We start from the raw sequence: 72,089 nt of genomic DNA, 5'->3' as shown, positions 1-72,089 counted from the left end.
GTTTCTCACTGTTACATGCATTTGAATGGGGAACTCGCCCGAAACAAAGTATAGGTTTTCATTATGTGAATAACTTGGAAATCTTAGCTCAAACAGTTGCAAAACCTTTTTTCCCAGCACGGGGACCTTGAGTTCTATAAGTTAAAGCCATAAACATGTGTATCCGAGTCTTCTATCAAAAGTTACAGCTATTCATATGAAGTTGTACAAAAACGCTTTCTTTCGCCAAGACAGTGCGTTTCTCACTGTTACATGCATTTGAATGGGGAACTCGACCGAAACAAAGTATAGGTTTTCATTATGTGAATAACTTGGAAATCTTAGCTCAAACAGCTGCAAAACCATTTTTCCCAGCACGGGGACCTTGAGTTCTATAAGATAAAGCCATAAACATGTGTATCTGAGTCTTCTATCAAAAGTTACAGCTATTCATATGAAGTTGTACAAAAACGCTTTCTTTCGCCAAGACAGTGCGTTTCTCACTGTTACATGCATTTGAATGGGGAACTCGACCGAAACAAAGTATAGGTTTTCATTATGTGAATAACTTGGAAATCTTAGCTCAAACAGCTGCAAAACCTGTTTTCCCAGCACGGGGACCTTGAGTTCTATAAGTTAAAGCCATAAACATGTTTGTCTGAGTCTTCTATCAAAAGTTACAGCTATTCATATGAAGTTGTACAAAAACGCTTTCTTTCGCCAAGACAGTGCGTTTCTCACTGTTACATGCATTTGAATGGGGAACTCGCCCGAAACAAAGTATAGGTTTTCATTATGTGAATAACTTGGAAATCTTAGCTCAAACAGCTGCAAAACCTGTTTTCCCAGCACGGGGACCTTCAGTTCTATAAGATAAAGCCATAAACATGTGTATCTGAGTCTTCTATCAAAAGTTACAGCTATTCATATGAAGTTGTACAAAAACGCTTTCTTTCGCCAAGACAGTGCGTTTCTCACTGTTACATGCATTTGAATGGGGAACTCGCCCGAGACAAAGTATAGGTTTTCATTATGTGAATAACTTGGAAATCTTAGCTCAAACAGCTGCAAAACCTGTTTTCCCAGCACGGGGACCTTGAGTTCTATAAGTTAAAGCCATAAACATGTTTGTCTGAGTCTTCTATCAAAAGTTACAGCTATTCATATGAAGTTGTACAAAAACGCTTTCTTTCGCCAAGACAGTGCGTTTCTCACTGTTACATGCATTTGAATGGGGAACTCGCCCGAAACAAAGTATAGGTTTTCATTATGTGAATAACTTGGAAATCTTAGCTCAAACAGCTGCAAAACCTGTTTTCCCAGCACGGGGACCTTGAGTTCTATAAGTTAAAGCCATAAACATGTGTATCCGAGTCTTCTATCAAAAGTTACAGCTATTTATATGAAGTTGTACAAAAACGCTTTCTTTCGCCAAGACAGTGCGTTTCTCACTGTTACATGCATTTGAATGGGGAACTCGACCGAAACAAAGTATAGGTTTTCATTATGTGAATAACCTGGAAATCTTAGCTCAAACAGTTGCAAAACCTTTTTTCCCAGCACGGGGACCTTGAGTTCTATAAGTTAAAGCCATAAACATGTTTGTCTGAGTCTTCTATCAAAAGTTACAGCTATTCATATGAAGTTGTACAAAAACGCTTTCTTTCGCCAAGACAGTGCGTTTCTCACTGTTACATGCATTTGAATGGGGAACTCGACCGAAACAAAGTATAGGTTTTCATTATGTGAATAACTTGGAAATCTTAGCTCAAACAGTTGCAAAACCTTTTTTCCCAGAACGGGGACCTTGAGTTCTATAAGTTAAAGCCATAAACATGTTTGTCTGAGTCTTCTATCAAAAGTTACAGCTATTCATATGAAGTTGTACAAAAACGCTTTCTTTCGCCAAGACAGTGCGTTTCTCACTGTTACATGCATTTGAATGGGGAACTCGACCGAAACAAAGTATAGGTTTTCATTATGTGAATAACTTGGAAATCTTAGCTCAAACAGTTACAAAAACTTTTTTCCCAGAACGGGGACCTTGAGTTCTATAAGTTAAAGCCATAAACATGTTTGTCTGAGTCTTCTATCAAAAGTTACAGCTATTCATATGAAGTTGTACAAAAACGCTTTCTTTCGCCAAGACAGTGCGTTTCTCACTGTTACATGCATTTGAATGGGGAACTCGACCGAAACAAAGTATAGGTTTTCATTATGTGAATAACTTGGAAATCTTAGCTCAAACAGCTGCAAAACCTGTTTTCCCAGCACGGGGACCTTCAGTTCTATAAGATAAAGCCATAAACATGTGTATCTGAGTCTTCTATCAAAAGTTACAGCTATTCATATGAAGTTGTACAAAAACGCTTTCTTTCGCCAAGACAGTGCGTTTCTCACTGTTACATGCATTTGAATGGGGAACTCGCCCGAAACAAAGTATAGGTTTTCATTATGTGAATAACTTGGAAATCTTAGCTCAAACAGCTGCAAAACCTGTTTTCCCAGCACGGGGACCTTGAGTTCTATAAGTTAAAGCCATAAACATGTTTGTCTGAGTCTTCTATCAAAAGTTACAGCTATTTATATGAAGTTGTACAAAAACGCTTTCTTTCGCCAAGACAGTGCGTTTCTCACTGTTACATGCATTTGAATGGGGAACTCGACCGAAACAAAGTATAGGTTTTCATTATGTGAATAACCTGGAAATCTTAGCTCAAACAGTTGCAAAACCTTTTTTCCCAGCACGGGGACCTTGAGTTCTATAAGTTAAAGCCATAAACATGTTTGTCTGAGTCTTCTATCAAAAGTTACAGCTATTCATATGAAGTTGTACAAAAACGCTTTCTTTCGCCAAGACAGTGCGTTTCTCACTGTTACATGCATTTGAATGGGGAACTCGACCGAAACAAAGTATAGGTTTTCATTATGTGAATAACTTGGAAATCTTAGCTCAAACAGTTGCAAAACCTTTTTTCCCAGAACGGGGACCTTGAGTTCTATAAGTTAAAGCCATAAACATGTTTGTCTGAGTCTTCTATCAAAAGTTACAGCTATTCATATGAAGTTGTACAAAAACGCTTTCTTTCGCCAAGACAGTGCGTTTCTCACTGTTACATGCATTTGAATGGGGAACTCGACCGAAACAAAGTATAGGTTTTCATTATGTGAATAACTTGGAAATCTTAGCTCAAACAGTTGCAAAACCTTTTTTCCCAGAACGGGGACCTTGAGTTCTATAAGTTAAAGCCATAAACATGTTTGTCTGAGTCTTCTATCAAAAGTTACAGCTATTCATATGAAGTTGTACAAAAACGCTTTCTTTCGCCAAGACAGTGCGTTTCTCACTGTTACATGCATTTGAATGGGGAACTCGCCCGAAACAAAGTATAGGTTTTCATTATGTGAATAACTTGGAAATCTTAGCTCAAACAGCTGCAAAACCATTTTTCCCAGCACGGGGACCTTGAGTTCTATAAGTTAAAGCCATAAACATGTTTGTCTGAGTCTTCTATCAAAAGTTACAGCTATTCATATGAAGTTGTACAAAAACGCTTTCTTTCGCCAAGACAGTGCGTTTCTCACTGTTACATGCATTTGAATGGGGAACTCGCCCGAAACAAAGTATAGGTTTTCATTATGTGAATAACTTGGAAATCTTAGCTCAAACAGCAGCAAAACCTGTTTTCCCAGCACGGGAACCTTGAGTTCTATAAGATAAAGCCATAAACATGTGTATCTGAGTCTTCTATCAAAAGTTACAGCTATTCATATGAAGTTGTACAAAAACGCTTTCTTTCGCCAAGACAGTGCGTTTCTCACTGTTACATGCATTTGAATGGGGAACTCGACCGAAACAAAGTATAGGTTTTCATTATGTGAATAACTTGGAAATCTTAGCTCAAACAGTTGCAAAACCTTTTTTCCCAGCACGGGGACCTTGAGTTCTATAAGTTAAAGCCATAAACATGTTTGTCTGAGTCTTCTATCAAAAGTTACAGCTATTCATATGAAGTTGTACAAAAACGCTTTCTTTCGCCAAGACAGTGCGTTTCTCACTGTTACATGCATTTGAATGGGGAACTCGCCCGAAACAAAGTATAGGTTTTCATTATGTGAATAACTTGGAAATCTTAGCTCAAACAGCTGCAAAACCTGTTTTCCCAGCACGGGGACCTTCAGTTTTATAAGATAAAGCCATAAACATGTGTATCTGAGTCTTCTATCAAAAGTTACAGCTATTCATATGAAGTTGTACAAAAACGCTTTCTTTCGCCAAGACAGTGCGTTTCTCACTGTTACATGCATTTGAATGGGGAACTCGCCCGAAACAAAGTATAGGTTTTCATTATGTGAATAACTTGGAAATCTTAGCTCAAACAGCTGCAAAACCTGTTTTCCCAGCACGGGGACCTTGAGTTCTATAAGTTAAAGCCATAAACATGTTTGTCTGAGTCTTCTATCAAAAGTTACAGCTATTCATATGAAGTTGTACAAAAACGCTTTCTTTCGCCAAGACAGTGCGTTTCTCACTGTTACATGCATTTGAATGGGGAACTCGACCGAAACAAAGTATAGGTTTTCATTATGTGAATAACTTGGAAATCTTAGCTCAAACAGTTGCAAAACCTTTTTTCCCAGAACGGGGACCTTGAGTTCTATAAGTTAAAGCCATAAACATGTTTGTCTGAGTCTTCTATCAAAAGTTACAGCTATTCATATGAAGTTGTACAAAAACGCTTTCTTTCGCCAAGACAGTGCGTTTCTCACTGTTACATGCATTTGAATGGGGAACTCGCCCGAAACAAAGTATAGGTTTTCATTATGTGAATAACTTGGAAATCTTAGCTCAAACAGTTGCAAAACCTTTTTTCCCAGAACGGGGACCTTGAGTTCTATAAGTTAAAGCCATAAACATGTTTGTCTGAGTCTTCTATCAAAAGTTACAGCTATTCATATGAAGTTGTACAAAAACGCTTTCTTTCGCCAAGACAGTGCGTTTCTCACTGTTACATGCATTTGAATGGGGAACTCGACCGAAACAAAGTATAGGTTTTCATTATGTGAATAACTTGGAAATCTTAGCTCAAACAGTTGCAAAACCTTTTTTCCCAGAACGGGGACCTTGAGTTCTATAAGTTAAAGCCATAAACATGTTTGTCTGAGTCTTCTATCAAAAGTTACAGCTATTCATATGAAGTTGTACAAAAACGCTTTCTTTCGCCAAGACAGTGCGTTTCTCACTGTTACATGCATTTGAATGGGGAACTCGCCCGGAACAAAGTATAGGTTTTCATTATGTGAATAACTTGGAAATCTTAGCTCAAACAGCTGCAAAACCTGTTTTCCCAGCACGGGGACCTTGAGTTCTATAAGATAAAGCCATAAACATGTGTATCTGAGTCTTCTATCAAAAGTTACAGCTATTCATATGAAGTTGTACAAAAACGCTTTCTTTCGCCAAGACAGTGCGTTTCTCACTGTTACATGCATTTGAATGGGGAACTCGACCGAAACAAAGTATAGGTTTTCATTATGTGAATAACTTGGAAATCTTAGCTCAAACAGTTGCAAAACCTTTTTTCCCAGAACGGGGACCTTGAGTTCTATAAGTTAAAGCCATAAACATGTTTGTCTGAGTCTTCTATCAAAAGTTACAGCTATTCATATGAAGTTGTACAAAAACGCTTTCTTTCGCCAAGACAGTGCGTTTCTCACTGTTACATGCATTTGAATGGGGAACTCGACCGAAACAAAGTATAGGTTTTCATTATGTGAATAACTTGGAAATCTTAGCTCAAACAGTTGCAAAACCTTTTTTCCCAGAACGGGGACCTTGAGTTCTATAAGTTAAAGCCATAAACATGTTTGTCTGAGTCTTCTATCAAAAGTTACAGCTATTCATATGAAGTTGTACAAAAACGCTTTCTTTCGCCAAGACAGTGCGTTTCTCACTGTTACATGCATTTGAATGGGGAACTCGCCCGAAACAAAGTATAGGTTTTCATTATGTGAATAACTTGGAAATCTTAGCTCAAACAGCTGCAAAACCTGTTTTCCCAGCACGGGGACCTTCAGTTCTATAAGATAAAGCCATAAACTTGTGTATCTGAGTCTTCTATCAAAAGTTACAGCTATTCATATGAAGTTGTACAAAAACGCTTTCTTTCGCCAAGACAGTGCGTTTCTCACTGTTACATGCATTTGAATGGGGAACTCGACCGAAACAAAGTATAGGTTTTCATTATGTGAATAACTTGGAAATCTTAGCTCAAACAGCTGCAAAACCATTTTTCCCAGCACGGGGACCTTGAGTTCTATAAGTTAAAGCCATAAACATGTTTGTCTGAGTCTTCTATCAAAAGTTACAGCTATTCATATGAAGTTGTACAAAAACGCTTTCTTTCGCCAAGACAGTGCGTTTCTCACTGTTACATGCATTTGAATGGGGAACTCGCCCGAAACAAAGTATAGGTTTTCATTATGTGAATAACTTGGAAATCTTAGCTCAAACAGTTGCAAAACCTTTTTTCCCAGCACGGGGACCTTGAGTTCTATAAGTTAAAGCCATAAACATGTTTGTCTGAGTCTTCTATCAAAAGTTACAGCTATTCATATGAAGTTGTACAAAAACGCTTTCTTTCGCCAAGACAATGCGTTTCTCACTGTTACATGCATTTGAATGGGGAACTCGCCCGAAACAAAGTATAGGTTTTCATTATGTGAATAACTTGGAAATCTTAGCTCAAACAGCTGCAAAACCTGTTTTCCCAGCACGGGGACCTTGAGTTCTATAAGATAAAGCCATAAACATGTTTGTCTGAGTCTTCTATCAAAAGTTACAGCTATTCATATGAAGTTGTACAAAAACGCTTTCTTTCGCCAAGACAGTGCGTTTCTCACTGTTACATGCATTTGAATGGGGAACTCGACCGAAACAAAGTATAGGTTTTCATTATGTGAATAACTTGGAAATCTTAGCTCAAACAGCTGCAAAACCATTTTTCCCAGCACGGGGACCTTGAGTTCTATAAGTTAAAGCCATAAACATGTTTGTCTGAGTCTTCTATCAAAAGTTACAGCTATTCATATGAAGTTGTACAAAAACGCTTTCTTTCGCCAAGACAGTGCGTTTCTCACTGTTACATGCATTTGAATGGGGAACTCGCCCGAAACAAAGTATAGGTTTTCATTATGTGAATAACTTGGAAATCTTAGCTCAAACAGCTGCAAAACCTGTTTTCCCAGCACGGGGACCTTGAGTTCTATAAGTTAAAGCCATAAACATGTTTGTCTGAGTCTTCTATCAAAAGTTACAGCTATTCATATGAAGTTGTACAAAAACGCTTTCTTTCGCCAAGACAGTGCGTTTCTCACTGTTACATGCATTTGAATGGGGAACTCGACCGAAACAAAGTATAGGTTTTCATTATGTGAATAACTTGGAAATCTTAGCTCAAACAGCTGCAAAACCATTTTTCCCAGCACGGGGACCTTGAGTTCTATAAGTTAAAGCCATAAACATGTTTGTCTGAGTCTTCTATCAAAAGTTACAGCTATTCATATGAAGTTGTACAAAAACGCTTTCTTTCGCCAAGACAGTGCGTTTCTCACTGTTACATGCATTTGAATGGGGAACTCGCCCGAAACAAAGTATAGGTTTTCATTATGTGAATAACTTGGAAATCTTAGCTCAAACAGTTGCAAAACCTTTTTTCCCAGCACGGGGACCTTGAGTTCTATAAGTTAAAGCCATAAACATGTTTGTCTGAGTCTTCTATCAAAAGTTACAGCTATTCATATGAAGTTGTACAAAAACGCTTTCTTTCGCCAAGACAATGCGTTTCTCACTGTTACATGCATTTGAATGGGGAACTCGCCCGAAACAAAGTATAGGTTTTCATTATGTGAATAACTTGGAAATCTTAGCTCAAACAGCTGCAAAACCTGTTTTCCCAGCACGGGGACCTTGAGTTCTATAAGTTAAAGCCATAAACATGTTTGTCTGAGTCTTCTATCAAAAGTTACAGCTATTCATATGAAGTTGTACAAAAACGCTTTCTTTCGCCAAGACAGTGCGTTTCTCACTGTTACATGCATTTGAATGGGGAACTCGACCGAAACAAAGTATAGGTTTTCATTATGTGAATAACTTGGAAATCTTAGCTCAAACAGCTGCAAAACCATTTTTCCCAGCACGGGGACCTTGAGTTCTATAAGTTAAAGCCATAAACATGTTTGTCTGAGTCTTCTATCAAAAGTTACAGCTATTCATATGAAGTTGTACAAAAACGCTTTCTTTCGCCAAGACAGTGCGTTTCTCACTGTTACATGCATTTGAATGGGGAACTCGCCCGAAACAAAGTATAGGTTTTCATTATGTGAATAACTTGGAAATCTTAGCTCAAACAGCTGCAAAACCTGTTTTCCCAGCACGGGGACCTTGAGTTCTATAAGTTAAAGCCATAAACATGTTTGTCTGAGTCTTCTATCAAAAGTTACAGCTATTCATATGAAGTTGTACAAAAACGCTTTCTTTCGCCAAGACAGTGCGTTTCTCACTGTTACATGCATTTGAATGGGGAACTCGACCGAAACAAAGTATAGGTTTTCATTATGTGAATAACTTGGAAATCTTAGCTCAAACAGCTGCAAAACCATTTTTCCCAGCACGGGGACCTTGAGTTCTATAAGTTAAAGCCATAAACATGTTTGTCTGAGTCTTCTATCAAAAGTTACAGCTATTCATATGAAGTTGTACAAAAACGCTTTCTCTCGCCAAGACAGTGCGTTTCTCACTGTTACATGCATTTGAATGGGGAACTCGCCCGAAACAAAGTATAGGTTTTCATTATGTGAATAACTTGGAAATCTTAGCTCAAACAGCAGCAAAACCTGTTTTCCCAGCACGGGAACCTTGAGTTCTATAAGATAAAGCCATAAACATGTGTATCTGAGTCTTCTATCAAAAGTTACAGCTATTCATATGAAGTTGTACAAAAACGCTTTCTTTCGCCAAGACAGTGCGTTTCTCACTGTTACATGCATTTGAATGGGGAACTCGACCGAAACAAAGTATAGGTTTTCATTATGTGAATAACTTGGAAATCTTAGCTCAAACAGTTGCAAAACCTTTTTTCCCAGCACGGGGACCTTGAGTTCTATAAGTTAAAGCCATAAACATGTTTGTCTGAGTCTTCTATCAAAAGTTACAGCTATTCATATGAAGTTGTACAAAAACGCTTTCTTTCGCCAAGACAGTGCGTTTCTCACTGTTACATGCATTTGAATGGGGAACTCGACCGAAACAAAGTATAGGTTTTCATTATGTGAATAACTTGGAAATCTTAGCTCAAACAGCTGCAAAACCATTTTTCCCAGCACGGGGACCTTGAGTTCTATAAGATAAAGCCATAAACATGTGTATCTGAGTCTTCTATCAAAAGTTACAGCTATTCATATGAAGTTGTACAAAAACGCTTTCTTTCGCCAAGACAGTGCGTTTCTCACTGTTACATGCATTTGAATGGGGAACTCGCCCGAAACAAAGTATAGGTTTTCATTATGTGAATAACTTGGAAATCTTAGCTCAAACAGCTGCAAAACCTGTTTTCCCAGCACGGGGACCTTGAGTTCTATAAGTTAAAGCCATAAACATGTTTGTCTGAGTCTTCTATCAAAAGTTACAGCTATTCATATGAAGTTGTACAAAAACGCTTTCTTTCGCCAAGACAGTGCGTTTCTCACTGTTACATGCATTTGAATGGGGAACTCGCCCGAAACAAAGTATAGGTTTTCATTATGTGAATAACTTGGAAATCTTAGCTCAAACAGCTGCAAAACCTGTTTTCCCAGCACGGGGACCTTCAGTTCTATAAGATAAAGCCATAAACATGTGTATCTGAGTCTTCTATCAAAAGTTACAGCTATTCATATGAAGTTGTACAAAAACGCTTTCTTTCGCCAAGACAGTGCGTTTCTCACTGTTACATGCATTTGAATGGGGAACTCGCCCGAAACAAAGTATAGGTTTTCATTATGTGAATAACTTGGAAATCTTAGCTCAAACAGCTGCAAAACCTGTTTTCCCAGCACGGGGACCTTGAGTTCTATAAGTTAAAGCCATAAACATGTTTGTCTGAGTCTTCTATCAAAAGTTACAGCTATTCATATGAAGTTGTACAAAAACGCTTTCTTTCGCCAAGACAGTGCGTTTCTCACTGTTACATGCATTTGAATGGGGAACTCGCCCGAAACAAAGTATAGGTTTTCATTATGTGAATAACTTGGAAATCTTAGCTCAAACAGCTGCAAAACCTGTTTTCCCAGCACGGGGACCTTGAGTTCTATAAGTTAAAGCCATAAACATGTGTATCCGAGTCTTCTATCAAAAGTTACAGCTATTTATATGAAGTTGTACAAAAACGCTTTCTTTCGCCAAGACAGTGCGTTTCTCACTGTTACATGCATTTGAATGGGGAACTCGACCGAAACAAAGTATAGGTTTTCATTATGTGAATAACCTGGAAATCTTAGCTCAAACAGTTGCAAAACCTTTTTTCCCAGCACGGGGACCTTGAGTTCTATAAGTTAAAGCCATAAACATGTTTGTCTGAGTCTTCTATCAAAAGTTACAGCTATTCATATGAAGTTGTACAAAAACGCTTTCTTTCGCCAAGACAGTGCGTTTCTCACTGTTACATGCATTTGAATGGGGAACTCGACCGAAACAAAGTATAGGTTTTCATTATGTGAATAACTTGGAAATCTTAGCTCAAACAGTTGCAAAACCTTTTTTCCCAGAACGGGGACCTTGAGTTCTATAAGTTAAAGCCATAAACATGTTTGTCTGAGTCTTCTATCAAAAGTTACAGCTATTCATATGAAGTTGTACAAAAACGCTTTCTTTCGCCAAGACAGTGCGTTTCTCACTGTTACATGCATTTGAATGGGGAACTCGACCGAAACAAAGTATAGGTTTTCATTATGTGAATAACTTGGAAATCTTAGCTCAAACAGTTGCAAAACCTTTTTTCCCAGAACGGGGACCTTGAGTTCTATAAGTTAAAGCCATAAACATGTTTGTCTGAGTCTTCTATCAAAAGTTACAGCTATTCATATGAAGTTGTACAAAAACGCTTTCTTTCGCCAAGACAGTGCGTTTCTCACTGTTACATGCATTTGAAAGGGGAACTCGACCGAAACAAAGTATAGGTTTTCATTATGTGAATAACTTGGAAATCTTAGCTCAAACAGCTGCAAAACCTGTTTTCCCAGCACGGGGACCTTCAGTTCTATAAGATAAAGCCATAAACATGTGTATCTGAGTCTTCTATCAAAAGTTACAGCTATTCATATGAAGTTGTACAAAAACGCTTTCTTTCGCCAAGACAGTGCGTTTCTCACTGTTACATGCATTTGAATGGGGAACTCGCCCGAAACAAAGTATAGGTTTTCATTATGTGAATAACTTGGAAATCTTAGCTCAAACAGCTGCAAAACCTGTTTTCCCAGCACGGGGACCTTGAGTTCTATAAGTTAAAGCCATAAACATGTTTGTCTGAGTCTTCTATCAAAAGTTACAGCTATTCATATGAAGTTGTACAAAAACGCTTTCTTTCGCCAAGACAGTGCGTTTCTCACTGTTACATGCATTTGAATGGGGAACTCGCCCGAAACAAAGTATAGGTTTTCATTATGTGAATAACTTGGAAATCTTAGCTCAAACAGCTGCAAAACCTGTTTTCCCAGCACGGGGACCTTGAGTTCTATAAGTTAAAGCCATAAACATGTGTATCCGAGTCTTCTATCAAAAGTTACAGCTATTTATATGAAGTTGTACAAAAACGCTTTCTTTCGCCAAGACAGTGCGTTTCTCACTGTTACATGCATTTGAATGGGGAACTCGACCGAAACAAAGTATAGGTTTTCATTATGTGAATAACCTGGAAATCTTAGCTCAAACAGTTGCAAAACCTTTTTTCCCAGCACGGGGACCTTGAGTTCTATAAGTTAAAGCCATAAACATGTTTGTCTGAGTCTTCTATCAAAAGTTACAGCTATTCATATGAAGTTGTACAAAAACGCTTTCTTTCGCCAAGACAGTGCGTTTCTCACTGTTACATGCATTTGAATGGGGAACTCGCCCGAAACAAAGTATAGGTTTTCATTATGTGAATAACTTGGAAATCTTAGCTCAAACAGCTGCAAAACCTGTTTTCCCAGCACGGGGACCTTCAGTTCTATAAGTTAAAGCCATAAACATGTGTATCCGAGTCTTCTATCAAAAGTTACAGCTATTTATATGAAGTTGTACAAAAACGCTTTCTTTCGCCAAGACAGTGCGTTTCTCACTGTTACATGCATTTGAATGGGGAACTCGACCGAAACAAAGTATAGGTTTTCATTATGTGAATAACCTGGAAATCTTAGCTCAAACAGTTGCAAAACCTTTTTTCCCAGCACGGGGACCTTGAGTTCTATAAGTTAAAGCCATAAACATGTTTGTCTGAGTCTTCTATCAAAAGTTACAGCTATTCATATGAAGTTGTACAAAAACGCTTTCTTTCGCCAAGACAGTGCGTTTCTCACTGTTACATGCATTTGAATGGGGAACTCGACCGAAACAAAGTATAGGTTTTCATTATGTGAATAACTTGGAAATCTTAGCTCAAACAGTTGCAAAACCTTTTTTCCCAGAACGGGGACCTTGAGTTCTATAAGTTAAAGCCATAAACATGTTTGTCTGAGTCTTCTATCAAAAGTTACAGCTATTCATATGAAGTTGTACAAAAACGCTTTCTTTCGCCAAGACAGTGCGTTTCTCACTGTTACATGCATTTGAATGGGGAACTCGCCCGAAACAAAGTATAGGTTTTCATTATGTGAATAACTTGGAAATCTTAGCTCAAACAGCAGCAAAACCTGTTTTCCCAGCACGGGAACCTTGAGTTCTATAAGATAAAGCCATAAACATGTTTGTCTGAGTCTTCTATCAAAAGTTACAGCTATTCATATGAAGTTGTACAAAAACGCTTTCTTTCGCCAAGACAGTGCGTTTCTCACTGTTACATGCATTTGAATGGGGAACTCGCCCGAAACAAAGTATAGGTTTTCATTATGTGAATAACTTGGAAATCTTAGCTCAAACAGCAGCAAAACCTGTTTTCCCAGCACGGGAACCTTGAGTTCTATAAGATAAAGCCATAAACATGTTTGTCTGAGTCTTCTATCAAAAGTTACAGCTATTCATATGAAGTTGTACAAAAACGCTTTCTTTCGCCAAGACAGTGCGTTTCTCACTGTTACATGCATTTGAATGGGGAACTCGCCCGAAACAAAGTATAGGTTTTCATTATGTGAATAACTTGGAAATCTTAGCTCAAACAGCTGCAAAACCTGTTTTCCCAGCACGGGGACCTTGAGTTCTATAAGTTAAAGCCATAAACATGTGTATCCGAGTCTTCTATCAAAAGTTACAGCTATTTATATGAAGTTGTACAAAAACGCTTTCTTTCGCCAAGACAGTGCGTTTCTCACTGTTACATGCATTTGAATGGGGAACTCGACCGAAACAAAGTATAGGTTTTCATTATGTGAATAACCTGGAAATCTTAGCTCAAACAGTTGCAAAACCTTTTTTCCCAGCACGGGGACCTTGAGTTCTATAAGTTAAAGCCATAAACATGTTTGTCTGAGTCTTCTATCAAAAGTTACAGCTATTCATATGAAGTTGTACAAAAACGCTTTCTTTCGCCAAGACAGTGCGTTTCTCACTGTTACATGCATTTGAATGGGGAACTCGACCGAAACAAAGTATAGGTTTTCATTATGTGAATAACTTGGAAATCTTAGCTCAAACAGCTGCAAAACCTGTTTTCCCAGCACGGGGACCTTGAGTTCTATAAGATAAAGCCATAAACATGTGTATCTGAGTCTTCTATCAAAAGTTACAGCTATTCATATGAAGTTGTACAAAAACGCTTTCTTTCGCCAAGACAGTGCGTTTCTCACTGTTACATGCATTTGAATGGGGAACTCGACCGAAACAAAGTATAGGTTTTCATTATGTGAATAACCTGGAAATCTTAGCTCAAACAGTTGCAAAACCTTTTTTCCCAGCACGGGGACCTTGAGTTCTATAAGTTAAAGCCATAAACATGTTTGTCTGAGTCTTCTATCAAAAGTTACAGCTATTCATATGAAGTTGTACAAAAACGCTTTCTTTCGCCAAGACAGTGCGTTTCTCACTGTTACATGCATTTGAATGGGGAACTCGACCGAAACAAAGTATAGGTTTTCATTATGTGAATAACTTGGAAATCTTAGCTCAAACAGTTGCAAAACCTTTTTTCCCAGCACGGGGACCTTGAGTTCTATAAGTTAAAGCCATAAACATGTTTGTCTGAGTCTTCTATCAAAAGTTACAGCTATTCATATGAAGTTGTACAAAAACGCTTTCTTTCGCCAAGACAGTGCGTTTCTCACTGTTACATGCATTTGAATGGGGAACTCGCCCGAAACAAAGTATAGGTTTTCATTATGTGAATAACTTGGAAATCTTAGCTCAAACAGCTGCAAAACCTGTTTTCCCAGCACGGGGACCTTGAGTTCTATAAGTTAAAGCCATAAACATGTTTGTCTGAGTCTTCTATCAAAAGTTACAGCTATTCATATGAAGTTGTACAAAAACGCTTTCTTTCGCCAAGACAGTGCGTTTCTCACTGTTACATGCATTTGAATGGGGAACTCGACCGAAACAAAGTATAGGTTTTCATTATGTGAATAACTTGGAAATCTTAGCTCAAACAGTTGCAAAACCTTTTTTCCCAGCACGGGGACCTTGAGTTCTATAAGTTAAAGCCATAAACATGTTTGTCTGAGTCTTCTATCAAAAGTTACAGCTATTCATATGAAGTTGTACAAAAACGCTTTCTTTCGCCAAGACAGTGCGTTTCTCACTGTTACATGCATTTGAATGGGGAACTCGCCCGAAACAAAGTATAGGTTTTCATTATGTGAATAACTTGGAAATCTTAGCTCAAACAGTTGCAAAACCTTTTTTCCCAGAACGGGGACCTTGAGTTCTATAAGTTAAAGCCATAAACATGTTTGTCTGAGTCTTCTATCAAAAGTTACAGCTATTCATATGAAGTTGTACAAAAACGCTTTCTTTCGCCAAGACAGTGCGTTTCTCACTGTTACATGCATTTGAATGGGGAACTCGCCCGAAACAAAGTATAGGTTTTCATTATGTGAATAACTTGGAAATCTTAGCTCAAACAGCTGCAAAACCTGTTTTCCCAGCACGGGGACCTTGAGTTCTATAAGTTAAAGCCATAAACATGTGTATCCGAGTCTTCTATCAAAAGTTACATCTATTTATATGAAGTTGTACAAAAACGCTTTCTTTCGCCAAGACAGTGCGTTTCTCACTGTTACATGCATTTGAATGGGGAACTCGACCGAAACAAAGTATAGGTTTTCATTATGTGAATAACTTGGAAATCTTAGCTCAAACAACTGCGAAACCTGTTTTCCCAGCACGGGGACCTTGAGTTCTATAAGTTAAAGCCATAAACATGTTTGTCTGAGTCTTCTATCAAAAGTTACAGCTATTCATATGAAGTTGTACAAAAACGCTTTCTTTCGCCAAGACAGTGCGTTTCTCACTGTTACATGCATTTGAATGGGGAACTCGACCGAAACAAAGTATAGGTTTTCATTATGTGAATAACTTGGAAATCTTAGCTCAAACAGCTGCAAAACCATTTTTCCCAGCACGGGGACCTTGAGTTCTATAAGATAAAGCCATAAACATGTGTATCTGAGTCTTCTATCAAAAGTTACAGCTATTCATATGAAGTTGTACAAAAACGCTTTCTTTCGCCAAGACAGTGCGTTTCTCACTGTTACATGCATTTGAATGGGGAACTCGCCCGAAACAAAGTATAGGTTTTCATTATGTGAATAACTTGGAAATCTTAGCTCAAACAGTTGCAAAACCTTTTTTCCCAGCACGGGGACCTTGAGTTCTATAAGTTAAAGCCATAAACATGTTTGTCTGAGTCTTCTATCAAAAGTTACAGCTATTCATATGAAGTTGTACAAAAACGCTTTCTTTCGCCAAGACAGTGCGTTTCTCACTGTTACATGCATTTGAATGGGGAACTCGACCGAAACAAAGTATATGTTTTCATTATGTGAATAACTTGGAAATCTTAGCTCAAACAGCTGCAAAACCTGTTTTCCCAGCACGGGGATCTTGAGTTCTATAAGTTAAAGCCATAAACATGTTTGTCTGAGTCTTCTATCAAAAGTTACAGCTATTCATATGAAGTTGTACAAAAACGTTTTCTTTCGCCAAGACAGTGCGTTTCTCACTGTTACATGCATTTGAATGGGGAACTCGACCGAAACAAAGTATAGGTTTTCATTATGTGAATAACTTGGAAATCTTAGCTCAAACAGTTGCAAAACCTTTTTTCCCAGCACGGGGACCTTGAGTTCTATAAGTTAAAGCCATAAACATGTTTGTCTGAGTCTTCTATCAAAAGTTACAGCTATTTATATGAAGTTGTACAAAAACGCTTTCTTTCGCCAAGACAGTGCGTTTCTCACTGTTACATGCATTTGAATGGGGAACTCGACCGAAACAAAGTATAGGTTTTCATTATGTGAATAACTTGGAAATCTTAGGTCAAACAGCTGCAAAACCTTTTTTCCCAGCACGGGGACCTTGAGTTGTATAAAATCAAGCCATAAACATGTTTGTCTGAGTCTTCTATCAAAGGTTACAGCTATTCATATGAAGTTGTACAAAAACGCTTTCTTTCGCCAAGACAGTGCGTTTCTCACTGTTACATGCATTTGAATGGGGAACTCGACCGAAACAAAGTATAGGTTTTCATTATGTGAATAACTTGGAAATCTTAGCTCAAACAGCTGCAAAACCTGTTTTCCCAGCACGGGGACCTTGAGTTCTATAAGATAAAGCCATAAACATGTGTATCTGAGTCTTCTATCAAAAGTTACAGCTATTCATATGAAGTTGTACAAAAACGCTTTCTTTCGCCAAGACAGTGCGTTTCTCACTGTTACATGCATTTGAATGGGGAACTCGACCGAAACAAAGTATAGGTTTTCATTATGTGAATAACCTGGAAATCTTAGCTCAAACAGTTGCAAAACCTTTTTTCCCAGCACGGGGACCTTGAGTTCTATAAGTTAAAGCCATAAACATGTTTGTCTGAGTCTTCTATCAAAAGTTACAGCTATTCATATGAAGTTGTACAAAAACGCTTTCTTTCGCCAAGACAGTGCGTTTCTCACTGTTACATGCATTTGAATGGGGAACTCGACCGAAACAAAGTATAGGTTTTCATTATGTGAATAACTTGGAAATCTTAGCTCAAACAGTTGCAAAACCTTTTTTCCCAGCACGGGGACCTTGAGTTCTATAAGTTAAAGCCATAAACATGTTTGTCTGAGTCTTCTATCAAAAGTTACAGCTATTCATATGAAGTTGTACAAAAACGCTTTCTTTCGCCAAGACAGTGCGTTTCTCACTGTTACATGCATTTGAATGGGGAACTCGCCCGAAACAAAGTATAGGTTTTCATTATGTGAATAACTTGGAAATCTTAGCTCAAACAGCTGCAAAACCTGTTTTCCCAGCACGGGGACCTTGAGTTCTATAAGTTAAAGCCATAAACATGTTTGTCTGAGTCTTCTATCAAAAGTTACAGCTATTCATATGAAGTTGTACAAAAACGCTTTCTTTCGCCAAGACAGTGCGTTTCTCACTGTTACATGCATTTGAATGGGGAACTCGACCGAAACAAAGTATAGGTTTTCATTATGTGAATAACTTGGAAATCTTAGCTCAAACAGTTGCAAAACCTTTTTTCCCAGCACGGGGACCTTGAGTTCTATAAGTTAAAGCCATAAACATGTTTGTCTGAGTCTTCTATCAAAAGTTACAGCTATTCATATGAAGTTGTACAAAAACGCTTTCTTTCGCCAAGACAGTGCGTTTCTCACTGTTACATGCATTTGAATGGGGAACTCGCCCGAAACAAAGTATAGGTTTTCATTATGTGAATAACTTGGAAATCTTAGCTCAAACAGTTGCAAAACCTTTTTTCCCAGAACGGGGACCTTGAGTTCTATAAGTTAAAGCCATAAACATGTTTGTCTGAGTCTTCTATCAAAAGTTACAGCTATTCATATGAAGTTGTACAAAAACGCTTTCTTTCGCCAAGACAGTGCGTTTCTCACTGTTACATGCATTTGAATGGGGAACTCGCCCGAAACAAAGTATAGGTTTTCATTATGTGAATAACTTGGAAATCTTAGCTCAAACAGCTGCAAAACCTGTTTTCCCAGCACGGGGACCTTGAGTTCTATAAGTTAAAGCCATAAACATGTGTATCCGAGTCTTCTATCAAAAGTTACATCTATTTATATGAAGTTGTACAAAAACGCTTTCTTTCGCCAAGACAGTGCGTTTCTCACTGTTACATGCATTTGAATGGGGAACTCGACCGAAACAAAGTATAGGTTTTCATTATGTGAATAACTTGGAAATCTTAGCTCAAACAACTGCGAAACCTGTTTTCCCAGCACGGGGACCTTGAGTTCTATAAGTTAAAGCCATAAACATGTTTGTCTGAGTCTTCTATCAAAAGTTACAGCTATTCATATGAAGTTGTACAAAAACGCTTTCTTTCGCCAAGACAGTGCGTTTCTCACTGTTACATGCATTTGAATGGGGAACTCGACCGAAACAAAGTATAGGTTTTCATTATGTGAATAACTTGGAAATCTTAGCTCAAACAGCTGCAAAACCATTTTTCCCAGCACGGGGACCTTGAGTTCTATAAGATAAAGCCATAAACATGTGTATCTGAGTCTTCTATCAAAAGTTACAGCTATTCATATGAAGTTGTACAAAAACGCTTTCTTTCGCCAAGACAGTGCGTTTCTCACTGTTACATGCATTTGAATGGGGAACTCGCCCGAAACAAAGTATAGGTTTTCATTATGTGAATAACTTGGAAATCTTAGCTCAAACAGTTGCAAAACCTTTTTTCCCAGCACGGGGACCTTGAGTTCTATAAGTTAAAGCCATAAACATGTTTGTCTGAGTCTTCTATCAAAAGTTACAGCTATTCATATGAAGTTGTACAAAAACGCTTTCTTTCGCCAAGACAGTGCGTTTCTCACTGTTACATGCATTTGAATGGGGAACTCGACCGAAACAAAGTATATGTTTTCATTATGTGAATAACTTGGAAATCTTAGCTCAAACAGCTGCAAAACCTGTTTTCCCAGCACGGGGATCTTGAGTTCTATAAGTTAAAGCCATAAACATGTTTGTCTGAGTCTTCTATCAAAAGTTACAGCTATTCATATGAAGTTGTACAAAAACGTTTTCTTTCGCCAAGACAGTGCGTTTCTCACTGTTACATGCATTTGAATGGGGAACTCGACCGAAACAAAGTATAGGTTTTCATTATGTGAATAACTTGGAAATCTTAGCTCAAACAGTTGCAAAACCTTTTTTCCCAGCACGGGGACCTTGAGTTCTATAAGTTAAAGCCATAAACATGTTTGTCTGAGTCTTCTATCAAAAGTTACAGCTATTTATATGAAGTTGTACAAAAACGCTTTCTTTCGCCAAGACAGTGCGTTTCTCACTGTTACATGCATTTGAATGGGGAACTCGACCGAAACAAAGTATAGGTTTTCATTATGTGAATAACTTGGAAATCTTAGGTCAAACAGCTGCAAAACCTTTTTTCCCAGCACGGGGACCTTGAGTTGTATAAAATCAAGCCATAAACATGTTTGTCTGAGTCTTCTATCAAAGGTTACAGCTATTCATATGAAGTTGTACAAAAACGCTTTCTTTCGCCAAGACAGTGCGTTTCTCACTGTTACATGCATTTGAATGGGGAACTCGACCGAAACAAAGTATAGGTTTTCATTATGTGAATAAATTGAAAATCTTAGCTCAAACAGCTGCAAAACCTGTTTCCCCAGCACGGGGACCTTGAGTTCTATAAGTTAAAGCCATGAACATGTTTGTCTGAGTCTTCTATCAAAAGTTACAGCTATTCATATGAAGTTGTACAAAAACGCTTTCTTTCGCCAAGACAGTGCGTTTCTCACTGTTACATGCATTTGAATGGGGAACTCGACCGAAACAAAGTATATGTTTTCATTATGTGAATAACTTGGAAATCTTAGCTCAAACAGCTGCAAAACCTGTTTTCCCAGCACGGGGATCTTGAGTTCTATAAGTTAAAGCCATAAACATGTTTGTCTGAGTCTTCTATCAAAAGTTACAGCTATTCATATGAAGTTGTACAAAAACGCTTTCTTTCGCCAAGACAGTGCGTTTCTCACTGTTACATGCATTTGAATGGGGAACTCGACCGAAACAAAGTATAGGTTTTCATTATGTGAATAACTTGGAAATCTTAGCTCAAACAGTTGCAAAACCTTTTTTCCCAGAACGGGGACCTTGAGTTCTATAAGTTAAAGCCATAAACATGTTTGTCTGAGTCTTCTATCAAAAGTTACAGCTATTCATATGAAGTTGTACAAAAACGCTTTCTTTCGCCAAGACAGTGCGTTTCTCACTGTTACATGCATTTGAATGGGGAACTCGACCGAAACAAAGTATAGGTTTTCATTATGTGAATAACTTGGAAATCTTAGCTCAAACAGTTGCAAAACCTTTTTTCCCAGCACGGGGACCTTGAGTTCTATAAGTTAAAGCCATAAACATGTTTGTCTGAGTCTTCTATCAAAGGTTACAGCTATTCATATGAAGTTGTACAAAAACGCTTTCTTTCGCCAAGACAGTGCGTTTCTCACTGTTACATGCATTTGAATGGGGAACTCGCCCGAAACAAAGTATAGGTTTTCATTATGTGAATAACTTGGAAATCTTAGCTCAAACAGCTGCAAAACCTGTTTTCCCAGCACGGGGACCTTGAGTTCTATAAGTTAAAGCCATGAACATGTTTGTCTGAGTCTTCTATCAAAGGTTACAGCTATTCATATGAAGTTGTACAAAAACGCTTTCTTTCGCCAAGACAGTGCGTTTCTCACTGTTACATGCATTTGAATGGGGAACTCGACCGAAACAAAGTATAGGTTTTCATTATGTGAATAAATTGAAAATCTTAGCTCAAACAGCTGCAAAACCTGTTTCCCCAGCACGGGGACCTTGAGTTGTATAAAATCAAGCCATAAACATGTTTGTCTGAGTCTTCTATCAAAGGTTACAGCTATTCATATGAAGTTGTACAAAAACGCTTTCTTTCGCCAAGACAGTGCGTTTCTCACTGTTACATGCATTTGAATGGGGAACTCGACCGAAACAAAGTATAGGTTTTCATTATGTGAATAAATTGAAAATCTTAGCTCAAACAGCTGCAAAACCTGTTTCCCCAGCACGGGGACCTTGAGTTCTATAAGTTAAAGCCATGAACATGTTTGTCTGAGTCTTCTATCAAAAGTTACAGCTATTCATATGAAGTTGTACAAAAACGCTTTCTTTCGCCAAGACAGTGCGTTTCTCACTGTTACATGCATTTGAATGGGGAACTCGACCGAAACAAAGTATAGGTTTTCATTATGTGAATAACTTGGAAATCTTAGCTCAAACAGCTGCAAAACCTGTTTGCCCAGCACGGGGATCTTGAGTTCTATAAGTTAAAGCCATAAACATGTTTGTCTGAGTCTTCTATCAAAAGTTACAGCTATTCATATGAAGTTGTACAAAAACGCTTTCTTTCGCCAAGACAGTGCGTTTCTCACTGTTACATGCATTTGAATGGGGAACTCGACCGAAACAAAGTATAGGTTTTCATTATGTGAATAACTTGGAAATCTTAGCTCAAACAGTTGCAAAACCTTTTTTCCCAGCACGGGGACCTTGAGTTCTATAAGTTAAAGCCATAAACATGTTTGTCTGAGTCTTCTATCAAAGGTTACAGCTATTCATATGAAGTTGTACAAAAACGCTTTCTTTCGCCAAGACAGTGCGTTTCTCACTGTTACATGCATTTGAATGGGGAACTCGCCCGAAACAAAGTATAGGTTTTCATTATGTGAATAACTTGGAAATCTTAGCTCAAACAGCTGCAAAACCTGTTTTCCCAGCACGGGGACCTTGAGTTCTATAAGTTAAAGCCATAAACATGTTTGTCTGAGTCTTCTATCAAAGGTTACAGCTATTCATATGAAGTTGTACAAAAACGCTTTCTTTCGCCAAGACAGTGCGTTTCTCACTGTTACATGCATTTGAATGGGGAACTCGACCGAAACAAAGTATAGGTTTTCATTATGTGAATAACTTGGAAATCTTAGGTCAAACAGCTGCAAAACCTTTTTTCCCAGCACGGGGACCTTGAGTTGTATAAAATCAAGCCATAAACATGTTTGTCTGAGTCTTCTATCAAAGGTTACAGCTATTCATATGAAGTTGTACAAAAACGCTTTCTTTCGCCAAGACAGTGCGTTTCTCACTGTTACATGCATTTGAATGGGGAACTCGACCGAAACAAAGTATAGGTTTTCATTATGTGAATAAATTGAAAATCTTAGCTCAAACAGCTGCAAAACCTGTTTCCCCAGCACGGGGACCTTGAGTTGTATAAGATAAAGCCATGAACATGTTTGTCTGAGTCTTCTATCAAAAGTTACAGCTATTCATATGAAGTTGTACAAAAACGCTTTCTTTCGCCAAGACAGTGCGTTTCTCACTGTTACATGCATTTGAATGGGAACCTCGCCCGAAACAAAGTATAGGTTTTCATTATGTGAATAACTTGGAAATCTTAGCTCAAACAGCTGTAAAACCTGTTTCCCCAGCACGGAGATGCTGAATTGTATAAGGCAAAGCCATATTGATGTGTGTCTGAACCTTCTATCAAAAGTTACAGGTAACTTCATGAAGCTGTACAAAAACACTTTATTTCGCCGAGACCGTGCGTTTCTGACTATTACATGAATTTGAATGGAGTTCTCGTACGAAACAAAGTATAGGTTTTCATTATGTGAATAACTTAAAAATCTTAGCTCAAATAGCTTTAAAACTGTTTGCTCAACACGGGGCTATTGAATTCTATAAGATAAAGCCATAAATACGCATATGTGAGTCTCCTATCAAAAGTTAGAGCTGTCTTCATGAAGTTGTAAACGCTTTATTTCGCCAAGACAGTGCGTTTCTGACTATTACATGCATTTGAATGGAGTTGTCGCACGAAACAAAGTATAGGTATTCATTTTGTGAATAACTTGAAAATCTTAGATCAAACAGCTGCAAAACCTGTTTGCTCAACACGGGGAAATCGAACTTTATAAGATAAAGCCATAAATATGTGTATATGCGTCTTCTATCAAAAGTTACAGCTGTCTTGAATGAAAGCATTATAGCAGCTTACCTCGATCATGTGGTAGAACAGACACATGGGCCACCTGCGTGTCCTCCTACGGCAGAAGTAGTTGCCACAAACCTGCAAAACAAAAAGAAATGATCAGGTGACATGAACAGATTTATACAGCCATAAGCAAGAGATTCTTCCTGCCTGTGGGCGTCAAACTGGACCCCCCCCCCCCCTCCCCCCCTTACTGTAACTATCAAAACTATCATAGTCTAAAACTATCATCTCATATCAAAACTATTATAATCACATTATCTGACTTTATCAGTTATAACAATGAGAAACGGTAAACAATTTGGCAAATAAATGACTTATAATTGTGCTTACCTGGTCCAGATGATCCACAGCCCCTTTGCATTTTTTTATAATCCAGGATGATGTGGCGCTTTCTCTTCCCAGAGTCCTGGACTTGTAGCTCACGGTGCCTGGTGCTCAATAAGACAACATTTTTTCTTTGCTTGGGGATGTAGGAAACCACAGCCTTATCCCCCCTGTAGCGACCTGGACGGGAGAGACGATTATCGAATCTTACTGCCTGATTAATTTGCTCAAATCTTCTTTTCTTTTTTTGACATGGTAGCAGGAAACAGAAGAGCCCTGTCTCCCCATTTCACAGGCTTGTTGTCGTTTCATGTTGAGACCTGTACAGGCCAGCCAGCATCACAAGCCCCATGTAAGCCTGCAACTCCTCATCTATGTCCTTCCAGTCTTTTACTGACCTGTTGCCCCTGCAGGTTGGTGAAATGCAGTATTAGCTGCATAATGTCCTCTGCAAAAAAAAGATGGAAAGTGCTCACAGGGCTGCTGATCCTATACGAATTGCATAATGGGTTGGTCCTGGGGTTAAAATGGGGGGAGGAAAAAATGGCAGGACCTCTTCGTGTGTGGGTTGCCACATGATTTCTCCATTTTTAGATCTCCACTGGCCATCCTCCAGTCTTGTCTCTTCCTCCTGCTCTTCTTCCTCCTTCTCCTTCTCCTCCTCCGCACATGAGCTGCAAAGCTCCTCGGTGCCTGGCAAAAATTCTTCTTCGCTGTCAGAAGTATCTCCACTGCTTGTGGAGAGTGCAAAACTGCAGCAACAGCCTCCTCTAAACTGAGTGCACGCTTCATTGTGTCTGTGCAGAAATGACCACTCAGACCAGGCTGCAAAGTATTCTCATAGACTTCAAAGGTGCACCTGAATAAACATGCTACACCATATCCAATAAGAGAGAGGAGGCACACTCTTGATCAAGAAAAAACATAAACGCACGCCTTTGATCTCTCCCCCCCCTCTCTCTTTCTCTCTCTCTCTCACACACACACACACACACACGCACACACATGCACATACACACACAATGGTGGTTAGCTGTTTTATTGTCATGCATTTTACAAGGTAAGATAACCATGTCCTGCATTCAAAACCACTGAAAATGTCTATGGTGGTGCTGTGCCTAATATTGTGCTGGTGTATGCTGGGTAATGGCACAGCTAGCGACTGGGTGACTTTATTCACCCGCTTCGGCTGTTATCAGTCCATACAATTGGGCGTTATTAGCACAAATCAGTCCCATAGATATGGACCAGCTCCTGCTAGATTGTTCAGAAGGTTGTTATCATCCATCCAGATGGAGGATCACTAACAGGAGCGTGGGAAGACTCCAGAATTCACTCTGGCTGGAATCCGGTGGATACAGCAGTGTTTACAGGTAAGACCGTTTAAACGGACAGCATTTATAGAACGACTATTAAAAGTCAGCGAGTGTCAATAATGTTAATGTGCTTATGTTAGTAATACACCGAGTGCTAATATAACAGCTTTAAGATGCATTTGTAGATGTTATTACGTGTTTTACCGTCTTTATGGTGCTAGCTTAAAGTTACGGTGTAAACGTTAGCTTATATTGGAGTAAAGCTGTTACTGTTTAAACGATGTTAGCACAGAAATATTAGCTTCTGTTATGACTGACGAAGTTACTAGTTAATAAAGTTTCCAGTAAACTGTTTAATCGCAGCCACAGACTGACAGCAAATATCTCGATTGGCTTCAGTGCATCTGTAATAAATATGTGCAAGTTTCAGTGCTTCGTTTAAACTGTATGATACTTATACTGACCCAGGGTCAATGTAAAATACAATCCTAGCTGTGTGAACAAAGCCTGGCTCCTTTAATCCTGCATGAAAAACCTCAGGATGCAGGCTATTATTACTCTTTCCTGCTGGCACACCTGTCACACCTGAGAGTCAGCTAGAAACGTACAGTGACGTTGACATCATGCAAAGACTGCCAGACTCTGTAATACTGCAAATGATCAGTGACTCAAGTTAACACTAAACTTTAAACAGCACCTCTGTGTCTCTGTGTGCTGAACATTTAGGATTGAGTCAGGCTGCATCTGTGTTAGTCCTCTGACAGACTGGTGACCTGTCCAGGTGTGCTCTACCTATGACTACTGGGACAGGCTCTAGCTCCTGTAATAGAAATTTTCTGTTATTCTCATTTAAAGTATTTAAGTGCTTATGACACTGTTATAGACTGTTCAGTGAAAGGTTCTAAAACTAGATGAACTTACTTCAGCAGTTTGAGAAAACAACTCCCTTTACAGGTGCTGATAAGGCCAAGGGCACAAAACAGCATAACCACTGATCCGTTAGGTTTCATAGCGAGACACGTGAAGTGTGGTAGGATCAGTTTGTAACTTCCTCCCTCTTCCTTGGAATGCATAAAGGAGTAGGAGCACAACTTCTGTGGCAGAGCTGACATGACTGAACTGTAATGTTTGATGTGTGTTTGCTCTCCTGTGCGCAGTAATAAATAGCTTGATCACAGCTCTTTCTGTGTTGCAGACTTTATTTAAAAAATTCCACGACACCCCCCACCCCACTGAATTGAATATTCAAAAGACATTTGTTTAAATAGTTCTAGAAATCTGAGCTGTTGGTGTGTCCTTGGATTGTGTGGTAATAATATTAGAGCCTGCAATCTTTCTTACTGAATCTCTACTATGAGTCATGTTACCTGAGATTAATTCTATGTTTACCTGTCAGCCTGGACGAATGTGCTGTGTGAAGGAAATTAAATTAAATCAGATCTGAACTGCGTACATTTAAGGAATCTGTTCATATTTAATTGAAATATGAACCAGTGTTTTTTTTGATTGCTGATTCCAAGATAGTCTTTGTGGAAATCCTCTTTGGCTTTTTGTTATTTTAATTCTCTTTTATGTTTTCCAGAACAGTTCTCCACAGTCACTGTCCACATGGGTCAGTGGGACCAAGAAGCACTCTGCTAATGTGTGGACTCTGACCAGCAACATCCAGCAAGACCCAGACAGCGTTTTCTATCTCCCAGCTGGAGGTTTTTGTTTGTCAGTGACTGGAGAGTCAGATTTTTGTTGAGCTTCACACTTGCAGAGGTAAGTCAGTTTGCAGAGATCCCTCCTACCCTGGCTTTTATGTGCTAGATTTCTTATCTGAAACAGTAATATTTCAGTGACTGCTGATCCACAGGTTAATACACGCTACTGATCCCTGATAGGAGATCCAACAAAGAAGCCTGGTGGATGTTTGTTTACAGTCTGATGATGGGACATCATGCTCTGCATCTTCAAAGTTTGTCTCTTGATTATTATTCATACCCAGTAATGTGAAGTATGCTCATATCTACTATAACTGAACCAACCTGGTGCTCTTCATTTATGGAGGCTGTTGAGTCTGAATGTTGGATGTTGTGTATCTCGTGTTCTCTGGGCTTTGTTGTCCTCAGTCTTTTTGCAGGATCAGAAAGCAAAACCAGGAGGCGCGTAAATGTTTCTTCTCCATGATGTTTCTTCAAATGTTTCTTCTGGATGATGATAAGACTGTGACACGGGATGCCACCTTTGGTCTTGTGATGAAGCAAAGCTCAGGAAGAAGTGTGATTAAATGGTACCCACATGTGTGCTGCTGAGAAGGATGTACAGGGGCACCTGCAGCCAAATCCAAGCTTCAGCTTAGTTGTAGTTGCAGAATGCTATAGGACTGAGACATCTAAGGCATCAAATGTTTGATTAAACAGAAGAAAAAGAGAAGTTTTTTCCCTATAATTATCACTTCTTAAAATCTGTAGCAACTTCAAGTCTTTCAGCATGCTGAGCATGCTCAGAATGTGACAATATATTTTTGTTCAATATTTAATTTCTTTCAGTTGCAATAGTTAAATGAAAAAAAATATATATATATTCTTATAATTTAGCAAACGAATTTATCAAAAAAATATATATACATATATCTGTATTAGTTTTAATAAATTAATTTGACACCTGTATTGAAAATACCATATTGTATTCATATAGAATCAGTATGGTATCATTGTTTGTCTGCTCACTGATTGTTGAAACTAAGAGCTAGTTTGATCTGTTTAGATCTAAAGTATCCAAAGTTGAGCTCTAATGTTTCTTCACCCCTGTGTGTGTGATATGTGATTCCTACATGCTGGCAGAGCAGCAGTTTGTGCTCACAGATGGTGACGGTGTGGAGAGACGGTGGTGTTTCCTCAGAAGAACCAGCAGAGTCACAAAGGACACCAGTCCATCTCACAGCCTTGACTTGCTGACTGATGTTCGTCTGCACTGCACAGAGGAAATCAACTGACCGAGGTTTGTCCAGTGACGTGTTATGAAATGTATATTTGTTTTATGCTTACAGATATGTTTTTCTTGACAGAGGCTCTGCAGAGGTTAGACAAAGCAGAGAAAATATGTGCTTGTAACAGTGAGAAACGCATTGTCTTGGCGAAAGAAAGCGTTTTTGAACAACTTCATATAAATCGCTGTAACTTTTGATAGAAGACTCAGACACACATGTTTATGGCTTTATCTTATAAAACTCAATATCCCCGTGCTGGGCAAACAGGTTTTGCAGCCGTTTGAGTTAAGATTTTAAAATTATTCACATAATGAAAACCTATACTTTGTCTCGGGTGAGTTTCCCATTCAAATGCATGTAACAGTGAGAAACGCATTGTCTTGGCGAAAGAAAGCGTTTTTGAACAACTTCATATAAATCGCTGTAACTTTTGATAGAAGACTCAGACAAACATGTTCATGGCTTTATCTTATAAAACTCAATATCTCCGTGCTGGGCAAACAGGTTTTGCAGCCGTTTGAGCTAAGATTTTAAAATTATTCACATAATGAAAACCTATACTTTGTTTCAGGCGAGTTTCCCATTCAAATGCATGTAACCGTGAGAAACGCATTGTCTTGGCGAAAGAAAGCGTTTTTGAACAACTTCATATAAATCGCTGTAACTTTTGATAGAAGACTCAGACAAACATGTTCATGGCTTTATCTTATAGAACTCAATATCCCCGTGCTGGGCAAACAGGTTTTGCAGCCGATTGAGCTAGGATTTTAAAATTATTCACATAATGAAAACCTATACTTTGTCTCGGGCGAGTTTCCCATTCAAATGCATGTAACAGTGAGAAACGCATTGTCTTGGCGAAATAAAGCGTTTTTGAACAACTTCATATAAATCGCTGTAACTTTTGATAGAGGACTCAGAAACACATGTTTATGGCTTTATCTTATAAAACTCAATATCTCCGTGCTGGGCAAACAGGTTTTGAAGCCATTTGAGCTAAGATTTTAAAATTATTCACATAATGAAAACCTATACTTTGTCTCGGGTGAGTTTCCCATTCAAATGCATGTAACAGTGAGAAACGCATTGTCTTGGCGAAAGAAAGCGTTTTTGAACAACTTCATATAAATCGCTGTAACTTTTGATAGAAGACTCAGACAAACATGTTCATGGCTTTATCTTATAAAACTCAATATCTCCGTGCTGGGCAAACAGGTTTTGCAGCCGTTTGAGCTAAGATTTTAAAATTATTCACATAATGAAAACCTATACTTTGTCTCGGGTGAGTTTCCCATTCAAATGCATGTAACAGTGAGAAACACACTGTCTTGGCGAAAGAAAGCATTTTCGTACAACTTCATATAAATCGCTATAACTTTTGATAGAAGACTCAGACAAACATGTTCATGGCTTTATCTTATAAAACTCAATATCTCCGTGCTGGGCAAACAGGTTTTGCAGCCGTTTGAGCTAAGATTTTAAAATTATTCACATAATGAAAACCTATACTTTGTCTCGGGTGAGTTTCCCATTCAAATGCATGTAACAGTGAGAAACGCATTGTCTTGGCGAAAGAAAGCGTTTTTGAACAACTTCATATAAATCGCTGTAACTTTTGATAGAAGACTCAGACACACATGTTTATGGCTTTATCTTATAAAACTCAATATCTCCGTGCTGGGCAAACAGGTTTTGCAGCCGTTTGAGCTAAGATTTTAAAATTATTCACATAATGAAAACCTATACTTTGTTTCAGGCGAGTTTCCCATTCAAATGCATGTAACAGTGAGAAACGCATTGTCTTGGCGAAAGAAAGCGTTTTTGAACAACTTCATATAAATCGCTGTAACTTTTGATAGAAGACTCAGACAAACATGTTTATGGCTTTATCTTATAAAACTAAATATCTCCGTGCTGGGCAAACAGGTTTTGCAGCCGTTTGAGCTAAGATTTTAAAATTATTCACATAATGAAAACCTATACTTTGTCTGAGGCGAGTTTCCCATTCAAATGCATGTAACAGTGAGAAACACACTGTCTTGGCGAAATAAAGCGTTTTTGAACAACTTCATATAAATCGCTGTAACTTTTGATAGAGGTCTCAGACAAACATGTTTATGGCTTTATCTTATAGAACTCAATATCTCCGTGCTGGGCAAACAGGTTTTGCAGCCGTTTGAGCTAAGATTTTAAAATTATTCACATAATGAAAACCTATACTTTGTTTCAGGCGAGTTTCCCATTCAAATGCGTGTAACCGTGAGAAACGCATTGTCTTGGCGAAAGAAAGCGTTTTTGAACAACTTCATATAAATCGCTGTAACTTTTGATAGAAGACTCAGACAAACATGTTTATGGCTTTATCTTATAAAACTCAATATCCCCGTGCTGGGCAAACAGGTTTTGCAGCCGTTTGAGCTAAGATTTTAAAATTATTCACATAATGAAAACCTATACTTTGTCTCGGGCGAGTTTCCCATTCAAATGCATGTAACAGTGAGAAACGCATTGTCTTGGCGAAAGAAAGCGTTTTTGAACAACTTCATATAAATCGCTGTAACTTTTGATAGAAGACTCAGACAAACATGTTCATGGCTTTATCTTATAAAACTCAATATCTCCGTGCTGGGCAAACAGGTTTTGCAGCCGTTTGAGCTAAGATTTTAAAATTATTCACATAATGAAAACCTATACTTTGTCTGAGGCGAGTTTCCCATTCAAATGCATGTAACAGTGAGAAACGCATTGTCTTGGCGAAAGAAAGCGTTTTTGAACAACTTCATATAAATCGCTGTAACTTTTGATAGAAGACTCAGACAAACATGTTTATGGCTTTATCTTATAGAACTCAATATCCCCGTGCTGGGCAAACAGGTTTTGCAGCCGTTTGAGCTAAGATTTTAAAATTATTCACATAATGAAAACCTATACTTTTTTTCAGGCGAGTTTCCCATTCAAATGCATGTAACAGTGAGAAACGCATTGTCTTGGCGAAAGAAAGCGTTTTTGAACAACTTCATATAAATCGCTGTAACTTTTGATAGAAGACTCAGACAAACATGTTTATGGCTTTATCTTATAAAACTCAATATCTCCGTGCTGGGCAAACAGGTTTTGCAGCCGTTTGAGCTAAGATTTTAAAATTATTCACATAATGAAAACCTATACTTTGTCTGAGGCGAGTTTCCCATTCAAATGCATGTAACCGTGAGAAACGCATTGTCTTGGCGAAAGAAAGCGTTTTTGAACAACTTCATATAAATCGCTGTAACTTTTGATAGAGGACTCAGACAAACATGTTTATGGCTTTATCTTATAGAACTCAATATCCCCGTGCTGGGCAAACAGGTTTTGCAGCCGTTTGAGCTAAGATTTTAAAATTATTCACATAATGAAAACCTATACTTTGTCTCGGGCGAGTTTCCCATTCAAATGCATGTAACAGTGAGAAACGCATTGTCTTGGCGAAATAAAGCGTTTTTGAACAACTTCATATAAATCGCTGTAACTTTTGATAGAGGACTCAGACAAACATGTTTATGGCTTTATCTTATAGAACTCAATATCTCCGTGCTGGGCAAACAGGTTTTGCAGCCGTTTGAGCTAAGATTTTAAAATTATTCACATAATGAAAACCTATACTTTGTCTCGGGTGAGTTTCCCATTCAAATGCATGTAACAGTGAGAAACACACTGTCTTGGCGAAAGAAAGCATTTTCGTACAACTTCATATAAATCTCTATAACTTTTGATAGAAGACTCAGACAAACATGTTTATGGCTTTATCTTATAGAACTCAATATCCCCGTGCTGGGCAATCAGGTTTTGCAGCCGTTTGAGCTAAGATTTTAAAATTATTCACATAATGAAAACCTATACTTTTTTTCAGGCGAGTTTCCCATTCAAATGCATGTAACAGTGAGAAACGCATTGTCTTGGCGAAAGAAAGCGTTTTTGAACAACTTCATATAAATCGCTGTAACTTTTGATAGAAGACTCAGACACACATGTTTATGGCTTTATCTTATAAAACTCAATATCTCCGTGCTGGGCAAACAGGTTTTGCAGCCGTTTGAGCTAAGATTTTAAAATTATTCACATAATGAAAACCTATACTTTGTTTCAGGCGAGTTTCCCATTCAAATGCATGTAACAGTGAGAAACGCATTGTCTTGGCGAAAGAAAGCGTTTTTGAACAACTTCATATAAATCGCTGTAACTTTTGATAGAAGACTCAGACACACATGTTTATGGCTTTATCTTATAAAACTCAATATCTCCGTGCTGGGCAAACAGGTTTTGCAGCCGTTTGAGCTAAGATTTTAAAATTATTCACATAATGAAAACCTATACTTTGTTTCAGGCGAGTTTCCCATTCAAATGCATGTAACAGTGAGAAACGCATTGTCTTGGCGAAAGAAAGCGTTTTTGAACAACTTCATATAAATCGCTGTAACTTTTGATAGAAGACTCAGACAAACATGTTTATGGCTTTATCTTATAAAACTAAATATCTCCGTGCTGGGCAAACAGGTTTTGCAGCCGTTTGAGCTAAGATTTTAAAATTATTCACATAATGAAAACCTATACTTTGTCTGAGGCGAGTTTCCCATTCAAATGCATGTAACAGTGAGAAACACACTGTCTTGGCGAAATAAAGCGTTTTTGAACAACTTCATATAAATCGCTGTAACTTTTGATAGAGGTCTCAGACAAACATGTTTATGGCTTTATCTTATAGAACTCAATATCTCCGTGCTGGGCAAACAGGTTTTGCAGCCGTTTGAGCTAAGATTTTAAAATTATTCACATAGTGAAAACCTATACTTTGTTTCAGGCGAGTTTCCCATTCAAATGCGTGTAACCGTGAGAAACGCATTGTCTTGGCGAAAGAAAGCGTTTTTGAACAACTTCATATAAATCACTGTAACTTTTGATAGAAGACTCAGACAAACATGTTTATGGCTTTATCTTATAGAACTCAATATCCCCGTGCTGGGCAAACAGGTTTTGCAGCCGTTTGAGCTAAGATTTTAAAATTATTCACATAATGAAAACCTATACTTTGTTTCAGGCGAGTTTCCCATTCAAATGCATGTAACAGTGAGAAAAGCATTGTCTTGGCGAAAGAAAGCATTTTCGTACAACTTCATATAAATCGCTGTAACTTTTGATAGAGGTCTCAGACAAACATGTTTATGGCTTTATCTTATAGAACTCAATATCTCCGTGCTGGGCAAACAGGTTTTGCAGCCGTTTGAGCTAAGATTTTAAAATTATTCACATAATGAAAACCTATACTTTGTCTCGGGTGAGTTTCCCATTCAAATGCATGTAACAGTGAGAAACACACTGTCTTGGCGAAAGAAAGCATTTTCGTACAACTTCATATAAATCTCTATAACTTTTGATAGAAGACTCAGACAAACATGTTCATGGCTTTATCTTATAAAACTCAATATCTCCGTGCTGGGCAAACAGGTTTTGCAGCCGTTTGAGCTAAGATTTTAAAATTATTCACATAATGAAAACCTATACTTTGTCTCGGGTGAGTTTCCCATTCAAATGCATGTAACAGTGAGAAACGCATTGTCTTGGCGAAAGAAAGCGTTTTTGAACAACTTCATATAAATCGCTGTAACTTTTGATAGAAGACTCAGACAAACATGTTTATGGCTTTATCTTATAGAACTCAATATCCCCGTGCTGGGCAATCAGGTTTTGCAGCCGTTTGAGCTAAGATTTTAAAATTATTCACATAATGAAAACCTATACTTTTTTTCAGGCGAGTTTCCCATTCAAATGCATGTAACAGTGAGAAACGCATTGTCTTGGCGAAAGAAAGCGTTTTTGAACAACTTCATATAAATCGCTGTAACTTTTGATAGAAGACTCAGACACACATGTTTATGGCTTTATCTTATAAAACTCAATATCTCCGTGCTGGGCAAACAGGTTTTGCAGCCGTTTGAGCTAAGATTTTAAAATTATTCACATAATGAAAACCTATACTTTGTTTCAGGCGAGTTTCCCATTCAAATGCATGTAACAGTGAGAAACGCATTGTCTTGGCGAAAGAAAGCGTTTTTGAACAACTTCATATAAATCGCTGTAACTTTTGATAGAAGACTCAGACAAACATGTTTATGGCTTTATCTTATAAAACTAAATATCTCCGTGCTGGGCAAACAGGTTTTGCAGCCGTTTGAGCTAAGATTTTAAAATTATTCACATAATGAAAACCTATACTTTGTCTGAGGCGAGTTTCCCATTCAAATGCATGTAACAGTGAGAAACACACTGTCTTGGCGAAATAAAGCGTTTTTGAACAACTTCATATAAATCGCTGTAACTTTTGATAGAGGTCTCAGACAAACATGTTTATGGCTTTATCTTATAGAACTCAATATCTCCGTGCTGGGCAAACAGGTTTTGCAGCCGTTTGAGTTAAGATTTTAAAATTATTCACATAATGAAAACCTATACTTTGTCTGAGGCGAGTTTCCCATTCAAATGCATGTAACAGTGAGAAACACACTGTCTTGGTGAAAGAAAGCGTTTTTGAACAACTTCATATAAATCGCTGTAACTTTTGATAGAAGACTCAGACACACATGTTTATGGCTTTATCTTATAAAACTCAATATCTCCGTGCTGGGCAAACAGGTTTTGCAGCCGTTTGAGCTAAGATTTTAAAATTATTCACATAATGAAAACCTATACTTTGTCTCGGGTGAGTTTCCCATTCAAATGCATGTAACAGTGAGAAACGCATTGTCTTGGCGAAAGAAAGCGTTTTTGAACAACTTCATATAAATCGCTGTAACTTTTGATAGAAGACTCAGACAAACATGTTTATGGCTTTATCTTATAGAACTCAATATCCCCGTGCTGGGCAATCAGGTTTTGCAGCCGTTTGAGCTAAGATTTTAAAATTATTCACATAATGAAAACCTATACTTTTTTTCAGGCGAGTTTCCCATTCAAATGCATGTAACAGTGAGAAACGCATTGTCTTGGCGAAAGAAAGCGTTTTTGAACAACTTCATATAAATCGCTGTAACTTTTGATAGAAGACTCAGACACACATGTTTATGGCTTTATCTTATAAAACTCAATATCTCCGTGCTGGGCAAACAGGTTTTGCAGCCGTTTGAGCTAAGATTTTAAAATTATTCACATAATGAAAACCTATACTTTGTTTCAGGCGAGTTTCCCATTCAAATGCATGTAACAGTGAGAAACGCATTGTCTTGGCGAAAGAAAGCGTTTTTGAACAACTTCATATAAATCGCTGTAACTTTTGATAGAAGACTCAGACACACATGTTTATGGCTTTATCTTATAAAACTCAATATCTCCGTGCTGGGCAAACAGGTTTTGCAGCCGTTTGAGCTAAGATTTTAAAATTATTCACATAATGAAAACCTATACTTTGTTTCAGGCGAGTTTCCCATTCAAATGCATGTAACAGTGAGAAACGCATTGTCTTGGCGAAAGAAAGCGTTTTTGAACAACTTCATATAAATCGCTGTAACTTTTGATAGAAGACTCAGACAAACATGTTTATGGCTTTATCTTATAAAACTAAATATCTCCGTGCTGGGCAAACAGGTTTTGCAGCCGTTTGAGCTAAGATTTTAAAATTATTCACATAATGAAAACCTATACTTTGTCTGAGGCGAGTTTCCCATTCAAATGCATGTAACAGTGAGAAACACACTGTCTTGGCGAAATAAAGCGTTTTTGAACAACTTCATATAAATCGCTGTAACTTTTGATAGAGGTCTCAGACAAACATGTTTATGGCTTTATCTTATAGAACTCAATATCTCCGTGCTGGGCAAACAGGTTTTGCAGCCGTTTGAGTTAAGATTTTAAAATTATTCACATAATGAAAACCTATACTTTGTCTGAGGCGAGTTTCCCATTCAAATGCATGTAACAGTGAGAAACACACTGTCTTGGTGAAAGAAAGCGTTTTTGAACAACTTCATATAAATCGCTGTAACTTTTGATAGAAGACTCAGACACACATGTTTATGGCTTTATCTTATAAAACTCAATATCTCCGTGCTGGGCAAACAGGTTTTGCAGCCGTTTGAGCTAAGATTTTAAAATTATTCACATAATGAAAACCTATACTTTGTCTCGGGTGAGTTTCCCATTCAAATGCATGTAACAGTGAGAAACGCATTGTCTTGGCGAAAGAAAGCGTTTTTGAACAACTTCATATAAATCGCTGTAACTTTTGATAGAAGACTCAGACAAACATGTTTATGGCTTTATCTTATAGAACTCAATATCCCCGTGCTGGGCAATCAGGTTTTGCAGCCGTTTGAGCTAAGATTTTAAAATTATTCACATAATGAAAACCTATACTTTTTTTCAGGCGAGTTTCCCATTCAAATGCATGTAACAGTGAGAAACGCATTGTCTTGGCGAAAGAAAGCGTTTTTGAACAACTTCATATAAATCGCTGTAACTTTTGATAGAAGACTCAGACACACATGTTTATGGCTTTATCTTATAAAACTCAATATCTCCGTGCTGGGCAAACAGGTTTTGCAGCCGTTTGAGCTAAGATTTTAAAATTATTCACATAATGAAAACCTATACTTTGTTTCAGGCGAGTTTCCCATTCAAATGCATGTAACAGTGAGAAACGCATTGTCTTGGCGAAAGAAAGCGTTTTTGAACAACTTCATATAAATCGCTGTAACTTTTGATAGAAGACTCAGACACACATGTTTATGGCTTTATCTTATAAAACTCAATATCTCCGTGCTGGGCAAACAGGTTTTGCAGCCGTTTGAGCTAAGATTTTAAAATTATTCACATAATGAAAACCTATACTTTGTTTCAGGCGAGTTTCCCATTCAAATGCATGTAACAGTGAGAAACGCATTGTCTTGGCGAAAGAAAGCGTTTTTGAACAACTTCATATAAATCGCTGTAACTTTTGATAGAAGACTCAGACAAACATGTTTATGGCTTTATCTTATAAAACTAAATATCTCCGTGCTGGGCAAACAGGTTTTGCAGCCGTTTGAGCTAAGATTTTAAAATTATTCACATAATGAAAACCTATACTTTGTCTGAGGCGAGTTTCCCATTCAAATGCATGTAACAGTGAGAAACACACTGTCTTGGCGAAATAAAGCGTTTTTGAACAACTTCATATAAATCGCTGTAACTTTTGATAGAGGTCTCAGACAAACATGTTTATGGCTTTATCTTATAGAACTCAATATCTCCGTGCTGGGCAAACAGGTTTTGCAGCCGTTTGAGTTAAGATTTTAAAATTATTCACATAATGAAAACCTATACTTTGTCTGAGGCGAGTTTCCCATTCAAATGCATGTAACAGTGAGAAACACACTGTCTTGGCGAAATAAAGCGTTTTTGAACAACTTCATATAAATCGCTGTAACTTTTGATAGAAGACTCAGACACACATGTTTATGGCTTTATCTTATAAAACTCAATATCTCCGTGCTGGGCAAACAGGTTTTGCAGCCGTTTGAGCTAAGATTTTGAAATTATTCACATAATGAAAACCTATACTTTGTCTGAGGCGAGTTTCCCATTCAAATGCATGTAACCGTGAGAAACGCATTGTCTTGGCGAAAGAAAGCGTTTTTGAACAACTTCATATAAATCACTGTAACTTTTGATAGAAGACTCAGACAAACATGTTTATGGCTTTATCTTATAGAACTCAATATCCCCGTGCTGGGCAAACAGGTTTTGCAGCCGTTTGAGCTAAGATTTTAAAATTATTCACATAATGAAAACCTATACTTTTTTTCAGGCGAGTTTCCCATTCAAATGCATGTAACAGTGAGAAACGCATTGTCTTGGCGAAAGAAAGCGTTTTTGAACAACTTCATATAAATCGCTGTAACTTTTGATAGAAGACTCAGACACACATGTTTATGGCTTTATCTTATAAAACTCAATATCTCCGTGCTGGGCAAACAGGTTTTGCAGCCGTTTGAGCTAAGATTTTAAAATTATTCACATAATGAAAACCTATACTTTGTTTCAGGCGAGTTTCCCATTCAAATGCATGTAACAGTGAGAAAAGCATTGTCTTGGCGAAAGAAAGCATTTTCGTACAACTTCATATAAATCGCTGTAACTTTTGATAGAGGTCTCAGACAAACATGTTTATGGCTTTATCTTATAGAACTCAATATCTCCGTGCTGGGCAAACAGGTTTTGCAGCCGTTTGAGCTAAGATTTTAAAATTATTCACATAATGAAAACCTATACTTTGTCTCGGGTGAGTTTCCCATTCAAATGCATGTAACAGTGAGAAACGCATTGTCTTGGCGAAAGAAAGCGTTTTTGAACAACTTCATATAAATCGCTGTAACTTTTGATAGAAGACTCAGACACACATGTTTATGGCTTTATCTTATAAAACTCAATATCTCCGTGCTGGGCAAACAGGTTTTGCAGCCGTTTGAGCTAAGATTTTAAAATTATTCACATAATGAAAACCTATACTTTGTTTCAGGCGAGTTTCCCATTCAAATGCATGTAACAGTGAGAAACGCATTGTCTTGGCGAAAGAAAGCGTTTTTGAACAACTTCATATAAATCGCTGTAACTTTTGATAGAAGACTCAGACACACATGTTTATGGCTTTATCTTATAAAACTCAATATCTCCGTGCTGGGCAAACAGGTTTTGCAGCCGTTTGAGCTAAGATTTTAAAATTATTCACATAATGAAAACCTATACTTTGTTTCAGGCGAGTTTCCCATTCAAATGCATGTAACAGTGAGAAACGCATTGTCTTGGCGAAAGAAAGCGTTTTTGAACAACTTCATATAAATCGCTGTAACTTTTGATAGAAGACTCAGACACACATGTTTATGGCTTTATCTTATAAAACTCAATATCTCCGTGCTGGGCAAACAGGTTTTGCAGCCGTTTGAGCTAAGATTTTAAAATTATTCACATAATGAAAACCTATACTTTGTTTCAGGCGAGTTTCCCATTCAAATGCATGTAACAGTGAGAAACGCATTGTCTTGGCGAAAGAAAGCGTTTTTGAACAACTTCATATAAATCGCTGTAACTTTTGATAGAAGACTCAGACAAACATGTTTATGGCTTTATCTTATAAAACTAAATATCTCCGTGCTGGGCAAACAGGTTTTGCAGCCGTTTGAGCTAAGATTTTAAAATTATTCACATAATGAAAACCTATACTTTGTCTGAGGCGAGTTTCCCATTCAAATGCATGTAACAGTGAGAAACACACTGTCTTGGCGAAATAAAGCGTTTTTGAACAACTTCATATAAATCGCTGTAACTTTTGATAGAGGTCTCAGACAAACATGTTTATGGCTTTATCTTATAGAACTCAATATCTCCGTGCTGGGCAAACAGGTTTTGCAGCCGTTTGAGTTAAGATTTTAAAATTATTCACATAATGAAAACCTATACTTTGTCTGAGGCGAGTTTCCCATTCAAATGCATGTAACAGTGAGAAACACACTGTCTTGGTGAAAGAAAGCGTTTTTGAACAACTTCATATAAATCGCTGTAACTTTTGATAGAAGACTCAGACACACATGTTTATGGCTTTATCTTATAAAACTCAATATCTCCGTGCTGGGCAAACAGGTTTTGCAGCCGTTTGAGCTAAGATTTTAAAATTATTCACATAATGAAAACCTATACTTTGTCTCGGGTGAGTTTCCCATTCAAATGCATGTAACAGTGAGAAACGCATTGTCTTGGCGAAAGAAAGCGTTTTTGAACAACTTCATATAAATCGCTGTAACTTTTGATAGAAGACTCAGACAAACATGTTTATGGCTTTATCTTATAGAACTCAATATCCCCGTGCTGGGCAATCAGGTTTTGCAGCCGTTTGAGCTAAGATTTTAAAATTATTCACATAATGAAAACCTATACTTTTTTTCAGGCGAGTTTCCCATTCAAATGCATGTAACAGTGAGAAACGCATTGTCTTGGCGAAAGAAAGCGTTTTTGAACAACTTCATATAAATCGCTGTAACTTTTGATAGAAGACTCAGACACACATGTTTATGGCTTTATCTTATAAAACTCAATATCTCCGTGCTGGGCAAACAGGTTTTGCAGCCGTTTGAGCTAAGATTTTAAAATTATTCACATAATGAAAACCTATACTTTGTTTCAGGCGAGTTTCCCATTCAAATGCATGTAACAGTGAGAAACGCATTGTCTTGGCGAAAGAAAGCGTTTTTGAACAACTTCATATAAATCGCTGTAACTTTTGATAGAAGACTCAGACACACATGTTTATGGCTTTATCTTATAAAACTCAATATCTCCGTGCTGGGCAAACAGGTTTTGCAGCCGTTTGAGCTAAGATTTTAAAATTATTCACATAATGAAAACCTATACTTTGTTTCAGGCGAGTTTCCCATTCAAATGCATGTAACAGTGAGAAACGCATTGTCTTGGCGAAAGAAAGCGTTTTTGAACAACTTCATATAAATCGCTGTAACTTTTGATAGAAGACTCAGACAAACATGTTTATGGCTTTATCTTATAAAACTAAATATCTCCGTGCTGGGCAAACAGGTTTTGCAGCCGTTTGAGCTAAGATTTTAAAATTATTCACATAATGAAAACCTATACTTTGTCTGAGGCGAGTTTCCCATTCAAATGCATGTAACAGTGAGAAACACACTGTCTTGGCGAAATAAAGCGTTTTTGAACAACTTCATATAAATCGCTGTAACTTTTGATAGAGGTCTCAGACAAACATGTTTATGGCTTTATCTTATAGAACTCAATATCTCCGTGCTGGGCAAACAGGTTTTGCAGCCGTTTGAGTTAAGATTTTAAAATTATTCACATAATGAAAACCTATACTTTGTCTGAGGCGAGTTTCCCATTCAAATGCATGTAACAGTGAGAAACACACTGTCTTGGCGAAATAAAGCGTTTTTGAACAACTTCATATAAATCGCTGTAACTTTTGATAGAAGACTCAGACACACATGTTTATGGCTTTATCTTATAAAACTCAATATCTCCGTGCTGGGCAAACAGGTTTTGCAGCCGTTTGAGCTAAGATTTTGAAATTATTCACATAATGAAAACCTATACTTTGTCTGAGGCGAGTTTCCCATTCAAATGCATGTAACCGTGAGAAACGCATTGTCTTGGCGAAAGAAAGCGTTTTTGAACAACTTCATATAAATCACTGTAACTTTTGATAGAAGACTCAGACAAACATGTTTATGGCTTTATCTTATAGAACTCAATATCCCCGTGCTGGGCAAACAGGTTTTGCAGCCGTTTGAGCTAAGATTTTAAAATTATTCACATAATGAAAACCTATACTTTTTTTCAGGCGAGTTTCCCATTCAAATGCATGTAACAGTGAGAAACGCATTGTCTTGGCGAAAGAAAGCGTTTTTGAACAACTTCATATAAATCGCTGTAACTTTTGATAGAAGACTCAGACACACATGTTTATGGCTTTATCTTATAAAACTCAATATCTCCGTGCTGGGCAAACAGGTTTTGCAGCCGTTTGAGCTAAGATTTTAAAATTATTCACATAATGAAAACCTATACTTTGTTTCAGGCGAGTTTCCCATTCAAATGCATGTAACAGTGAGAAAAGCATTGTCTTGGCGAAAGAAAGCATTTTCGTACAACTTCATATAAATCGCTGTAACTTTTGATAGAGGTCTCAGACAAACATGTTTATGGCTTTATCTTATAGAACTCAATATCTCCGTGCTGGGCAAACAGGTTTTGCAGCCGTTTGAGCTAAGATTTTAAAATTATTCACATAATGAAAACCTATACTTTGTCTCGGGTGAGTTTCCCATTCAAATGCATGTAACAGTGAGAAACGCATTGTCTTGGCGAAAGAAAGCGTTTTTGAACAACTTCATATAAATCGCTGTAACTTTTGATAGAAGACTCAGACACACATGTTTATGGCTTTATCTTATAAAACTCAATATCTCCGTGCTGGGCAAACAGGTTTTGCAGCCGTTTGAGCTAAGATTTTAAAATTATTCACATAATGAAAACCTATACTTTGTTTCAGGCGAGTTTCCCATTCAAATGCATGTAACAGTGAGAAACGCATTGTCTTGGCGAAAGAAAGCGTTTTTGAACAACTTCATATAAATCGCTGTAACTTTTGATAGAAGACTCAGACACACATGTTTATGGCTTTATCTTATAAAACTCAATATCTCCGTGCTGGGCAAACAGGTTTTGCAGCCGTTTGAGCTAAGATTTTAAAATTATTCACATAATGAAAACCTATACTTTGTTTCAGGCGAGTTTCCCATTCAAATGCATGTAACAGTGAGAAACGCATTGTCTTGGCGAAAGAAAGCGTTTTTGAACAACTTCATATAAATCGCTGTAACTTTTGATAGAAGACTCAGACAAACATGTTTATGGCTTTATCTTATAAAACTAAATATCTCCGTGCTGGGCAAACAGGTTTTGCAGCCGTTTGAGCTAAGATTTTAAAATTATTCACATAATGAAAACCTATACTTTGTCTGAGGCGAGTTTCCCATTCAAATGCATGTAACAGTGAGAAACACACTGTCTTGGCGAAATAAAGCGTTTTTGAACAACTTCATATAAATCGCTGTAACTTTTGATAGAGGTCTCAGACAAACATGTTTATGGCTTTATCTTATAGAACTCAATATCTCCGTGCTGGGCAAACAGGTTTTGCAGCCGTTTGAGTTAAGATTTTAAAATTATTCACATAATGAAAACCTATACTTTGTCTGAGGCGAGTTTCCCATTCAAATGCATGTAACAGTGAGAAACACACTGTCTTGGCGAAATAAAGCGTTTTTGAACAACTTCATATAAATCGCTGTAACTTTTGATAGAAGACTCAGACACACATGTTTATGGCTTTATCTTATAAAACTCAATATCTCCGTGCTGGGCAAACAGGTTTTGCAGCCGTTTGAGCTAAGATTTTGAAATTATTCACATAATGAAAACCTATACTTTGTCTGAGGCGAGTTTCCCATTCAAATGCATGTAACCGTGAGAAACGCATTGTCTTGGCGAAAGAAAGCGTTTTTGAACAACTTCATATAAATCACTGTAACTTTTGATAGAAGACTCAGACAAACATGTTTATGGCTTTATCTTATAGAACTCAATATCCCCGTGCTGGGCAAACAGGTTTTGCAGCCGTTTGAGCTAAGATTTTAAAATTATTCACATAATGAAAACCTATACTTTTTTTCAGGCGAGTTTCCCATTCAAATGCATGTAACAGTGAGAAACGCATTGTCTTGGCGAAAGAAAGCGTTTTTGAACAACTTCATATAAATCGCTGTAACTTTTGATAGAAGACTCAGACACACATGTTTATGGCTTTATCTTATAAAACTCAATATCTCCGTGCTGGGCAAACAGGTTTTGCAGCCGTTTGAGCTAAGATTTTAAAATTATTCACATAATGAAAACCTATACTTTGTTTCAGGCGAGTTTCCCATTCAAATGCATGTAACAGTGAGAAAAGCATTGTCTTGGCGAAAGAAAGCATTTTCGTACAACTTCATATAAATCGCTGTAACTTTTGATAGAGGTCTCAGACAAACATGTTTATGGCTTTATCTTATAGAACTCAATATCTCCGTGCTGGGCAAACAGGTTTTGCAGCCGTTTGAGCTAAGATTTTAAAATTATTCACATAATGAAAACCTATACTTTGTCTCGGGTGAGTTTCCCATTCAAATGCATGTAACAGTGAGAAACGCATTGTCTTGGCGAAAGAAAGCGTTTTTGAACAACTTCATATAAATCGCTGTAACTTTTGATAGAAGACTCAGACACACATGTTTATGGCTTTATCTTATAAAACTCAATATCTCCGTGCTGGGCAAACAGGTTTTGCAGCCGTTTGAGCTAAGATTTTAAAATTATTCACATAATGAAAACCTATACTTTGTTTCAGGCGAGTTTCCCATTCAAATGCATGTAACAGTGAGAAACGCATTGTCTTGGCGAAAGAAAGCGTTTTTGAACAACTTCATATAAATCGCTGTAACTTTTGATAGAAGACTCAGACACACATGTTTATGGCTTTATCTTATAAAACTCAATATCTCCGTGCTGGGCAAACAGGTTTTGCAGCCGTTTGAGCTAAGATTTTAAAATTATTCACATAATGAAAACCTATACTTTGTTTCAGGCGAGTTTCCCATTCAAATGCATGTAACAGTGAGAAACGCATTGTCTTGGCGAAAGAAAGCGTTTTTGAACAACTTCATATAAATCGCTGTAACTTTTGATAGAAGACTCAGACAAACATGTTTATGGCTTTATCTTATAAAACTAAATATCTCCGTGCTGGGCAAACAGGTTTTGCAGCCGTTTGAGCTAAGATTTTAAAATTATTCACATAATGAAAACCTATACTTTGTCTGAGTTGAGTTTCCCATTCAAATGCATGTAACAGTGAGAAACACACTGTCTTGGCGAAATAAAGCGTTTTTGAACAACTTCATATAAATCGCTGTAACTTTTGATAGAGGTCTCAGACAAACATGTTTATGGCTTTATCTTATAGAACTCAATATCTCCGTGCTGGGCAAACAGGTTTTGCAGCCGTTTGAGTTAAGATTTTAAAATTATTCACATAATGAAAACCTATACTTTGTCTGAGGCGAGTTTCCCATTCAAATGCATGTAACAGTGAGAAACACACTGTCTTGGTGAAATAAAGCGTTTTTGAACAACTTCATATAAATCGCTGTAACTTTTGATAGAAGACTCAGACACACATGTTTATGGCTTTATCTTATAAAACTCAATATCTCCGTGCTGGGCAAACAGGTTTTGCAGCCGTTTGAGCTAAGATTTTAAAATTATTCACATAATGAAAACCTATACTTTGTTTCAGGCGAGTTTCCCATTCAAATGCATGTAACAGTGAGAAAAGCATTGTCTTGGCGAAAGAAAGCATTTTCGTACAACTTCATATAAATCGCTGTAACTTTTGATAGAGGTCTCAGACAAACATGTTTATGGCTTTATCTTATAGAACTCAATATCTCCGTGCTGGGCAAACAGGTTTTGCAGCCGTTTGAGCTAAGATTTTAAAATTATTCACATAATGAAAACCTATACTTTGTCTCGGGTGAGTTTCCCATTCAAATGCATGTAACAGTGAGAAACACACTGTCTTGGCGAAAGAAAGCATTTTCGTACAACTTCATATAAATCTCTATAACTTTTGATAGAAGACTCAGACAAACATGTTCATGGCTTTATCTTATAAAACTCAATATCTCCGTGCTGGGCAAACAGGTTTTGCAGCCGTTTGAGCTAAGATTTTAAAATTATTCACATAATGAAAACCTATACTTTGTCTCGGGTGAGTTTCCCATTCAAATGCATGTAACAGTGAGAAACGCATTGTCTTGGCGAAAGAAAGCGTTTTTGAACAACTTCATATAAATCGCTGTAACTTTTGATAGAAGACTCAGACAAACATGTTTATGGCTTTATCTTATAAAACTAAATATCTCCGTGCTGGGCAAACAGGTTTTGCAGCCGTTTGAGCTAAGATTTTAAAATTATTCACATAATGAAAACCTATACTTTGTCTGAGGCGAGTTTCCCATTCAAATGCATGTAACAGTGAGAAACACACTGTCTTGGCGAAATAAAGCGTTTTTGAACAACTTCATATAAATCGCTGTAACTTTTGATAGAGGTCTCAGACAAACATGTTTATGGCTTTATCTTATAGAACTCAATATCTCCGTGCTGGGCAAACAGGTTTTGCAGCCGTTTGAGCTAAGATTTTAAAATTATTCACATAGTGAAAACCTATACTTTGTTTCAGGCGAGTTTCCCATTCAAATGCGTGTAACCGTGAGAAACGCATTGTCTTGGCGAAAGAAAGCGTTTTTGAACAACTTCATATAAATCACTGTAACTTTTGATAGAAGACTCAGACAAACATGTTTATGGCTTTATCTTATAGAACTCAATATCCCCGTGCTGGGCAAACAGGTTTTGCAGCCGTTTGAGCTAAGATTTTAAAATTATTCACATAATGAAAACCTATACTTTTTTTCAGGCGAGTTTCCCATTCAAATGCATGTAACAGTGAGAAACGCATTGTCTTGGCGAAAGAAAGCGTTTTTGAACAACTTCATATAAATCGCTGTAACTTTTGATAGAAGACTCAGACACACATGTTTATGGCTTTATCTTATAAAACTCAATATCTCCGTGCTGGGCAAACAGGTTTTGCAGCCGTTTGAGCTAAGATTTTAAAATTATTCACATAATGAAAACCTATACTTTGTTTCAGGCGAGTTTCCCATTCAAATGCATGTAACAGTGAGAAAAGCATTGTCTTGGCGAAAGAAAGCATTTTCGTACAACTTCATATAAATCGCTGTAACTTTTGATAGAGGTCTCAGACAAACATGTTTATGGCTTTATCTTATAGAACTCAATATCTCCGTGCTGGGCAAACAGGTTTTGCAGCCGTTTGAGCTAAGATTTTAAAATTATTCACATAATGAAAACCTATACTTTGTCTCGGGTGAGTTTCCCATTCAAATGCATGTAACAGTGAGAAACACACTGTCTTGGCGAAAGAAAGCATTTTCGTACAACTTCATATAAATCTCTATAACTTTTGATAGAAGACTCAGACAAACATGTTCATGGCTTTATCTTATAAAACTCAATATCTCCGTGCTGGGCAAACAGGTTTTGCAGCCGTTTGAGCTAAGATTTTAAAATTATTCACATAATGAAAACCTATACTTTGTCTCGGGTGAGTTTCCCATTCAAATGCATGTAACAGTGAGAAACGCATTGTCTTGGCGAAAGAAAGCGTTTTTGAACAACTTCATATAAATCGCTGTAACTTTTGATAGAAGACTCAGACAAACATGTTTATGGCTTTATCTTATAGAACTCAATATCCCCGTGCTGGGCAATCAGGTTTTGCAGCCGTTTGAGCTAAGATTTTAAAATTATTCACATAATGAAAACCTATACTTTTTTTCAGGCGAGTTTCCCATTCAAATGCATGTAACAGTGAGAAACGCATTGTCTTGGCGAAAGAAAGCGTTTTTGAACAACTTCATATAAATCGCTGTAACTTTTGATAGAAGACTCAGACACACATGTTTATGGCTTTATCTTATAAAACTCAATATCTCCGTGCTGGGCAAACAGGTTTTGCAGCCGTTTGAGCTAAGATTTTAAAATTATTCACATAATGAAAACCTATACTTTGTTTCAGGCGAGTTTCCCATTCAAATGCATGTAACAGTGAGAAACGCATTGTCTTGGCGAAAGAAAGCGTTTTTGAACAACTTCATATAAATCGCTGTAACTTTTGATAGAAGACTCAGACAAACATGTTTATGGCTTTATCTTATAAAACTAAATATCTCCGTGCTGGGCAAACAGGTTTTGCAGCCGTTTGAGCTAAGATTTTAAAATTATTCACATAATGAAAACCTATACTTTGTCTGAGGCGAGTTTCCCATTCAAATGCATGTAACAGTGAGAAACACACTGTCTTGGCGAAATAAAGCGTTTTTGAACAACTTCATATAAATCGCTGTAACTTTTGATAGAGGTCTCAGACAAACATGTTTATGGCTTTATCTTATAGAACTCAATATCTCCGTGCTGGGCAAACAGGTTTTGCAGCCGTTTGAGTTAAGATTTTAAAATTATTCACATAATGAAAACCTATACTTTGTCTGAGGCGAGTTTCCCATTCAAATGCATGTAACAGTGAGAAACACACTGTCTTGGTGAAAGAAAGCGTTTTTGAACAACTTCATATAAATCGCTGTAACTTTTGATAGAAGACTCAGACACACATGTTTATGGCTTTATCTTATAAAACTCAATATCTCCGTGCTGGGCAAACAGGTTTTGCAGCCGTTTGAGCTAAGATTTTAAAATTATTCACATAATGAAAACCTATACTTTGTCTCGGGTGAGTTTCCCATTCAAATGCATGTAACAGTGAGAAACGCATTGTCTTGGCGAAAGAAAGCGTTTTTGAACAACTTCATATAAATCGCTGTAACTTTTGATAGAAGACTCAGACAAACATGTTTATGGCTTTATCTTATAGAACTCAATATCCCCGTGCTGGGCAATCAGGTTTTGCAGCCGTTTGAGCTAAGATTTTAAAATTATTCACATAATGAAAACCTATACTTTTTTTCAGGCGAGTTTCCCATTCAAATGCATGTAACAGTGAGAAACGCATTGTCTTGGCGAAAGAAAGCGTTTTTGAACAACTTCATATAAATCGCTGTAACTTTTGATAGAAGACTCAGACACACATGTTTATGGCTTTATCTTATAAAACTCAATATCTCCGTGCTGGGCAAACAGGTTTTGCAGCCGTTTGAGCTAAGATTTTAAAATTATTCACATAATGAAAACCTATACTTTGTTTCAGGCGAGTTTCCCATTCAAATGCATGTAACAGTGAGAAACGCATTGTCTTGGCGAAAGAAAGCGTTTTTGAACAACTTCATATAAATCGCTGTAACTTTTGATAGAAGACTCAGACACACATGTTTATGGCTTTATCTTATAAAACTCAATATCTCCGTGCTGGGCAAACAGGTTTTGCAGCCGTTTGAGCTAAGATTTTAAAATTATTCACATAATGAAAACCTATACTTTGTTTCAGGCGAGTTTCCCATTCAAATGCATGTAACAGTGAGAAACGCATTGTCTTGGCGAAAGAAAGCGTTTTTGAACAACTTCATATAAATCGCTGTAACTTTTGATAGAAGACTCAGACAAACATGTTTATGGCTTTATCTTATAAAACTAAATATCTCCGTGCTGGGCAAACAGGTTTTGCAGCCGTTTGAGCTAAGATTTTAAAATTATTCACATAATGAAAACCTATACTTTGTCTGAGGCGAGTTTCCCATTCAAATGCATGTAACAGTGAGAAACACACTGTCTTGGCGAAATAAAGCGTTTTTGAACAACTTCATATAAATCGCTGTAACTTTTGATAGAGGTCTCAGACAAACATGTTTATGGCTTTATCTTATAGAACTCAATATCTCCGTGCTGGGCAAACAGGTTTTGCAGCCGTTTGAGTTAAGATTTTAAAATTATTCACATAATGAAAACCTATACTTTGTCTGAGGCGAGTTTCCCATTCAAATGCATGTAACAGTGAGAAACACACTGTCTTGGTGAAATAAAGCGTTTTTGAACAACTTCATATAAATCGCTGTAACTTTTGATAGAAGACTCAGACACACATGTTTATGGCTTTATCTTATAAAACTCAATATCTCCGTGCTGGGCAAACAGGTTTTGCAGCCGTTTGAGCTAAGATTTTAAAATTATTCACATAATGAAAACCTATACTTTGTTTCAGGCGAGTTTCCCATTCAAATGCATGTAACAGTGAGAAAAGCATTGTCTTGGCGAAAGAAAGCATTTTCGTACAACTTCATATAAATCGCTGTAACTTTTGATAGAGGTCTCAGACAAACATGTTTATGGCTTTATCTTATAGAACTCAATATCTCCGTGCTGGGCAAACAGGTTTTGCAGCCGTTTGAGCTAAGATTTTAAAATTATTCACATAATGAAAACCTATACTTTTTTTCAGGCGAGTTTCCCATTCAAATGCATGTAACAGTGAGAAACGCATTGTCTTGGCGAAAGAAAGCGTTTTTGAACAACTTCATATAAATCGCTGTAACTTTTGATAGAAGACTCAGACACACATGTTTATGGCTTTATCTTATAAAACTCAATATCTCCGTGCTGGGCAAACAGGTTTTGCAGCCGTTTGAGCTAAGATTTTAAAATTATTCACATAATGAAAACCTATACTTTGTTTCAGGCGAGTTTCCCATTCAAATGCATGTAACAGTGAGAAACGCATTGTCTTGGCGAAAGAAAGCGTTTTTGAACAACTTCATATAAATCGCTGTAACTTTTGATAGAAGACTCAGACAAACATGTTTATGGCTTTATCTTATAAAACTAAATATCTCCGTGCTGGGCAAACAGGTTTTGCAGCCGTTTGAGCTAAGATTTTAAAATTATTCACATAATGAAAACCTATACTTTGTCTGAGGCGAGTTTCCCATTCAAATGCATGTAACAGTGAGAAACACACTGTCTTGGCGAAATAAAGCGTTTTTGAACAACTTCATATAAATCGCTGTAACTTTTGATAGAGGTCTCAGACAAACATGTTTATGGCTTTATCTTATAGAACTCAATATCTCCGTGCTGGGCAAACAGGTTTTGCAGCCGTTTGAGTTAAGATTTTAAAATTATTCACATAATGAAAACCTATACTTTGTCTGAGGCGAGTTTCCCATTCAAATGCATGTAACAGTGAGAAACACACTGTCTTGGTGAAAGAAAGCGTTTTTGAACAACTTCATATAAATCGCTGTAACTTTTGATAGAAGACTCAGACACACATGTTTATGGCTTTATCTTATAAAACTCAATATCTCCGTGCTGGGCAAACAGGTTTTGCAGCCGTTTGAGCTAAGATTTTAAAATTATTCACATAATGAAAACCTATACTTTGTCTCGGGTGAGTTTCCCATTCAAATGCATGTAACAGTGAGAAACGCATTGTCTTGGCGAAAGAAAGCGTTTTTGAACAACTTCATATAAATCGCTGTAACTTTTGATAGAAGACTCAGACAAACATGTTTATGGCTTTATCTTATAGAACTCAATATCCCCGTGCTGGGCAATCAGGTTTTGCAGCCGTTTGAGCTAAGATTTTAAAATTATTCACATAATGAAAACCTATACTTTTTTTCAGGCGAGTTTCCCATTCAAATGCATGTAACAGTGAGAAACGCATTGTCTTGGCGAAAGAAAGCGTTTTTGAACAACTTCATATAAATCGCTGTAACTTTTGATAGAAGACTCAGACACACATGTTTATGGCTTTATCTTATAAAACTCAATATCTCCGTGCTGGGCAAACAGGTTTTGCAGCCGTTTGAGCTAAGATTTTAAAATTATTCACATAATGAAAACCTATACTTTGTTTCAGGCGAGTTTCCCATTCAAATGCATGTAACAGTGAGAAACGCATTGTCTTGGCGAAAGAAAGCGTTTTTGAACAACTTCATATAAATCGCTGTAACTTTTGATAGAAGACTCAGACACACATGTTTATGGCTTTATCTTATAAAACTCAATATCTCCGTGCTGGGCAAACAGGTTTTGCAGCCGTTTGAGCTAAGATTTTAAAATTATTCACATAATGAAAACCTATACTTTGTTTCAGGCGAGTTTCCCATTCAAATGCATGTAACAGTGAGAAACGCATTGTCTTGGCGAAAGAAAGCGTTTTTGAACAACTTCATATAAATCGCTGTAACTTTTGATAGAAGACTCAGACAAACATGTTTATGGCTTTATCTTATAAAACTAAATATCTCCGTGCTGGGCAAACAGGTTTTGCAGCCGTTTGAGCTAAGATTTTAAAATTATTCACATAATGAAAACCTATACTTTGTCTGAGGCGAGTTTCCCATTCAAATGCATGTAACAGTGAGAAACACACTGTCTTGGCGAAATAAAGCGTTTTTGAACAACTTCATATAAATCGCTGTAACTTTTGATAGAGGTCTCAGACAAACATGTTTATGGCTTTATCTTATAGAACTCAATATCTCCGTGCTGGGCAAACAGGTTTTGCAGCCGTTTGAGTTAAGATTTTAAAATTATTCACATAATGAAAACCTATACTTTGTCTGAGGCGAGTTTCCCATTCAAATGCATGTAACAGTGAGAAACACACTGTCTTGGTGAAATAAAGCGTTTTTGAACAACTTCATATAAATCGCTGTAACTTTTGATAGAAGACTCAGACACACATGTTTATGGCTTTATCTTATAAAACTCAATATCTCCGTGCTGGGCAAACAGGTTTTGCAGCCGTTTGAGCTAAGATTTTAAAATTATTCACATAATGAAAACCTATACTTTGTTTCAGGCGAGTTTCCCATTCAAATGCATGTAACAGTGAGAAAAGCATTGTCTTGGCGAAAGAAAGCATTTTCGTACAACTTCATATAAATCGCTGTAACTTTTGATAGAGGTCTCAGACAAACATGTTTATGGCTTTATCTTATAGAACTCAATATCTCCGTGCTGGGCAAACAGGTTTTGCAGCCGTTTGAGCTAAGATTTTAAAATTATTCACATAATGAAAACCTATACTTTGTCTCGGGTGAGTTTCCCATTCAAATGCATGTAACAGTGAGAAACGCATTGTCTTGGCGAAAGAAAGCGTTTTTGAACAACTTCATATAAATCGCTGTAACTTTTGATAGAAGACTCAGACAAACATGTTTATGGCTTTATCTTATAGAACTCAATATCCCCGTGCTGGGCAATCAGGTTTTGCAGCCGTTTGAGCTAAGATTTTAAAATTATTCACATAATGAAAACCTATACTTTTTTTCAGGCGAGTTTCCCATTCAAATGCATGTAACAGTGAGAAACGCATTGTCTTGGCGAAAGAAAGCGTTTTTGAACAACTTCATATAAATCGCTGTAACTTTTGATAGAAGACTCAGACACACATGTTTATGGCTTTATCTTATAAAACTCAATATCTCCGTGCTGGGCAAACAGGTTTTGCAGCCGTTTGAGCTAAGATTTTAAAATTATTCACATAATGAAAACCTATACTTTGTTTCAGGCGAGTTTCCCATTCAAATGCATGTAACAGTGAGAAACGCATTGTCTTGGCGAAAGAAAGCGTTTTTGAACAACTTCATATAAATCGCTGTAACTTTTGATAGAAGACTCAGACAAACATGTTTATGGCTTTATCTTATAAAACTAAATATCTCCGTGCTGGGCAAACAGGTTTTGCAGCCGTTTGAGCTAAGATTTTAAAATTATTCACATAATGAAAACCTATACTTTGTCTCGGGTGAGTTTCCCATTCAAATGCATGTAACAGTGAGAAACGCATTGTCTTGGCGAAAGAAAGCGTTTTTGAACAACTTCATATAAATCGCTGTAACTTTTGATAGAAGACTCAGACAAACATGTTTATGGCTTTATCTTATAAAACTAAATATCTCCGTGCTGGGCAAACAGGTTTTGCAGCCGTTTGAGCTAAGATTTTAAAATTATTCACATAATGAAAACCTATACTTTGTCTGAGGCGAGTTTCCCATTCAAATGCATGTAACAGTGAGAAACACACTGTCTTGGCGAAATAAAGCGTTTTTGAACAACTTCATATAAATCGCTGTAACTTTTGATAGAGGTCTCAGACAAACATGTTTATGGCTTTATCTTATAGAACTCAATATCTCCGTGCTGGGCAAACAGGTTTTGCAGCCGTTTGAGTTAAGATTTTAAAATTATTCACATAATGAAAACCTATACTTTGTCTGAGGCGAGTTTCCCATTCAAATGCATGTAACAGTGAGAAACACACTGTCTTGGTGAAAGAAAGCGTTTTTGAACAACTTCATATAAATCGCTGTAACTTTTGATAGAAGACTCAGACACACATGTTTATGGCTTTATCTTATAAAACTCAATATCTCCGTGCTGGGCAAACAGGTTTTGCAGCCGTTTGAGCTAAGATTTTAAAATTATTCACATAATGAAAACCTATACTTTGTCTCGGGTGAGTTTCCCATTCAAATGCATGTAACAGTGAGAAACGCATTGTCTTGGCGAAAGAAAGCGTTTTTGAACAACTTCATATAAATCGCTGTAACTTTTGATAGAAGACTCAGACAAACATGTTTATGGCTTTATCTTATAGAACTCAATATCCCCGTGCTGGGCAATCAGGTTTTGCAGCCGTTTGAGCTAAGATTTTAAAATTATTCACATAATGAAAACCTATACTTTTTTTCAGGCGAGTTTCCCATTCAAATGCATGTAACAGTGAGAAACGCATTGTCTTGGCGAAAGAAAGCGTTTTTGAACAACTTCATATAAATCGCTGTAACTTTTGATAGAAGACTCAGACACACATGTTTATGGCTTTATCTTATAAAACTCAATATCTCCGTGCTGGGCAAACAGGTTTTGCAGCCGTTTGAGCTAAGATTTTAAAATTATTCACATAATGAAAACCTATACTTTGTTTCAGGCGAGTTTCCCATTCAAATGCATGTAACAGTGAGAAACGCATTGTCTTGGCGAAAGAAAGCGTTTTTGAACAACTTCATATAAATCGCTGTAACTTTTGATAGAAGACTCAGACACACATGTTTATGGCTTTATCTTATAAAACTCAATATCTCCGTGCTGGGCAAACAGGTTTTGCAGCCGTTTGAGCTAAGATTTTAAAATTATTCACATAATGAAAACCTATACTTTGTTTCAGGCGAGTTTCCCATTCAAATGCATGTAACAGTGAGAAACGCATTGTCTTGGCGAAAGAAAGCGTTTTTGAACAACTTCATATAAATCGCTGTAACTTTTGATAGAAGACTCAGACAAACATGTTTATGGCTTTATCTTATAAAACTAAATATCTCCGTGCTGGGCAAACAGGTTTTGCAGCCGTTTGAGCTAAGATTTTAAAATTATTCACATAATGAAAACCTATACTTTGTCTGAGGCGAGTTTCCCATTCAAATGCATGTAACAGTGAGAAACACACTGTCTTGGCGAAATAAAGCGTTTTTGAACAACTTCATATAAATCGCTGTAACTTTTGATAGAGGTCTCAGACAAACATGTTTATGGCTTTATCTTATAGAACTCAATATCTCCGTGCTGGGCAAACAGGTTTTGCAGCCGTTTGAGTTAAGATTTTAAAATTATTCACATAATGAAAACCTATACTTTGTCTGAGGCGAGTTTCCCATTCAAATGCATGTAACAGTGAGAAACACACTGTCTTGGTGAAATAAAGCGTTTTTGAACAACTTCATATAAATCGCTGTAACTTTTGATAGAAGACTCAGACACACATGTTTATGGCTTTATCTTATAAAACTCAATATCTCCGTGCTGGGCAAACAGGTTTTGCAGCCGTTTGAGCTAAGATTTTAAAATTATTCACATAATGAAAACCTATACTTTGTTTCAGGCGAGTTTCCCATTCAAATGCATGTAACAGTGAGAAAAGCATTGTCTTGGCGAAAGAAAGCATTTTCGTACAACTTCATATAAATCGCTGTAACTTTTGATAGAGGTCTCAGACAAACATGTTTATGGCTTTATCTTATAGAACTCAATATCTCCGTGCTGGGCAAACAGGTTTTGCAGCCGTTTGAGCTAAGATTTTAAAATTATTCACATAATGAAAACCTATACTTTGTCTCGGGTGAGTTTCCCATTCAAATGCATGTAACAGTGAGAAACGCATTGTCTTGGCGAAAGAAAGCGTTTTTGAACAACTTCATATAAATCGCTGTAACTTTTGATAGAAGACTCAGACAAACATGTTTATGGCTTTATCTTATAGAACTCAATATCCCCGTGCTGGGCAATCAGGTTTTGCAGCCGTTTGAGCTAAGATTTTAAAATTATTCACATAATGAAAACCTATACTTTTTTTCAGGCGAGTTTCCCATTCAAATGCATGTAACAGTGAGAAACGCATTGTCTTGGCGAAAGAAAGCGTTTTTGAACAACTTCATATAAATCGCTGTAACTTTTGATAGAAGACTCAGACACACATGTTTATGGCTTTATCTTATAAAACTCAATATCTCCGTGCTGGGCAAACAGGTTTTGCAGCCGTTTGAGCTAAGATTTTAAAATTATTCACATAATGAAAACCTATACTTTGTTTCAGGCGAGTTTCCCATTCAAATGCATGTAACAGTGAGAAACGCATTGTCTTGGCGAAAGAAAGCGTTTTTGAACAACTTCATATAAATCGCTGTAACTTTTGATAGAAGACTCAGACAAACATGTTTATGGCTTTATCTTATAAAACTAAATATCTCCGTGCTGGGCAAACAGGTTTTGCAGCCGTTTGAGCTAAGATTTTAAAATTATTCACATAATGAAAACCTATACTTTGTCTCGGGTGAGTTTCCCATTCAAATGCATGTAACAGTGAGAAACACACTGTCTTGGCGAAAGAAAGCATTTTCGTACAACTTCATATAAATCGCTATAACTTTTGATAGAAGACTCAGACAAACATGTTCATGGCTTTATCTTATAAAACTCAATATCTCCGTGCTGGGCAAACAGGTTTTGCAGCCGTTTGAGCTAAGATTTTAAAATTATTCACATAATGAAAACCTATACTTTGTCTCGGGTGAGTTTCCCATTCAAATGCATGTAACAGTGAGAAACGCATTGTCTTGGCGAAAGAAAGCGTTTTTGAACAACTTCATATAAATCGCTGTAACTTTTGATAGAAGACTCAGACACACATGTTTATGGCTTTATCTTATAAAACTCAATATCTCCGTGCTGGGCAAACAGGTTTTGCAGCCGTTTGAGCTAAGATTTTAAAATTATTCACATAATGAAAACCTATACTTTGTTTCAGGCGAGTTTCCCATTCAAATGCATGTAACAGTGAGAAACGCATTGTCTTGGCGAAAGAAAGCGTTTTTGAACAACTTCATATAAATCGCTGTAACTTTTGATAGAAGACTCAGACAAACATGTTTATGGCTTTATCTTATAAAACTAAATATCTCCGTGCTGGGCAAACAGGTTTTGCAGCCGTTTGAGCTAAGATTTTAAAATTATTCACATAATGAAAACCTATACTTTGTCTGAGGCGAGTTTCCCATTCAAATGCATGTAACAGTGAGAAACACACTGTCTTGGCGAAATAAAGCGTTTTTGAACAACTTCATATAAATCGCTGTAACTTTTGATAGAGGTCTCAGACAAACATGTTTATGGCTTTATCTTATAGAACTCAATATCTCCGTGCTGGGCAAACAGGTTTTGCAGCCGTTTGAGCTAAGATTTTAAAATTATTCACATAGTGAAAACCTATACTTTGTTTCAGGCGAGTTTCCCATTCAAATGCATGTAACAGTGAGAAAAGCATTGTCTTGGCGAAAGAAAGCATTTTCGTACAACTTCATATAAATCGCTGTAACTTTTGATAGAGGTCTCAGACAAACATGTTTATGGCTTTATCTTATAGAACTCAATATCTCCGTGCTGGGCAAACAGGTTTTGCAGCCGTTTGAGCTAAGATTTTAAAATTATTCACATAATGAAAACCTATACTTTGTCTCGGGTGAGTTTCCCATTCAAATGCATGTAACAGTGAGAAACACACTGTCTTGGCGAAAGAAAGCATTTTCGTACAACTTCATATAAATCTCTATAACTTTTGATAGAAGACTCAGACAAACATGTTCATGGCTTTATCTTATAAAACTCAATATCTCCGTGCTGGGCAAACAGGTTTTGCAGCCGTTTGAGCTAAGATTTTAAAATTATTCACATAATGAAAACCTATACTTTGTCTCGGGTGAGTTTCCCATTCAAATGCATGTAACAGTGAGAAACGCATTGTCTTGGCGAAAGAAAGCGTTTTTGAACAACTTCATATAAATCGCTGTAACTTTTGATAGAAGACTCAGACAAACATGTTTATGGCTTTATCTTATAGAACTCAATATCCCCGTGCTGGGCAATCAGGTTTTGCAGCCGTTTGAGCTAAGATTTCCAAGTTATTCACATAATGAAAACCTATACTTTTTTTCAGGCGAGTTTCCCATTCAAATGCATGTAACAGTGAGAAACGCATTGTCTTGGCGAAAGAAAGCGTTTTTGAACAACTTCATATAAATCGCTGTAACTTTTGATAGAAGACTCAGACACACATGTTTATGGCTTTATCTTATAAAACTCAATATCTCCGTGCTGGGCAAACAGGTTTTGCAGCCGTTTGAGCTAAGATTTTAAAATTATTCACATAATGAAAACCTATACTTTGTTTCAGGCGAGTTTCCCATTCAAATGCATGTAACAGTGAGAAATGCATTGTCTTGGTGAAAGAAAGCGTTTTTGAACAACTTCATATAAATCGCTGTAACTTTTGATAGAAGACTCAGACAAACATGTTTATGGCTTTATCTTATAAAACTAAATATCTCCGTGCTGGGCAAACAGGTTTTGCAGCCGTTTGAGCTAAGATTTTAAAATTATTCACATAATGAAAACCTATACTTTGTCTCGGGCGAGTTTCCCATTCAAATGCGTGTAACCGTGAGAAACGCATTGTCTTGGCGAAAGAAAGCGTTTTTGAACAACTTCATATAAATCGCTGTAACTTTTGATAGAGGACTCAGACAAACATGTTTATGACTTTATCTTATAGAACTCAATATCCCCGTGCTGGGCAAACAGGTTTTGCAGCCGTTTGAGCTAAGATTTTAAAATTATTCACATAATGAAAACCTATACTTTGTCTCGGGCGAGTTTCCCATTCAAATGCATGTAACAGTGAGAAACGCATTGTCTTGGCGAAATAAAGCGTTTTTGAACAACTTCATATAAATCGCTGTAACTTTTGATAGAGGACTCAGACAAACATGTTTATGGCTTTATCTTATAGAACTCAATATCTCCGTGCTGGGCAAACAGGTTTTGCAGCCGTTTGAGCTAGGATTTTAAAATTATTCACATAATGAAAACCTATACTTTGTCTCAGGCGAGTTTCCCATTCAAATGCATGTAACAGTGAGAAACGCATTGTCTTGGCGAAATAAAGCGTTTTTGAACAACTTCATATAAATCGCTGTAACTTTTGATAGAAGACTCAGACAAACATGTTTATGGCTTTATCTTATAGAACTCAATATCTCCGTGCTGGGCAAACAGGTTTTGCAGCCGTTTGAGCTAAGATTTTAAAATTATTCACATAATGAAAACCTATACTTTGTTTCAGGCGAGTTTCCCATTCAAATGCATGTAACAGTGAGAAACGCATTGTCTTGGCGAAAGAAAGCGTTTTTGAACAACTTCATATAAATCGCTGTAACTTTTGATAGAAGACTCAGACAAACATGTTTATGGCTTTATCTTATAGAACTCAATATCCCCGTGCTGGGCAAACAGGTTTTGCAGCCGTTTGAGCTAAGATTTTAAAATTATTCACATAATGAAAACCTATACTTTGTCTCGGGCGAGTTTCCCATTCAAATGCATGTAACAGTGAGAAACGCATTGTCTTGGCGAAATAAAGCGTTTTTGAACAACTTCATATAAATCGCTGTAACTTTTGATAGAGGACTCAGACAAACATGTTTATGGCTTTATCTTATAGAACTCAATATCTCCGTGCTGGGCAAACAGGTTTTGCAGCCGATTGAGCTAGGATTTTAAAATTATTCACATAATGAAAACCTATACTTTGTCTCAGGCGAGTTTCCCATTCAAATGCATGTAACAGTGAGAAACGCATTGTCTTGGCGAAATAAAGTGTTTTTGAACAACTTCATATAAATCGCTGTAACTTTTGATAGAGGACTCAGAAACACATGTCTATGGCTTTATCTTATAAAACTCAATATCTCCGTGCTGGGCAAACAGGTTTTGAAGCCATTTGAGCTAAGATTTTAAAATTATTCACATAATGAAAAACTATACTTTGTCTCGGGCGAGTTTCCCATTCAAATGCATGTAACAGTGAGAAACGCATTGTCTTGGCGAAAGAAAGAGGTTTTGCAGCCGTTTGAGCTAAGATTTTAAAATTATTCACATAATGAAAACCTATACTTTGTCTTGGGCGAGTTTCCCATTCAAATGCATGTAACAGTGAGAAACGCATTGTCTTGGCGAAAGAAAGAGGTTTTGCAGCCGTTTGAGCTAAGATTTTAAAATTATTCACATAATGAAAACCTATACTTTGTCTCGGGTGAGTTTCCCATTCAAATGCATGTAACAGTGAGAAACACACTGTCTTGGCGAAAGAAAGCGTTTTTCAACAACTTCATATAAATCGCTGTAACTTTTGATAGAAGACTCAGACACACATGTTTATGGCTTTATCTTATAAAACTCAATATCTCCGTGCTGGGCAAACAGGTTTTGCAGCCGTTTGAGCTAAGATTTTAAAATTATTCACATAATGAAAACCTATACTTTGTCTCAGGCGAGTTTCCCATTCAAATGCATGTAACAGTGAGAATCACAATGTCTTGGCCGTTTGAGCTAAGATTTTAAAATTATTCACATAATGAAAAACTATACTTTGTCTCGGGCGAGTTTCCCATTCAAATGCATGTAACAGTGAGAAACGCATTGTCTTGGCGAAAGAAAGAGGTTTTGCAGCCGTTTGAGCTAAGATTTTAAAATTATTCACATAATGAAAACCTATACTTTGTCTTGGGCGAGTTTCCCATTCAAATGCATGTAACAGTGAGAAACGCATTGTCTTGGCGAAAGAAAGAGGTTTTGCAGCCGTTTGAGCTAAGATTTTAAAATTATTCACATAATGAAAACCTATACTTTGTCTCGGGTGAGTTTCCCATTCAAATGCATGTAACAGTGAGAAACACACTGTCTTGGCGAAAGAAAGCGTTTTTCAACAACTTCATATAAATCGCTGTAACTTTTGATAGAAGACTCAGACACACATGTTTATGGCTTTATCTTATAAAACTCAATATCTCCGTGCTGGGCAAACAGGTTTTGCAGCCGTTTGAGCTAAGATTTTAAAATTATTCACATAATGAAAACCTATACTTTGTCTCAGGCGAGTTTCCCATTCAAATGCATGTAACAGTGAGAATCACAATGTCTTGGCCGTTTGAGCTAAGATTTTAAAATTATTCACATAATGAAAACCTATACTTTGTCTCGGGTGAGTTTCCCATTCAAATGCATGTAACAGTGAGAAACGCATTGTCTTGGCGAAAGAAAGAGGTTTTGCAGCAGTTTGAGCTAAGATTTTAAAATTATTCACATAATGAAAACCTATACTTTGTCTCGGGTGAGTTTCCCATTCAAATGCATGTAACAGTGAGAAACACACTGTCTTGGCGAAAGAAAGCGTTTTTGAACAACTTCATATAAATCGCTGTAACTTTTGATAGAAGACTCAGACACACATGTTTATGGCTTTATCTTATAAAACTCAATATCTCCGTGCTGGGCAAACAGGTTTTGCAGCCGTTTGAGCTAAGATTTTAAAATTATTCACATAATGAAAACCTATACTTTGTCTCAAGGCGAGTTTCCCATTCAAATGCATGTAACAGTGAGAATCACACTGTCTTGGCCGTTTGAGCTAAGATTTTAAAATTATTCACATAATGAAAACCTATACTTTGTCTCGGGTGAGTTTCCCATTCAAATGCATGTAACAGTGAGAAACGCATTGTCTTGGCGAAAGAAAGAGGTTTTGCAGCCGTTTGAGCTAAGATTTTAAAATTATTCACATAATGAAAACCTATACTTTGTCTCGGGTGAGTTTCCCATTCAAATGCATGTAACAGTGAGAATCACAATGTCTTGGCTGTTTGAGCTAAGATTTTAAAATTATTCACATAATGAAAACCTATACTTTGTCTCGGGTGAGTTTCCCATTCAAATGCATGTAACAGTGAGAAACGCATTGTCTTGGCGAAAGAAAGAGGTTTTGCAGCAGTTTGAGCTAAGATTTTAAAATTATTCACATAATGAAAACCTATACTTTGTCTCGGGCGAGTTTCCCATTCAAATGCATGTAACAGTGAGAAACGCATTGTCTTGGCGAAAGAAAGAGGTTTTGCAGCCGTTTGAGCTAAGATTTTAAAATTATTCACATAATGAAAACCTATACTTTGTCTTGGGCGAGTTTCCCATTCAAATGCATGTAACAGTGAGAAACGCATTGTCTTGGCGAAAGAAAGAGGTTTTGCAGCCGTTTGAGCTAAGATTTTAAAATTATTCACATAATGAAAACCTATACTTTGTCTCGGGTGAGTTTCCCATTCAAATGCATGTAACAGTGAGAAACGCATTGTCTTGGCGAAAGAAAGCGTTTTTGAACAACTTCATATAAATCGCTGTAACTTTTGATAGAAGACTCAGACAAACATGTTTATGGCTTTATCTTATAAAACTAAATATCTCCGTGCTGGGCAAACAGGTTTTGCAGCCGTTTGAGCTAAGATTTTAAAATTATTCACATAATGAAAACCTATACTTTTTTTCAGGCGAGTTTCCCATTCAAATGCATGTAACAGTGAGAAACGCATTGTCTTGGCGAAAGAAAGCGTTTTTGAACAACTTCATATAAATCGCTGTAACTTTTGATAGAAGACTCAGACACACATGTTTATGGCTTTATCTTATAAAACTCAATATCTCCGTGCTGGGCAAACAGGTTTTGCAGCCGTTTGAGCTAAGATTTTAAAATTATTCACATAATGAAAACCTATACTTTGTTTCAGGCGAGTTTCCCATTCAAATGCATGTAACAGTGAGAAACGCATTGTCTTGGCGAAAGAAAGCGTTTTTGAACAACTTCATATAAATCGCTGTAACTTTTGATAGAAGACTCAGACAAACATGTTTATGGCTTTATCTTATAAAACTAAATATCTCCGTGCTGGGCAAACAGGTTTTGCAGCCGTTTGAGCTAAGATTTTAAAATTATTCACATAATGAAAACCTATACTTTGTCTGAGGCGAGTTTCCCATTCAAATGCATGTAACAGTGAGAAACGCATTGTCTTGGCGAAAGAAAGAGGTTTTGCAGCCGTTTGAGCTAAGATTTTAAAATTATTCACATAATGAAAACCTATACTTTGTCTTGGGCGAGTTTCCCATTCAAATGCATGTAACAGTGAGAAACGCATTGTCTTGGCGAAAGAAAGAGGTTTTGCAGCCGTTTGAGCTAAGATTTTAAAATTATTCACATAATGAAAACCTATACTTTGTCTCGGGTGAGTTTCCCATTCAAATGCATGTAACAGTAAGAAACGCATTGTCTTGGCGAAAGAAAGCGTTTTTGAACAACTTCATATAAATCGCTGTAACTTTTGATAGAAGACTCAGACAAACATGTTCATGGCTTTATCTTATAAAACTCAATATCTCCGTGCTGGGCAAACAGGTTTTGCAGCCGTTTGAGCTAAGATTTTAAAATTATTCACATAATGAAAACCTATACTTTGTCTCGGGTGAGTTTCCCATTCAAATGCATGTAACAGTGAGAAACACTGTCTTGGCGAAAGAAAGCATTTTCGTACAACTTCATATAAATCGCTGTAACTTTTGATAGAAGACTCAGACAAACATGTTCATGGCTTTATCTTATAAAACTCAATATCTCCGTGCTGGGCAAACAGGTTTTGCAGCCGTTTGAGCTAAGATTTTAAAATTATTCACATAATGAAAACCTATACTTTGTCTCGGGTGAGTTTCCCATTCAAATGCATGTAACAGTGAGAAACGCATTGTATTGGCGAAATAAAGCGTTTTTGAACAACTTCATATAAATCGCTGTAACTTTTGATAGAAGACTCAGACAAACATGTTCATGGCTTTATCTTATAAAACTCAATATCTCCGTGCTGGGCAAACAGGTTTTGCAGCCGTTTGAGCTAAGATTTTAAAATTATTCACATAATGAAAACCTATACTTTGTCTGAGGCGAGTTTCCCATTCAAATGCATGTAACAGTGAGAAACACACTGTCTTGGCGAAATAAAGCGTTTTTGAACAACTTCATATAAATCGCTGTAACTTTTGATAGAGGTCTCAGACAAACATGTTTATGGCTTTATCTTATAGAACTCAATATCTCCGTGCTGGGCAAACAGGTTTTGCAGCCGTTTGAGCTAAGATTTTAAAATTATTCACATAATGAAAACCTATACTTTGTTTCAGGCGAGTTTCCCATTCAAATGCGTGTAACCGTGAGAAACGCATTGTCTTGGCGAAAGAAAGCGTTTTTGAACAACTTCATATAAATCGCTGTAACTTTTGATAGAAGACTCAGACAAACATGTTTATGGCTTTATCTTATAAAACTCAATATCCCCGTGCTGGGCAAACAGGTTTTGCAGCCGTTTGAGCTAAGATTTTAAAATTATTCACATAATGAAAACCTATACTTTGTCTCGGGCGAGTTTCCCATTCAAATGCATGTAACAGTGAGAAACGCATTGTCTTGGCGAAAGAAAGCGTTTTTGAACAACTTCATATAAATCGCTGTAACTTTTGATAGAGGTCTCAGACAAACATGTTCATGGCTTTATCTTATAGAACTCAATATCCCCGTGCTGGGCAAACAGGTTTTGCAGCCGTTTGAGTTAAGATTTTAAAATTATTCACATAATGAAAACCTATACTTTGTCTGAGGCGAGTTTCCCATTCAAATGCATGTAACAGTGAGAAACACTCTGTCTTGGTGAAATAAAGCGTTTTTGAACAACTTCATATAAATCGCTGTAACTTTTGATAGAAGACTCAGACACACATGTTTATGGCTTTATCTTATAAAACTCAATATCTCCGTGCTGGGCAAACAGGTTTTGCAGCCGTTTGAGCTAAGATTTTAAAATTATTCACATAATGAAAACCTATACTTTGTTTCAGGCGAGTTTCCCATTCAAATGCATGTAACAGTGAGAAAAGCATTGTCTTGGCGAAAGAAAGCATTTTCGTACAACTTCATATAAATCGCTGTAACTTTTGATAGAGGTCTCAGACAAACATGTTTATGGCTTTATCTTATAAAACTCAATATCTCCGTGCTGGGCAAACAGGTTTTGCAGCCGTTTGAGCTAAGATTTTAAAATTATTCACATAATGAAAACCTATACTTTGTCTCGGGTGAGTTTCCCATTCAAATGCATGTAACAGTGAGAAACACACTGTCTTGGCGAAAGAAAGCATTTTCGTACAACTTCATATAAATCGCTATAACTTTTGATAGAAGACTCAGACAAACATGTTCATGGCTTTATCTTATAAAACTCAATATCTCCGTGCTGGGCAAACAGGTTTTGCAGCCGTTTGAGCTAAGATTTTAAAATTATTCACATAATGAAAACCTATACTTTGTCTCGGGTGAGTTTCCCATTCAAATGCATGTAACAGTGAGAAACGCATTGTCTTGGCGAAAGAAAGCGTTTTTGAACAACTTCATATAAATCGCTGTAACTTTTGATAGAAGACTCAGACACACATGTTTATGGCTTTATCTTATAAAACTCAATATCTCCGTGCTGGGCAAACAGGTTTTGCAGCCGTTTGAGATAAGATTTTAAAACTATTCACATAATGAAAACCTATACTTTGTCTCAGGCGAGTTTCCCATTCAAATGCATGTAACAGTGAGAAACGCATTGTCTTGGCGAAAGAAAGCGTTTTTCAACAACTTCATATAAATTGCTGTAACTTTTGATAGAAGACTCAGACAAACATGTTTATGGCTTTGTGAGAGGATTTTTATGAAATCAAGTATAATCAAGTTTGCTTTATAATCGAGTGTTCATATATTTTCACATAACCAAGTTTATTGTTAAAGAGAACATAATGCATTCCTTACTTTAGTGTCTGAGATGTTTGACAAGTATACAAGTATGTATTCTTTAACCCAGTGTGTGTGATGTCAGATAAGTGTGATATACTTCTATGTTTTTATTCTTAGTTTGTGTGCAGAGGTCAGATAAGCTTAGGTAATGTCTGGCTTTTTCCCTTTCGGTTAAAAGAGGAAGTACTATGTAACCCATTTTGCCTTATAAATAAAGCAACCAGCCTGCGCTGAGTGTGTGTGATTTTGCTGAGAGGCACACACCCATGCGCATGTCTTAATACTCTCTGAGTCGGTCTGCAGTGTCTTATTTCTCTTACTTGTGAACAAATGTCTTAACCCCTGACATTTAATTGGTCCTCCGAGCCGGAGAACTGACTGTTATTTTTAACGTCTAGTTGTCCACAGACGGTTTTCATCGGATCCTGACGTCGTGTTGCCTGCGCTGGAAAAAACCTGTGCACAGTAAAGGAGAAAAACCGGGACCATTCGATCTCCGGTCAGCGTCTTATACAGGCCCCACGGCGCCAGGACCAGATGAACCGAATTCAAAACGCAGCGCCACAGTAAGGTGAATATGAAACACTGCATTCCATCAAGCGCTAAAATACGTTGATATTGAGATTTTCCTTTAAAATAGTGTGTAAACCTGGTTAGCGCCGACAGATCTTAGTCCAAGAGGGACTTAAAGACGACAGGCAAGAGCGAGATTCTAGAAATCGCTATTAAAAGTTCCGGTTGCTCTGGGTAGCAGCTGAATGGAACGAGTTCCGGTCGCTCTGGGAGTGGCTGCAACGGAACAGGTAGAAGGTTGCACAACGAAAATACGGAAAATCTCAGTAAAAATTATAAAAGCGCGCTCTAATTGTGTTAACTAAGAGGAGTAAGTTGTCATTTACGACCCAATAAGCGGTCGAACTACTCCTCAAAGCTGTTTTCCTGTGTACGCTCACGAACTGGTTGGAGTGGGAATCTAAGGTTGTGCGTCATCACGTAAAATCAATAACCGCTCTCTCAACTAGTGGGTGAGTAGAAGCCTGTTATTGATCACCTGCCCCCTCCTTTGTGCCAGAGAAGGTGTCACAGTTCTGACGTAATTAGTTCAAAATGGGTAATTCTAAAGCTAAAGTAAAATTAACAGCAGATGAAGAGTGGTTAGGAAAAAACTGTTCAAATGCAGGAATAATCAGTGCAAAAAGGTGGAGAAATCCACATAAAATATATTGTCCAGCTTGGCAAGGCAAATGCACCCCTGATTCAATAAATGCTTTAAAAGCCGCTTTGCAAAAAGAGCTATATGAGGAAGAAAGTAAAAAGCAGGACAAAGAAGGGACAAAAGAGAGATTAAATGCTGTAATTGTGGAAAAAAACGGGCACTTTGCTCGAGACTGCAGGAGTGTAATTCAGGAACAGGAAAGTGATGAATGACTAGCACGAGAGGAAGGAAGTGAAACAGATGAAGCGGAGGTTTACAATGTAGAACAACTACTGTTAGGTTCAGAAGACAAGCCAACAGTTGTAATATATGTGAAAGGTGTGCCGTTAAAAAATGTTTTGGGACACAGGAGCTTGTAAAACTGTTTTAACTGTAGAAGTCCCAAATGTAACATTCTCAAAAAACACTATAATTGTGAAATCAGCCTCAGGACATGTGACAAAACAGCATCTAACCGATCCCCTTTTATGTCACATAGAGATAGTGGCCGTGGCTGCAAAAATCAGTGCATTTATGACCCATCATGCCCAGATTGTATGAAATAAATAAAAGGAAATCATTTATATGAAGACCTTTTCTATAAAAAAAAGAGAGATGCATAAGGTAGATTAAGGCTGTGTCATTGTTCAGCCAAGGAAAGTGTGTGAAAAGATAAATGTTTCCATCCTGGAGGGTGGGTGAGACTGCAGCTCACTCACAGTCCCTGATGGATACAAAATAAAATATAATAATCTGAAGGTTGGATCTGAGATGAGGCAAACAGAAGACCAGTCTAAAACTAGGCACAAACCTGTTCAGAGAAAAAGCAAATTTTGTACAGATTGGATGAACTATAAATTATCTGTTTGCTGAGTAAGATGATCCTAACTATTAAGTTGGCTCAGTAGTAGTATAGTGATATACACTAATAAAATATTGTAATATACTATTGTTATTATATAGACAGAAAAAGATGATAATAATTAATAAAAATATAATATTAATAATAACAAGAAGTATCCTAGCCAGTATGATGTGAGATGGACAATTGTTATGAAGTAGTCTGCATCAAGCTTAAAGGTTTGCTCAAACTCAGTATAATGAAATATGAGATGAAGAAAATAAAAGCAATATCTAAACCAATTAGGTGCATAGAGGCACTTAACCTGTTTGAAAACCTGTCATTTATCCTAGATAAATATTACTGAGATACAGAGCACATCTATAATAACAACTAATAAGCCAAACCCTGTAGATAATAACTAAACCTACAGGATTATGAAGCTGAATTAAATGTGTGGACACCGCTAAGTTGATGAGCATGTTACACATTTTCTTTTATTTTTTATTTATTGGTTTTTTTAGAGCAGAGGCTGCATGCTATTAAAAGCCAACACATGCAGCTGTCTGTGAGCTCAGTTTCCCCTCACACTTCTGCTTTGTTTCTGGCAACATTTTTCTTTGTCTTTTTGTATCCTGACTCATGTATGTTTTTGTTTTTTGATTATTTTGTTGGTTTGGAAACAAATTTGTGCCAATACTTGTGGATTACGGTGACACATAGTGATTAGGCATATGATTTACAAATGCATATGATTTACAAATACCCAGTTTTAGAACTGTGAGCTATGAACAATGCAAAGTTTAGGAAAAAATATATATATACACAAAACAAAAAACTTCAAAGTTTGAAATATGTAAGATGTGTGAATTCTTTGAAAAACTAGAAGGTATCTAAAAATGCCTCAAGTGAAAATGAGATTCTCTAATGACACTCTGATAGATAGGTCAGCATCAGGGCCAGAAGGCCTGTGAAACCACAATAACCTTTGAGTGCAGAAGCAAAGGAAGGAATTAGGCCAGTAATAGCAGACATGCAGAAAGCAGGTATTCTCGTGAAAACTAATAAAGCCACGTGTAATACACCAATTTTTCCAGTAAAAAAGGCCAATACTGGAAAATATCGCCTAGTTCATGATCTAAGAGCAATAAACGAGGTAACAGAGCAAATACCTCCAGTGGTTGCAAATCCACATATCATTTTAAATCAAGTAACACCAAAAGAACAATGGTTCTCGGTGATTGACCTCTCAAATGCATTTTTCTCTGTTCCCTTACATAAAGATTCACAGAATCTATTTGGATTTACTTTTTATAATGAAAAATACACATACACCAGGCTACCACAAGGATTTCAAAATAGCCCAACACTGTATGCAGAAGTTCTAAAGAAATCAATGTCATTTTGCTCTCTTCCTGCTCCAGGAAAATTTCTGCTGTATGTAGATGACATATTGATTACAGGCCATACACAAGATGATTGTAGAGAAAACACAATGACGGTTCTGCAACATTTGGCAGAACAAGGCCACAAAGTATCACAACACAAGTTACAATTGTGGAGTGATAAAGTCATCTACTTAGGACATCAACTAACAGGCCGAGGCCGCACCTTACTAGAGAGCAGAAAGACAGCAGTCCAAAATGCACCAAAACCAAATAACTAAGCAACAAATGATGAGTTATTTAGGTCTGTGCAATTTCTGTAGGTGCTGGATCCCAGAGTATGCACTGCTGGCCCAGCCACTACAGAACCTAATTTATGGAAAAGACCTAGCATTAAAAGACAAAATACAGTGGACCCTAGAAGCAGAAAAAGCCTTCACTGATTTAAAAATAGCATTGCAAACATGTACCGTCTTAGCATTACCAGACTATGAAAAACCTTTTATTCTCCATGTCGATGGAGTAGCAGGGTACATGAAGGCAGTTTTGACTCAAGCTTTCGGAGACAACTCTCTTATGTAGGTATTCTGCTCTCACACTCACACATTACTATAGAGAAGTGTAATCAGCTAAACCCCAGCACCCTGCTTCCTGCAGAAACAACGATGGCAGAATGGATGACAAAACTGTTTGAGAATAAAGAAGTGATACTAAGCAATCAACTGCCGAGTGATCTATCTCCAGTCTCTTGCAGGTTGAACCCCGGTGATTGGATTCTGATTAAAGTCCTCCAGCGAAAAAACTGGAGTGCTCCGAGGTGGGAGGGGCCCTTCCAGGTGTTGCTTACTACACCGACAGCTTGTAAGATAGCCGAACGACCTTCGTGGATCCATCAAAGCCACGTGAAGAAAGTGTTTGCACCACAATAAGACGCCGGTTCCCTTAGCTTCCAGGTGATCTGCCGGTGGAGGAAGGGCTGATTGGGTATATCCCGCCACTCCACTTCGCTGGCAGTCTACTCACCAGAAGTTTAGGTGTACCAGGTCATCCTGAAGAACAGACACATAGTAAAAGAGTGACCTATCCCACCAAAGAGAAGAACCAATAACAACACCAGGGACGCCTGAATAAAAACTCAACAAGATGACTGAGGAAAACAACCTGATGAATCCAGAAGAAGCACCAGCCCCAGCACCAGCCCCAGCCCCAAAGCTGTTGTGCTTAGGTGCTTGTAAGTTACAACTCTGGACCAACGGCCAGAAGGTAATGCACGCTTTGTTTCCCTGGATCGGAGTAGGAAAGCACGCACTACAAATAGAGACTTTAGACTATCGTTTTGGACTGTTTTTGAATGCTTGCACCCGCATTGACAAAGCACAGAATGAAGAAATTGATGCAATCCGCATCACTGTCATGCAACATCGAGTAGCTTTGGACATTATTCTTGCAGAGAAAGGAGGTCTCTGCGTGTTGTTCAACACCACCTGTTGCACCTACATACCTGACAACATACATTCATTAAACATGACAAATGCTTTGAATGTTCTGAAACAATTGAGAGACGCTCAGCAGCAGGACTACGTAGCCGTTAAGCAAGGCTGGTGGGACTGGTTACTGAGTGGCTCCTGGAAATCCTTAGTGATTAAAGGCCTGTTGGCCCTTTTCAATGTGATGTTACTATTTTGCCTTTTCACTGCTTGTATTAGCCCATGTCTGAGAAGCATAATGTCAAACATGTTCAAGCGTATGTTAGGAAACTATGTTTTGGTTCAGAGGAATATGGAGGATCCCTATCGCCAATATGATATGCTGAATATGGAGGAAAGAGTGGAAAATCCCTATTCTAGTCTTTACAGAACTGTTGTTTAAATACTTCACTGAATGACATGCAAAAATGTGACTAACAAGTGACTATGCATTGATTAAAACCTGTGAAATATATTAACAACAGGAGGGAAATGTGAGAGGATTTTTATGAAATCAAGTATAATCAAGTGTGCCTTATAATCGAGTGTTCATATATTTTCACATAACCAAGTTTATTGTTAAAGAGAACATAATGCATTCCTTACTTTAGTGTCTGAGATGTTTGACAAGTATACAAGTATGTATTCTTTAACCCAGTGTGTGTGATGTCAGATAAGTGTGATATACTTCTATGTTTTTATTCTTAGTTTGTGTGCAGAGGTCAGATAAGCTTAGGTAATGTCTGGCCTTTTCCCTTTCGGTTAAAAGAGGAAGTACTATGTAACCCATTTTGCCTTATAAATAAAGCAACCAGCCTGCGCTGAGTGTGTGTGATTTTGCTGAGAGGCACACACCCATGCGCATGTCTTAATACTCTCTGAGTTGGTCTGCAGTGTCTTATTTCTCTTACTTGTGAACAAATGTCTTAACCCCTGACAGGCTTTATCTTATAAAACTCAATATCTCCGTGCTGGGCAAACAGGTTTTGCAGCCGTTTGAGCTAAGATTTTAAAATTATTCACATAATGAAAACCTATACTTTGTCTCAGGCGAGTTTCCCATTCAAATGCATGTAACAGTGAGAATCACAATGTCTTGGCCGTTTGAGCTAAGATTTTAAAATTATTCACATAATGAAAACCTATACTTTGTCTCGGGTGAGTTTCCCATTCAAATGCATGTAACAGTGAAAAACGCATTGTCTTGGCGAAAGAAAGAGGTTTTGCAGCCGTTTGAGCTAAGATTTTAAAATTATTCACATAATGAAAACCTATACTTTGTCTTGGGTGAGTTTCCCATTCAAATGCATGTAACAGTGAGAAACACACTGTCTTGGCGAAAGAAAGCGTTTTTCAACAACTTCATATAAATCGCTGTAACTTTTGATAGAAGACTCAGACACACATGTTTATGGCTTTATCTTATAAAACTCAATATCTCCGTGCTGGGCAAACAGGTTTTGCAGCCGTTTGAGCTAAGATTTTAAAATTATTCACATAATGAAAACCTATACTTTGTCTCAAGGCGAGTTTCCCATTCAAATGCATGTAACAGTGAGAATCACACTGTCTTGGCCGTTTGAGCTAAGATTTTAAAATTATTCACATAATGAAAACCTATACTTTGTCTCGGGTGAGTTTCCCATTCAAATGCATGTAAC

General features: G+C 37.3%; 1 long non-coding RNA gene across 1 annotated transcript; it reads left to right on the top strand.

The window, feature by feature from the left end:
* The first annotated feature begins 24,932 nt into the window (after window positions 1-24,932).
* Window positions 24,933-71,310, top strand: LOC146675477 (uncharacterized). Its single transcript, XR_014910282.1, has 6 exons — window positions 24,933-25,135; window positions 26,661-26,842; window positions 26,937-27,353; window positions 27,907-28,063; window positions 65,940-66,112; window positions 69,717-71,310. It is a non-coding gene; the product is annotated as an uncharacterized LOC146675477 (long non-coding RNA).
* Window positions 71,311-72,089: the final 779 nt, after the last annotated feature.

Source organism: Rhamphochromis longiceps, linkage group LG3 (genome assembly GCF_057381845.1).
Source record: "Rhamphochromis longiceps isolate RC_006_pf linkage group LG3, R_longiceps_female_GT1.1, whole genome shotgun sequence".
Lineage (NCBI taxonomy): Eukaryota > Metazoa > Chordata > Actinopteri > Cichliformes > Cichlidae > Rhamphochromis > Rhamphochromis longiceps.
This window is presented reverse-complemented; position numbering and strand designations above follow the sequence as displayed.